Source organism: Oncorhynchus kisutch, linkage group LG21 (assembly GCF_002021735.2).
Source record: "Oncorhynchus kisutch isolate 150728-3 linkage group LG21, Okis_V2, whole genome shotgun sequence".
Classification (NCBI taxonomy): domain Eukaryota; kingdom Metazoa; phylum Chordata; class Actinopteri; order Salmoniformes; family Salmonidae; genus Oncorhynchus; species Oncorhynchus kisutch.
The window spans coordinates 23,808,921-23,865,836 of record NC_034194.2 but is presented as its reverse complement, the minus strand read 5'-3'; the positions used below and the strand labels follow the sequence as shown (position 1 = coordinate 23,865,836).

Below are 56,916 nucleotides of genomic sequence, written 5' to 3'. Positions count from 1 at the left end.
ACAACCAAAAAAAAACATCACAATCACACTTACGGATTTTGATTTTCTTGTGATCGAACTTGATGACAGCATTGTGTAAAGTTTCCAGGCGCACTTGAATCCTGCAGGATCTTTGAAATACCATTCCAGCCTCCATCTCAATCCCCAGAAATATGTCGCTTGCATTTCGTGATAGGTCAGAAAGTTGGTGAAGTATGTTTATCATTGTATGAGAGCAAACCTCATCCAAGGCTGTAAATAAAACAGGCTTCCGAAGTTTGCGTCCATCCACCACTATGAAAGACCCATCTTCTTCACCCAAAGTTTTGCCATCCCTCCTGGGCAACCGAGACAAATGCCGCGGCTCCACTATTCTTTGGTGGAACGGCATTTTTTACGAATTCCAGGGAAGACAAAACAATAAAACTTCGGTCACAAGGTCTCTACATTAAACCTCAAGAAACAGATGCAATGCCGCTATTGTTTGTGAAGCGACATGATCCTGACATCCCGCCATATTTTTCAAAGATGCGAAATTCCGCTGTACGGAGACGTTGCTCCCAAAGTCTATTCAAATCCAACGAGAACCAGCATAGAAAAACAACTCGCCGAGCAAAGTAGGGGGAAAGTACGAGTAAAACACGGAAAAGTACAACCACCTGTGGCAACTGGAGTCTGATTTCTGTATCTGGAAGATGTGGAAGAAACGTTTACCTGCCTCCCCTGCTGCCAAGGCAGAACGGAAAATCCGGGCTGGATTCCCTGTACAATGTGAAGTACAACAGTATTTATTTTCCACGGAAATGTGCATAGGTTTTTGCCCGTTTCAAAGATGAATGTGAAGATAGACATTGGACACTATAAAAACTGTAAACATTCTCGGAACATTGTTTCACTCACATACTGTATGTCCAGGGTATTGTAGGCAATATTCCTACCATTGCACAATCTGGTTTCCCTAGAAGGTTGGACCGCAAACTCACATCCAACAATAATTCCAAGGCTATTGTTGATAAGAGTCATTCATATTTGTCTGAGTCCACAGAAGAAGTAAAATATCTGGGCTGACTTTAGACAGGCAGCCCAATTCTGATATTTTTTTCCCACTAATTGGTCTTTAAACCAATCATATCAGATTTCTTCATATCAGATTTTTTTCAGTGCAGATCTGATTGGTCAAAAGACCAATTAGTGAAAAAAAATATCATAATTGGGCTTCCGGAGTAAACGCAGCCTATACTGAGGAGCGCAATGTCCAGTTGGCAGTTGGCAATCATTCCTATCACTATTTAAACTTGAGTTGTGTCCACCTCATCCGCCCCCTTGTGGTTTCAAGCAAACATAACAGCATAGTGAACCATCTTATTTTTGACTGGCACTATGGTAGATCAAGTTGCCATACTTGTTCATGGTATATTGCCAAATGTCGACTTTAATTCTAAATCAACCAACAAACAATGTTCAATGCTATGTATTCAACATCAACATGACTAATTGTGCAAAAGTTGCCAACCCAACAAGACAGGATTTCACAGGAGGCTTACTCTGCACTTCTCTTTCCTGGTGACATTTCTATCTATGTAGCAATTTCCTAGTTGAATATGGAAAGAATGCCTGAATGGCTCTAATGTTAGTCACTTCCCCTCCTGTATCCTCCCTACAGTAAAGGAGGTTTAGCTGGAATACAGAATGTGGATGACGCATCTGTCACCAGACCAGAAACATGCTCCAAGGCCAAACCCAATGAGCGCCATAAAATACCAACGTACTGGGTGACAATAACACAACTCCGGTGTCCTCGTTTATAACCAATGCGTAAATTTAATACAACACATCTGCGTGCGCCATTTCTGTAAAAAAAACTGCGCAACCACAAAATACCCATGTTTACCATTATAAATCAGAGCTGTCGTAAAACTGCGCGAGTGAACGAGCATTATAACTCTGCCTGATAAAAGTTGAATGATCGGCGTTCATGGTGACAATAACGCCCTTATTTGCTGTATACTTTGGAAGTATTGGAATTAGGCCAAGACAGTATCTAAAGGATGGTGAACGTGATCAAATATCTGTGGAGGTGTTTGGGAGAATGTTCTTTTGCAGTGACATTTGCTGTATCTGAAAGACAAAATCAATTGCAGATTGTCGTTGGACCTGTGAACAGATCGATTGAATGCAATGTTTTGCATTCACTTTTTCCCGAACCTAAATATGCGGCACAATCTGAAACATTGTCTACTAATATATACATTTAAATCAGAAAATAAACAGGCATTGACAAAATTATTGGCACCCTAGACATAATATTTGGTAGCAGTCTTTGGTCAAAATAACTGCAATCCAGTGCTTCCTATAGCCATTGATGGGCTTTCTGCACCTCTTTACTGGCATTTTGGCCCACTCCTCTTGTGCAAACTGCTCCAGTCCTCCTATTTTTGAAGGGTGCCTTCTCCCAACTGCCGTTCTCAGATCTCTCCACAAGTTTTCAATGGGATTTGGATCTGGACTCACTGCTGGCTACTTCAGAACAGTCCAGCATTTTATCTTGAACCATTCCTGGGTGCTTTTTGAAGTGTGTTTGGGGTCATTGACCTGCTGAAAGATCCATGACCATCGATGGAGAACAAGCTTTCCAACATTGTGCTCCTAAAATCTCATTTCAAAATCAAATGTATTTATATAGCCCTTCTTACATCAGCTGATATATCAAAGTGCTGTACCGAAACCCAGCCTAAAACACCAAACAGCAAGCAATGCAGGTGTAGAAGCACGGTGGCTAGGAGAAACTCCCTAGAAAGGCCTAAACCTAGGAAGAAACCTAGGGAGGAACCAGGATATGAGGGGTGGCCAGTCCTCTTCTGGCTGTGCCGAGTGGAGGTTATAACAGAACATGGCCAAGATGTTCAAATGTTCATAAATGACCAGCATGGTCAAATAATAATAATCACAGTAGTTGTCGAGGGTGCAACAAGTCAGCACCTCAGGAGTAAATGTCAGTTGGCTTTTCATAGCCAATCATTGAGAGTATCTCTACCACTCCTGCGGTCTCTAGAGAGTTGAAAACAGCAGGTCTGGGACAGGTAGCACGTCTGGTGAACAGGTCAGGGTTCCATAGCCGCAGGCAGAACAGTTGAAACTGGAGCAGCAACACAGCCAGGTGGACTGGGGACAGCAAGGAGTCATCATGCTAGGTAGTCCTGAGCCATGTTCCTAGGGCTCAGGTCCTCTGAGAGAGGGAAAGAGAGAATTAGAGAGAGCATACTTAAATTCACACAGGACACAGGATAAGACAGGAGAAATACTCCAGATATAACAGACTGGTCCTAGCCCCCCAACACATAAACTACTGCAGCATAAATACTGGAGGCTGAGACAGGAGGGGTCAGGAGAGACTGTGTCCCCATCCGATGATACCCCCAGACAGGGCCAAACAGGCAGGATATAACCCCACCCACTTTGCCAAAGCACAGCCCCCACACCACCTAGAGGGGTATCTTCAACCAACTTACCATCCTGAGACAAGGCCGAGTATAGCCCACAAAGATCTCCTCCACGGCACAACCCAAGGGGGGGCGCCAACCCCCTTGGTATTCCCCTGATTTCATGATGCCATTCACACTTTCAAGGAACCCAGTGACAGAGGAAGCAAAGCAACTCCAAAACATCACTGAACTGCCTCCATGTTTGACTGTAGGGAAGGTGTTCTTTTCTTTACAGGAAACCAAATGAAGCCTTTAAACATAGAGATGGTGTGCTTTACCAAAAGCTCTATTTTGGTCTTATCTGTCCACAGGAAATTCTCCCAGAAGGATTTTGGCATGTTCAAGTGTGTTTTGGCAAATTGCAGTCAGGCTTTCTTATGTCTCTCTCTGCAGTGGGGTCCTCCTGGGTCTCCTACCATATAACTCCCAACGGATGGTGCGAGTTGAAACGATCGTACCTTCTGTCTGAAGGGCAGCTTGAATCTGTGTGGTAGTTGATCGCGGTGCTTTCTCCACCATTCCAACGATCCTTCGGTAGTATCTTCCATCAAGTTCTCTCTTGCGGCCATGTCCAGTGCGGCTGGCTACAGCGGCTGGGCCTTAAACTTCTTGATAACATTACGTATGGTAGGAACATCAAGGTCTCTGGTGATGGACTTGTTGCCTTGAGATTGTCCATGCTTGGCTATAATCTTGTGTCTGACCTCCTCAGATAATCCTCTAGTTTTCTTTCTTCCTCCATGCTCATTGAAGTACACAGTGACACAGGAGAATGAGTCCATTTCTCTGTTCAAATGAGTGATGTTTATATTGCAGGCACCAACTCACAATAAGTGAGTTCAATTCCAAAGTAAAGAAGAATCACCTGCTTGAAATCTAATTATTTCTAACTACTTCTAGAAGGTGCCAATATTATTGTCTGGGCCGTTTTAGGATTTCTTTGTGGAATAAGCTAACATTTAGTCAGTTATTCCTATTTGTTTTGTTTAACTGCAAATCTAAGACATGTTTAATTTCAAGCAGGCTTTCAATTTCAACAGTTCTAGAAGAAATGGGGCATTTATTTGAAAAAAGGTGCAAGGGTGTCAATATTGTTGGCCACGACTATGTATTTATGCATATAAATTAAGAAATGTCACATTACGTTACTCATATGTAGCCTACAAATGTCAATGGAAAAGCTGAACCGTCTGTTCTACCATTAAACTTCACATAGAGCAAAAAAAACTTTTTAAAAGCCTGCTTGAAATAGCTCATCTATTTACTGTGAAGTGGGTCACTTAAATGAGAGATGGGATACCATTTTTCCGAACTTGTAGACTATTTTCTAAAGTAGCCTATGAAACCATCTCAGTCAGAAAAGGTGAGGAATTTATTCTGCAACGATCATGGAAATTAATTAGGAAATCATTCTAATTATTTTTGAATGCAAAGATAACTCCACTCTTCTCACTGATAGCATGTTTTTATATTTAGCTAGGCCTGCCTGTTCTTTTATTATGAATAGGAGTTTCATCCTGAATTCCCCATTTGCACAAGACTACTTTTGCCTTGTTGCAATGCAAGACTTTGGGAGGGAGGATAAGCACATTCTCAACTCAGATTTCATTTTTATAAATGACACATTTTGCATGAAAACTGGCACACATGTTTTGGGACAGAGTGTACACAACGTTTATAAAATGATCATTTCTAAAAGATTGCAAAAGAAACATCTGTAATGAGACTGATGAAGGTCTACTACATAATCGTAACACCTGGACTGTAACAAAAAGTAGAACAAAATTTACCTCAATTTAACATTTACATTGTAAAAAGAAAAGAAAAACACGTGAGAAGAAATCCAGGTAATAGAGAGGAGCATAAATGGAATCGAGGTTAAATATATGCCCAGATTCTTCAACCTCATACAGATCATACAGTCAAAGCAATACAAACATGGATGAGCATTTTTCCACATTTCATTGTCTTTCAGTTTACACTTGAGTTAGACTTTTTGGGGAAACAATATACATAATCTCATTCACCATACTACAGTGCATCTCTTCTCAACCCATTGTCGCCCCCCCCCCCCCCCCCCCCCCCAATCTCTCGAACCCAGACTTAAAATCCATTTATAATTATTTACATACAAGGCTTGAACAATCTGTATCATTAGGCTACTAGTTGGTGAGCAAAAGTACTTTAAACAAATGAACAAAACAACGAGGAACATCCAACTAGGAGAGGGAGTCGTGATTAGAATCAGGCCTACCGATAAGCCAAAGTCTGACCCGTGTTGACACTGTACAACTCATTTGAAAGGAGACTTGGTTATCCATCAGAAACCAAACAGTAGGATTCATCGAAGTCTTTCAAAAGAAGAACAACTCATCAACAAACCCTGGTGGCCATCTGACTTCAAGTGAAACACAAAGCATGCAGATGTAAGGTAGGTGAACAATACCAAATAATGCCAGCAAAATAAACTCAGAAATCATGAGTTAAACACTGAGCTCAGTCTGAGCTCAATAACTGATTACTCCGAGACATGAACGACCAGAGAGCTAGACGTGACCAGAGAGCATTACTCTCAACCAGAGACATGAACGACCAGAGAGCATTACTCTCAACCAGAGAGCTAGACGTGACCAGAGAGCATTACTCTCAACCAGAGAGCTAGACGTGACCAGAGAGCATTACTCTCAACCAGAGACATGAACGACCAGAGAGCATTACTCTCAACCAGAGACATGAATGACCAGTTTATTAGCGATAGTTCAAAGCCATATTTGAGATGAATCTGAATCAATCCATCAAATGATGACATTAAATACAGCCAATATTGTGCTTGGCTGTGGACTTCTGAAAGATAAAATGCTATCGAGATGTAACAGTGAAATGACAAAAACAAAAAGGCAAAAATCTTCTTGGATTGTTAGCTGTCAGCGTGTATGTATGAGTCAAATCAAATTAGTGACAAACTCAACACACAATTGCCAATAGAGGACAGTGTCCAGTCTCCCTCTGAACAGACATGTGGTATGTCCCAATACTCTTTACTGGCTTGCTTTCCTTGCCCTCTTATAGGGATAGACCGATAGGTGAAAACGATAAGGATGGAAACCTGTCATGTCCTGAGACCAGCGGCCATAAAGAAAAGCAAGCATCTAAAGCAGGGTCCATTACATTCAGCCATGTGACCAGTTCTCCTTGAGCGGAAAGGCAGGAGGCCGAACAATTAGAATTTGTACACTGCAAATTGACTGCAAGAATCCAAAACAGATAAAGCATTTGACAAAAATATAATAATTTTAAACCTTGATTACATTGGCATATGTGATCGTATCCCTTTTTATTTCTGTGTGGGAATACTTGTGAACAGATTTCCTAAAGTAAATCACTTTGAGCTGATTTCCTGTTGATTTTAGTCTTCTGTCCTACACCAGAAAAACTTAGGGGACCAATTAATTGTATTTTTTTTTAATCACCTGCAGGCCACCGATTTGGGAACCCTGATCTAACGACTAAAGAGACATGTCTCCTGAAGCAGGGAGGCCACTGGAGATGAAATACACCCAAATATTATACAGACACAAAAATGATCCTACTCTACAAGAAAGGGCAAATAAATATTTATTAAATCCTTTTTAGACAATCACCTTTTTTCAGCATTCCATTCCGAGATGCCCAAATTTACAAGGCCTCAACCATACTTTCCAATGTACATGTCATATCCCCTCTTCCACCACCAATAACCCTTCCCCACTTCTCAATGATCCCTCGTTCAGTAGAATAGAACCCAATCTACCCCTAGCCCCTTCTCCCTATGCACTTGTGGAGATGTGTAAAGTTTGCACAGATAAGCCGTATTGCTTATGCCTATAATCCAACCCTCTCAGATCCCAGTAGGGTGTAGGTGGTAGGGGCTAGGCGTTCATGTGGATCTGGGTGTAGCTCTTTCCGCAGCAGTATTGCCACTACAGGAGCGATTGACTGTGTTCAGTTGAGTGTGTTACTCAGTGTTGGTCTATAAGGGACTCCTGCTATAGTACAAAGGCATGGTGCTGTAGTGTAGTGTGTCACTCTGTTTGGACTCTGTCTAGGACTTCTCTCATTGGACAAAACCCAGTATGAACTTCATCTCTGTGTTAACCCATGGTGGGCTTGAAAAATGTAAACACTGGTTAAGAAGCGTCTCAGTCAGATAGAAGCACAGCCATAACAATGACATGACAGAACATAGACTGTGGGTTAGATGACCTTTGTACAGGGAAGACAGACATTAATACAACATAGTCCTAGAGGTGGTCTCAGAGAGAAAAGACAGGTCGGCGAATAGACTACAGCGTTAACTCCCCCCCCCAAACTCCGACGAGGTGTATGCACACACACACATCAAACAGATAGAAGTTCCCATCTCCAAACTGAGTCTGACATTTTTGTCCCCCTCTGGTGGTCTTGTCCAGAACAGATCCTCTCACCCCCCCTCCCCCTCTCTTAACGTACAGACACAAGCCACCCTCCCCCAGTCCATCTCCAGGCTTATCTGGTGTAGTAGACTCTGTAGTAGACGCTCTTGGACCTCCAGAGAGAGTAGGAGTTGTCGAACTTGAGCAGGTAGACTCCACGGCCGGGGTATTGGTGACTGCCAGCGTAGACCTCCTCGTGACAGTCCCGCCGGTACACCGGCACTATCTCATCCACCTGGGGCTTCCCTGCCCCCTTCTTAAGCTTCACCCCCTCCCTGGGAGGCTCCCCTGAAGATGGAGGGAACACAGACCGTCAGGAGGGCTGTCTGTAGCTACTGAATATTCATCATGTCTGAGGTAGCATTCAAGATGTGTGAAAGGACCGTACACATCAACAGTAAGGAGGAAACATGCAAAAAGAACATCAGCCGTAACCCCATTAAGAAGGTGAGGACTAACTAAATGGTTATATTAAGCTAGGACAGTCATCTCAGTAGAAATGCATCCTGGGTCTCACTAAACAACACGTAACATCCTATTAGAACACAAGCAGCCTCTCTCACCTTCCTCATCATCGTCTTCGTCGCTTGACTCGCTGACGTGCACGCTGACCGAGGCGTTGGTGGCATCAGTCCACTCGAAGAGGACCCCGAAGCCGATGTCGTAGTGGTCCGTGGCGAACTCCCAGAAAAGGTAGGAGCCCTCCTCGTGGGTGGGCACGCGCACCGTCACCACCTCGCCACGCCCCACCGTGATCACACTGTCCACGTCCTGTCGGATCTTCTCCTTGAAGTCCTTGATCTGGGGCCGCGTCCACATGGAGGGAGCCGCGATGACTGGGGAAGAGTCTGCTGGACGGAGAAGGGAAAGTGGGGGGAGGAAGGTATCAGAGGGGTGTGTAACTATAACAGGCAGATTGGGCACCACGTACATAACTTCTACCAGAGAAATGTTTCAGAAAAAGACAAATCTGATTCAGTGAGTATAAAAACATATTTAGTTTTAAAATCCTGCTTTTGAGTACTTTCAAATAAAACTTCCTTTCTCAATTAGAGTGGCATCTTAAGAAACTCGATGAGGCAGTAATGGCTTTCGGGCAACACTGGCATACTGTCTCCTTGTTCTATCCCGCATGAACAGAATAGAAAGAGATACTCTGCTGTTACAGATTAATGAATTCCATGGCTTGATTCCAAACCAGAAATTGGCCTCCTCTGTCCTTGAGAACTCCCTCAGAGACCTGAAAGAACTGTATCAATGAGAGCACAATGGGCAGGAACTCCTCTTAGCCAATCGGAGGGTTAGGGTGGAGTCATTCACCTATCACTTACACCTATGCATCCCTTTCTGACGCCCAAGGACAGAGTGTAAGGTATCACACATTTACAGGTTGAATGCAGCTATACCGGTTGGAATGCAGCTATACCGGTTGGAATGCAGCTATACCGGTTGGTCTGTGGGGTGTGAGTGCTATGCAAGGACAACACCAGGAAGGTCCAACCACACCTCACCCCTATCCACACTGCACCAAAATATGTGGCTCCCGCATCAGCCTTTAGAGCCATCTGAAGAACCACAAATAGAAAAACGCATTGAGGACAACCATACTCGACTCGGGTGATCGCTGATGATACCTGGCCGGTGTGTGTGCACGTGTGTGTTGGTACCTGGTCGATGCGTGCGTGTACCCATGGGTCCATTCTCAGTGGCCTCGTCGGCAGGCTCGAGGGGTTCTGGCTCTTTGTCCATGCTCTCAGAGTGGGAGTCTGACTGGCCGTTGAGCATGGGGACCTCCTCTCTAGCCAGGGGAACTGCAGCTGAAGGCTCAGTTGTGACCTCCAGGGTAGCCTGCACCACCGCATCCTCCTGCTGCTTCTGTAAGGCTGCCTGGAGGGGAAGGATGACGGTCAATGACTTGGAAGACAACATGATTAATACATTTCTGTATAATCGCCACATTGTATTCTCCTCATGAAAATAAAAAGGTACACCCTGGTTGACATCTCTAATGAGAGACGTAAAGGAGCAACAACTTAAAATGGAGCAATGAACACTTAAAATGGCTTAGTACTGCTTATTACCTTATATCTGAAAAAGATGTGTTGAGGTGTGGAGTGCATAGGACATTGTGGGGGGTGTGTACCTGTTGCTGAGCCAGCTGGACTTGGTAGAGCTGCTGCATGTACTGTTGGTAGTGTTGTTCCTGCAGCTGGCGTATGAGACCCAGCTGCTGCTCAGGGCTCTCTGGATACTGTTGGGCAGCATATTGCTGAAACTGCACCGCTGTCTGGGCATTCAATGCTGCCATGATCTGCTGTCTGCAGACAGGGAGGGGGAGGATGGAGGAGACCATCAATGCAGCACCATTCTACAAATACTGGGATACCATAAAAAGCTTCCTACACACAGTAGATAGAGGCAAAGCTGAAGCTAGAGATCTAGATCATGAAAATTATCACACACAGTACTCACTTATGCTGCTCCACCCGTAGCCTCTCCTCATCCAACTGTCTCCTTTCCTCCTCCTCCCTCTTCAGCCTCTCCTCCTCCTCAAGCCTCCGCCTCTCCTCCTCCTGTCTCTGTCGTTCCCGCTCTTCATCCTCCCGGCGCTGTCGTTCCTCCTCCTCCCTCCTGAGGTGAGATGGAAGGAAAGAGACAAAAACAAGACAAACTTGAGAATTCCCATCATGTTGCTCTCATGGGCAGAAATGTCTGTCTGTTTGTCCTCCTGGGCATCTTACCGTTTCCTTTCCTGCTCCTTCTTCTCTATTTGGTGGGAGGTGACGTAAGGAGCGAATAAATTACAGCATTTGTTCAACAGCTTGACAAACTCCACCATGGCCTCCTCCTTCTCCATGTTACCCAGAGCAGCCCACTCTTTCCTACAGAAGGAAGAGAGATGGCGGCAATAGGACAATGACTTAGGACAAATAACAAGAACAAAAGTTCAGTCCAAGGTTTGCTTACGCGGTCTGCAGTAAGGGGTAAAGAGTTCAACCACTGAGCGTCAGCATGGGCCATCAATTGGTACACATTTAAGGTAAAGGCAGTAGATAAGTGTGTGTTGAGCTGTGAAAAACCTTGATAAACTGTTGAGAGGAAAAGCTCTGTTCCACAATCTGTTCCCTCATATTTCCTGTTTACTGGAACACAGCAGCAGCACTAGGGCTGGAGCTGCTGCTGGAGTTCAAAGGTCATATACACACACAATGGGGGGGGGGGGGGGGGGTTGGGGGTTACCTGCGGTCATTGCCCAGGACGTCAAAGAAGCCCACCTCTGGAGAGGCGTCGAGGTTGTATGGCCCCAGTAACACCTGCTTGTGGAGGGCCACCAGACGAAGCTTCTCCTCATAGGTGGGGTGAAAGGCCTTCCCATCCTTATCTGAGAACAAACTAAGAGTCTAGATTCCATACTGCAATACACTAGCAAGGCAAATACGTCATCTGTTGATCATTTAACCAATTATTCATTGCTAGACACTTAGACCTATATTGGAAATGGCACTCTATAAAATGGGTCATTAAAAATGAATGTTCCGTTTTCCTCGTTCCAGAATAGATTGTTGCTTGGTGTGTTGCTGGCGAATGATGACTGACATAAATGTCCCTTTTATTGTGTACAGTCAGCGAAGGAGCTACTTAGCCATGTCTGGGCTTGGTCATAAAGCATGTTTTTCTCCCTTCTCAGCCCCTTATATTGCAAATGCATTGAGAAATCAACAATGCATGCAATACACAACTTCACGGAAGAATAGGAGGAGTCCCATTTTAGAACCAGTTTGCACAATGCCCAGTCACCTGGAGGGCTCTCACAATAATCCAGCCGTAAAAATGGATTGGATGTTTGAAGTGGTGGATGCAAAAAATTTTACTTAGCGAACGCACACGTGTGAGAAATAAACTACTCCTTCAACGTTTCCTTATTCTCTCTCTTCCCTCTACATATCTAGGCTGCATTTCACTCCAGAAATGTATCCCATCCTCTCTGCCATTGTTCACTCCACAAGCGTAGATCTGAGTTGATTGAGTAGGTGTGTACTTCGTCACCTTGTTTCAGCCACACTTCTTTTAGCTATTCAGTCCTGTCAGAGGAGCAGTGATTCAAGGCAGAATGCATTCATGTGTGCTTTAAAAATGTCAAGTTAGTGTTACTCTATTGAAGGTGTACATCTGAAGTGATGGTGATAGCATTTGCACAGACTCATTTCCAAGCTAATCCATTGGCTGTGAAATGCGTGTGTAGTCTGCATTTAATGGCCCATTAAAGGAAACCTAAGCACTTTATTTTGATGGAGCCAAGTGCAGTTAATGCATGTGAATTCTGAAGATTGGAAGGCAGTCATCCTACAATTAAGCAGTACAAGTAAGTAAACTGCTTGCAAGCTGTCTACTTTAGCTGATGCCTGAATGACTAGTCTTGTCTGCTTTAGTTCAGTAATCAATAATTCAAGATCTCAGAAATGACAGGTGTCAACATGTGTGTATGCTAATCGCAATGTTTATTTAGTATGAATCACTAGCATTATGTTGTATTTTGACGTCTACAAATCTGTCTATGAGCTGTATACAAATCTGACTCCCTTCCCGTAGCGAGAATATATGTATTAATAACAGGGTGTGTGCCACATACCAGTCAAACTAGCTAGTTACTGGGTTGTCATTCACTTGAGTAACGTTAAACTGGCAGTTAGTAGCTACGTGGAGGAACCACATGATCACATCGACACATGACATGTCAAGTTAAATGTCGCCTCATCTAAACTAGATATAGCTACGCCGTTATTCTTTCGATGTCTGAATAACTATTCTGTCAACGAGAGACAACCTGAAAGAACATCCAGCAATCATGCAGATACATTATTCGGAGATTCTGTTGAAAAATCTTCAAGTTGCTGTGGCATTTTGACAGCTAGCTAGGCATCATAGTTAAGCAAGTGGCTAGCGTGCTAACATTAGCTAGTTAGCTAATGTACAGCACACACAAAAATAAACTGGGATGAAACAGCTAGTTAGCCACATCATGTAATGCCAAATCACAATTTCAAATCCATTACATTGTTAGCATCAAATACGAATAAATACAAAATACCTTTGAAGAATTTCAATGCTAGTCCGTATAGCTCCAGCAAACCAAAGCCCCATTTCCTCTCTATCGTGGTTTTGGCAGACTCGCCTTCCTGCCCATCGTCGGTGGCTTCGGCGGTGCTCTGGTCCTCGGTCTCCTGCTCCGCGGGCACGGGGTCCGGTTCAAAGACTTGCTCCTGCTCGCCCTCGGGATCCGGGCTAAGGGTGAGGCCATCGATTGAGACTTCGAGCCGGCTAGAACTGCCATTGTTGAGGTCGCCGCTCTGAACCTCTGTCGCCATCATGCAGAATATGAGCTCCCTGAAGCGGCCACGTACTTACTTCCGATTTAATTTAGCGGAAGTTCCGGGAGATTCTGGGTCGTCACTAGTTACCACAGACACAAAGTTATAAACCCCGCCCATTTCGTCAATTTCTCGTCTTAAAATGTGATTTTAAACATAACCCTAAAATTAACCACACTGCTAACCTTATGCCTTACCTTAAAGTAAGACCAAAAATCTCATTTTTGTTTTCAGGAATGTTTACTATATAGCCATTTTTACTTTGTGGCTGTGGTAAATGGTGGAAAGAGATTCTCCCTTACGAAAAAAAAAAAAGATATATATATATATATATAACTGCAATATTTTTTGTAAGGGCTTTTAGAAGATTTCTACCTGGGAACCTTGGGGCTATGAATTCGATTTCCCGCAACCAGACCTCCCAAATGTCCATCTCCATTCAAACTGGAAAGCGTAAACGACACAACACAAACTTCCAGTCCTACGAATCCCCCGCCCCCCTACCCCAAAAGCAATAGGCATCCAAATGAACCCCATTCAATAACTTTTGGATAAAATTACATCAACTGTCCTCTTTTGGTTGTACTGTTTTAGATCAAGAATTGCAGTGGCTACGAATCCTATCATCCTATGTCATCACCCACAGGTTACAGGCCTAAATAGAATAGACAACAGAACATCAAGATGCTTGACATTTCCTTGTAAATCTCTGTGGTCCATTTCCCAGTCTGTCTGATGACAGGGTGTTAATGGGTCTATCAACAAAGGCTGCCTCCTATCACAGCTCAGCTGATCACTGCCTTGAGCATGATGCTCTGACCAGCCAGCCACTCTCTGCTGTTTGATGTTTGAAAGAAAAAATACTTAATCAACTTTCTCCAGCCTTTAATCTAATTTAACAGATCTTATCAGCAGTAGGGTCAGTGTCAGTCTTTGACTATGCTAGACATACAGTCAACAAGAAAGAACACAATGTTATATCTCCCTTCATGGTCCTCCTTTTTTTTCATTACGAAACACTTTCACAATCTAATTAATGTATGACAGTTAGGTCTGTTGTGAATAGTTAGCCTACATACGGCTGTGTGGTCTACATCTGCATCAAAAGCAGACAAAGTGTTCTAGCCTTGGGGTGTCTGACTCTTGCATGATGCAGAACACCAATTTTGTAATGTCTTGTGTAGGTTCATTTTTGGGTATCTGAAATTTGAATTATTCAAAGATTTGTAAGCAAAAGAAACATGATCTGAGATGTTTTGAAACATCTGAGATATGTCCCCCACGAAGACTTTAGGTTATGCACAAGAAGAAGCCTGAGAACATTGACCCAGGCCATTACACAAGATCAGGAACCTCAACAGCCCAATGTTAGCATAACACTCTAGAGGCTCACAGACAGACAGTAACCAAATGGAGTTGTAACCCTCAGACAAAGCCTGGCTTGTGAAGTGCCGCAATATATATAGGACTCGATCACAAGCACATTTGAATCCAATGTCAAATCAATGTCTTTTCTGGGGGCCCATGTGAAATGGATGGATAAATACGTTTCAGAATTCATGCATAATTATTTCAGATTTAGGGTAACTGCATTTGTAACAAAGTTGTTAAATACAATCATCTATTTCTGTACTGGTACACATACATGGATGAGTGTGAGTTTGATGTTGACTTGACCTCCTATTGCCCATGTGGAGGCAGGCCATTCACCTCAAACATACCCTCATGACCACCTTTGATCTGGGTTTGTGTATTGACATGCTCTTTGTTGATAGTTAGAGGTATGATTCATCATTATCATTCATAAGACCCACTGGGTCAACAAAAAGTAGGCCTACACATTTTACTATAGTGTAGATTTCCATGTAGGTCTGGTTTGAAACTGCCTCCATCACCATATCTCAATCTCTTCATTCAAAGACTCAATCATGGACATTCTTTGCGTGATGTATTGTCTCTACCTTTTTGGCCTTAGTGCTGTTGTCTGTGCTCAATATTGTTTGTACCCTGTTTTGTGCTGCTACCATGTTGTCTTGTTGCTACCATTCTGTGTTGTCATGTGTTGCTGCAATGCTGTTGTCTTAGGTCTCTCTTTATGTAGTGTTGTGTTGTCTCTCTTGTCATGTGTGTATTGTCCTATAATTGTATTTTTCATTTGTTCTTAACTGACTTGCCTAGTTAAATGAAGGTAAAATATATTTTTCAGAAATTCTATGTAATTCTCAGCATGGTGGAAGCCTTTCGCATCCTCTCTTTGATGACTACTGCTTCAGAAGGGGACCACCATTTCTTCAAAAAGCATATAAATGCTTTCTCAAGTTGTGTATTGGTCATGTAGACCTTTTCAAGCGACCTTGTGCACACTACCGTTCAGGGTGTCGCAGATTCACACCTTTCTCCAGCCATCAGACGCGCTAGGAACAATGTTCGTCTCCAGTGCCAGCCGCCGCTAACTGCCCGCGTAGTTCACACATTCCGACGTCACCTTTGATCACAAGGAGATGAGGGCGGATATAAAACCGGGGATCAGGCGGTTGTGGTCAGTCAGATTCTGGGAATAGAGTAGTAATATGTCAGCCGTCCACGGAAAACTGAGGGTAGGAGACCTAACTCAATTCCCGATGTACCCCGAAGGACACATGGAGAGGAATAGCATGCCGCATTCAGGTTGGTTACAGTGCAATTACGCACATGTTAAACGCAATCTCTCTGTAAATCTTACTGTCTACCTTCGTTACATTTTACATTCATTGCATCGCTCTTGTTTTTGACAGATTATGGTGCTGCGGATAGGGCAAACTACTTCAACTCCCCACACGCCACCTTACAGAGAGCGGACAGCATGACCCATCGAAGGAAGAGAACCAACTTCACCCAGCAGCAGATTGGGGTGCTGGAGAAAGTATACTCCGACACCAAATACCCTGACATATTCCTTCGCGAGAGACTTGAGGCTCTCACCGGCCTACCAGAGTCCAGAATTCAGGTAAGGCACCAGATTTACAAGTTGGCTAAGACACAAAACGGAGTTTCCATGATAAATCTTGGCAAACTGCTATGGGCAAAATGTTCTAGGCCTACCCACAAAATAACTTGAAATGCGAAGAAAACGTTAAAGGACGTTATCTCCCACAGGTGTGGTTCCAGAACCGACGCGCAAAATCCCGTCGCCTGGAAGGGTCGTCCATGTCTATGAAGTTCAATGGTGTTGCCGCCAGCGCCCCCGTGACCCCGTTCGCGCAACTCCATCACCGAATGCCCAACTTCAGACCACCACTCCACAGCCGGACGGAAGAAACGCTAGCCAAGACTACACTACCCACGAAAACTGGTAACTACGAACACTCAACTATCCCGTATGTTGACGATGCATCCATAAATGGGAATACAAGAAAAATTGAGCAAATCGAACGAGATGAGTTGAGCGTTGCGGTTCCGTGCAACAACGTTCATCCGTATCACAAGGGAAATGGACTTTACATCAAGTCCCAGAGCAACATAAGCGGTAGTGAAGGTACAAAACATGTCCTGGTTGAATATGACAACTTTCCCCCAAACAAGACCATAGGTCCCGAGATGAAAGTTGTTATCCCTCCTATTCCTTCACAGAACAATTTAGGCAGGTCCTCTCCAAAGCATATCGCATGCCAGGTACAGCATCCTCAGGTTAAGACCAGACCTGATAACTTTGGCCACTTCTCTCCCATTCGTGCCAGCAAGGCTCAAGAGTTTTCTGATTCGGATTCAGAGTGGGAAAACGGTGCCATGTCTGGCTTTGGTGACTTCATGTGAATTTTCTGTCAATGTGAAATTGACTGATGGGTTCATCACTTCAAAATTAACAGATGTAAGTTTGTTATAAAGATACTTATTTATTGTATATTATTTTGATTGTCTTCGTTTTCAAACAGGCTACCAAATAAAATATATTTAATCTACCCCCGCTGTGTCATTTTTCCTCCCACTGATCCGTATCAATTGTCACAAAATCATGAGTTTTCTTGGCTATATGTTTAATATAAAATGAGAGCAAGGAATATGTACAAATTCCCATATACAGATTTACAAAACAAAAAGTGAACTGCAGAAATTCTGGAAACAAACATTTATCACCTTAGTATTGTTTGAATTTGGGTTACATGTCAGTCTGATGCGTCAACAATGCCTTATTCGAGGCTGCCAATCAATTTGAGTCAACTGCATCAAAAACCAGAATTCTCATTTTACAAAAATACAAAAAAATCTCTTCAGTGCACACAATTACAAAAGCCATCTCTGAGTAGGTTACAGAAATGTTAACGATAAATCAGAGTACTCAAAGGTATTGTACAAATATCTACAATAAACAATTTTACAAAACATTCTTTAGCCTACCCTGTGCTTACTACCAGTGGAGTAAAGGAACACAAAACATTGACTCACAAAGGGAAGCTCCAAATGGTAAATCTTGTTTTATCACCAACTCTTAAAAATAAATATGGATTATAATAGAAACTGCTTGAAGTACTGTTTGGCACATGAGACCATAGAATAAATCTACAACAGAAATTGTGTTGTGAATTCTTGCAGTGACCAAAGTCTAGTCTATAGACCAGGGTAGGTTTGACATGACATTTTGTCTGTGTTCATTACAGTAAACAAGTCATTTTCAAAGACATATATACAATAAAATCAAACGTGGATGACAGACAGCTGTGAGAAAAATAAGGATATTTCCCCACAACCTCAGAAACAGCCCACATGTTGAGCCAGATCATTTCAGTTGGGGCTTTTTGTTTGAAAGTCAGGGTAGCCAGAAACCGACCTCTTCTTTCACAGTCACTCGAGATAGTGTGCATGTTCCACTTAGTTGATGCTGACCAGGCCGCTCTTTGTGTGTGTTCAGACTGTGTTGGTGTTGTTGGCTGCAAAGGCGTGTAGGTTTCCCAGCTGACTCAGACCACTCTGGATATGGGCTACGTGAATCTCTACGTTGTTCTGGAAGCAACTGCACAGGCAAGACAAACATTAAGACTAGGTGAACATGCACCCACCATCTTCTATCCCTTCCTCTGAAATCTTTCACCACAGTCATCCATCTCCTCGCATAGCGCTAAATAGGATGAAATATTGGGCAGATTGGATGTGAACTGTAAAGGCACTCACCTGAGGTTGGAGGGGTCGATTGAGCTCTTTATGTCATTCAGAGAGTCAGTGAGTGATTTAAATTCAAAGGAGTTCAGATCTCCTCCCTCAGCCAGACACTGGAACAAACAAACAAATACATGCTCAGGCAAACAAATAGAGTAGTGCTGTGATGCTGTGTGCGCGCACCATACACTAACCTTGATCTGCAGCAGTAAGGCAGTGAGGCCTGAGATGAGGTGAGTGAGGCTGGCGTTGGAGACGCACTGCTGGTCGTCACGGAGGGTGTTGGTCTGCTGCACCATCTCCTTGGCCTCCTCCTCACAGCGCTGACGCAGCTCTGTGGGCCGGTCCGCAGGAGCCATGCCCTGATCTGGGGCCAGCTGGAGAGGACAGAGCGACATGTGTCGATTCATATTCTTGTATAAACTGTTCTGGGACCAGCCAAAGATAAAGACGCTAATTTAAGCTTTGGAAACAAATATGCAATTTATCAGTATATCGTCATTAGACACCCTTCATTGATGATAATCTAAAAATGACTATTGGTGATGTTTTGCTCGTCTCATGCCTTCTTGCTAAATACACTCGGAGGTAAGGCGATCTGTTACACGTCTAGCTGCAAGACAATCAAATATAGCCCCTTTACTGAGATTAGACCGAAAGATGTGCCAGTGTGTCGTCACCTCGTAGCAGAACTGCTGGACCTCGTGCAGCACCTTGTTCAGGTCTTTATTGAGCTGCTCCAGCTCCAGTACTGTGGTGGCATAACGCTTCTGGAACTCTAGGCCTATAGGCATCGAGCACGACTTCTACAAAACACACAGCACAATTGAATGTTAACTTGTATATATTTACCATTTCTATGATGGAATAAACTGTTAGGAACATATTCTGTCATAATACGGATTTAGCCTTTTCTGAGACTCTACCAGTTTTTCAGCTTCTGCGTTCATATCCTTCAAGTGCTTGACGTGTTCTTTCTTGATCATGAGGATCTTGGAGAGCCTCGTCTAGGAGGGAGAGATTCTTAGTGGGACATTTACCTTCACATTATGCGATATTATCCTAGAAGCAGAGTCAAGATAGGAAGACTGACCACTTGGACGAGGAACTTGACAGGGAACCCTCCAAGAGTGTCCCCATCCGCTCCAGGGAGTTTGTTTTTCCATGGAGACTGGCTGATGAGGGGATCATTGTCCTGTCACAGGAATATGTGTAAATTCCAATGGCAAATAAGCAAAGCAATATTGAATTAAATTGAGAGACAAAGGGTCAGTCATAAACATGTTATAGCAATAGAAGTACATGTAACATTCACAGTGATCTCAAATTATCACAAATAACACTGTAAAGATAATACCTAACCAGTATCCCAGATGACATCATTCAGAAATGAATGATTAGAAGTGATGAAACTACAGTACCAGTCAAAAGTTTGGACGTACCTACTCATCCAAGAGTTTTTCTTTATTTTTACTATTTTCTACATTGTAGAATAATAGTGAAGACATCGAACTATGAAATAAAAAGTATTTAACAAAATCAAAAGTATTAAAAAATGTTTTTATTTCACCTTTATTTAACCAGGTAGGCTAGTTGAGAACAAGTTCTCATTTGCAACTGCGACCTGGCCAAGATAAAGCAAAGCAGTTCGGACACATACAGTTACATATGGAATAAACAAACATACAATCAATAATACAGTAGAAAAAATCTATATACAGCATGTGCAAATGAGGTAGGATAAGGGAGGTAAGGCAATAAATAGGCCATGGTGGCGAAGTAATTACAATATAGCAATTAAACACAAATGGTAAAAAGTGCAGAAGATGAATGTGCAAGTAGAGATACTGGGGTGCAAACGAGCAAGATAAATAAATACAATATGGGGATGAGGTAGTTGGATGGGCAATGTACAGGTGCAGTGATCTGTGAGCTGCTCTGACAGCTGGTGCTTAAAGCTAGTGAGGGAGATATGAGCCTCCAGCCTCAGTGTTTTTTGCAGTTCGTTCCAGTCATTGGCAGCAGAGAACTGGAAGGAAAGGCAGCCAAAGGAAGAATTGGCTTTGGGGGTGACCAGTGGGATACACCTGCTGGAGCGCATGCTATGGGTGTGTGCTGCTCTGGTGACCAGTGAGCAGAGATAAGGCAGGGCTTTCCCTAGCATAGACTGGTAGATAAACTGGAGCCAGTGGGTTTGGTGACGAGTATGAAGCGAGGGCCTGCCAACGAGAGCGTACAGGTCGCAGTGGTGGGTAGTATATGGGGCTTTGGTGACAAAACGGATGGCACTGTGATAGACTGCATCCAGTTTGTTGAGTAGTGTTGGAGGCTATTTTGTAAATGACATCGCCAAAGTCTAGGATTACCAGGGTGTTTGGCAGCATGAGTGAAGGATGCTTTGTTGCGAAATAGGAAGCGGATTCTAGATTTAATTTTGGATTGGAGATGTTTAATGTGAGTCTGGAAAGATCCAAGATGGCGTAGCAGTAAGTCGTCCTGTCGTGTCGTGTCCCTGTATATTTTGTTTATTTTTCGTTTTTTACATATTTTTCGTTTTTTACATAGCTATCCCTTTAAAAACATTTTGCTAAACCTAAGCTTCCAAATACGCTGGATCTTCACAACTAGCTATCTAGCTAAACCGCAACCCTGGATGATTACCCCTGGCTAGCGTTTCCACCCACTTAGCTTGAAGCTAGCCCGGCCTGCGCTACCACCGTAGCATACTCCTGAGCTACAATACCCGGGCCCACGACCGGTCTATCGATGTCACCGCATGAAGAGGAATAAACAGACTCACCCCATCGCGACGTCCCCCAAAGGCTAACTCTCTAGCCCTCGCTATCTCCCTGCTTGCTAATTCGGCCTGCTAACTGCTAGCTTGTCCAGCTCCGGTCCGCTAACTGCTACCTTGTCTAGCCCGGGCCTACAAACTGTTAGCTTGTTAGCACAGGCCTGCTAACCGCCTGAATCGCCGCGTCCCAAACGCCCACCGGACCCATATTTACTTTCTATCTCTTTTGACTTTTAATTTGTTTATACCTTCCGGAAACCTGCCTCACCCAATGTGATACGGAATCGCTATTATTTTTTATTTATTTTTAGAACACACTCAAGAACCTCCAGAAGCTAACCAGCTAACTAGCTACAAGCTATTTAGTCATTGTTCGTTTTTTTAAAACCTGGATAACACTCGCCAGTCCAGCTTCCCTTCCCCATCCACCGCTGCCCCCTGGACACTGATCTCTTGGCTACATAGCTGATGCACGCTGGACTGTCCATAAATCACGGTACTCCATTCTGCTTGTTTGTTTTATCTGTTGGCCCCGTTGCCTAGTCTACGCCATTTTACCTGCTGTTGTTGTGCTAGCTGATTAGCTGTTGTCTCACCTACTGTTTTAGCTAGCTTTCCCAATTCAACACCTGTGATTACTGTATGCCTCGCTGTATGTCTCTCTCAAATGTCAATATGCCTTGTATACTGTTGTTCAGGTTAGTTATCATTGTTTTAGTTCACAATGGAGCCCCTAGTTCCACTCTTCATACCCCTGATAACTCCTTTGTCCCACCTCCCACACATGCGGTGACCTCATCCATTACTACCAGCATGTCCAGAGATACAACCTCTCTCATCATCACCCAGTGCCTGGGCTTACCTCTGCTGTACCCGCACCCCACCATACCCCTGTCTGCGCATTATGCCCTGAATATATTCTACCATGCCCAGAAACCTGCTCCTCTTATTCTCTGTCCCCAACGCTCTAGGCGACCAGTTTTGATAGCCTTTAGCCGCACCCTCATACTACTCCTTCTCTGTTCCGCGGGTGATGTGGAGGTAAACCCAGGCCCTGCATGTCCCCAGGCACCCTCATTTGTTGACTTCTGTGTTCGAAAAAGCCTTGGTTTCATGCATGTCAACATCAGAAGCCTCCTCCCTAAGTTTGTCTTACTCACTGCTTTAGCACACTCTGCTAACCCTGATGTCCTTGCTGTGTCTGAATCCTGGCTCAGGAAGGCCACCAAAAATTCAGAGATTTCCATACCCAACTATAACATCTTCCGTCAAGATAGAACTGCCAAAGGGGGAGGAGTTGCAGTTTACTGCAGAGATAGCCTGCAAAGTAATGTCATACTTTCCAGGTCCATACCCAAACAGTTCGAACTACTAATTTTGAAAATTACTCTCTCCAGAAATAAGTCTCTCACGGTTGCCGCCTGCTACCGACCCCCCTCAGCTCCCAGCTGTGCCCAGGACACCATTTGTGAATTGATCGCCCCCCATCTAGCTTCAGAGTTTGTTCTGTTAGGTGACCTAAACTGGGATATGCTTAACACCCCGCCAGTCCTACAATCTAAGCTAGATGCCCTCAATCTCACACAAATCATCAAGGAACCCACCAGGTACAACCCTAACTCTGTAAACAAGGGCACCCTCATAGACGTCATCCTGACCAACTGGCCCTCCAAATACACCTCCGCTGTCTTCAACCAGGATCTCAGCGATCACTGCCTCATTGCCTGTATCCGCTACGGAGCCGCAGTCAAACGACCACCCCTCATCACTGTCAAACGCTCCCTAAAACACTTCTGTGAGCAGGCCTTTCTAATCGACCTGGCCCGGGTATCCTGGAAGGACATTGACCTCATCCCGTCAGTTGAGGATGCCTGGTCATTCTTTAAAAGTAACTTCCTCACCATTTTAGATAAGCATGCTCCGTTCAAAAAATGCAGAACTAAGAACAGATACAGCCCTTGGTTCACCCCAGACCTGACTGCCCTCGACCAGCACAAAAACATCCTGTGGCGGACTGCAATAGCATCGAATAGTCCCCGTGATATGCAACTGTTCAGGGAAGTCCGGAACCAATACAAGCAGTCAGTCAGGAAAGCTAAGGCCAGCTTCTTCAGGCAGAAGTTTGCATCCTGTAGCTCCAACTCCAAAAAGTTCTGGGACACTGTGAAGTCCATGGAGAACAAGAGCACCTCCTCCCAGCTGCCCACTGCACTGAGGCTAGGTAACACGGTCACCACTGATAAATCCATGATTATCGAAAACTTCAATAAGCATTTCTCAACGGCTGGCCATGCCTTCCGCCTGGCTACTTCAACCTCGGCCAACAGCTCCGCCCCCCCCGCAGCTCCTCGCCCAAGCCTCTCCAGGTTCTCCTTTACCCAAATCCAGATAGCAGATGTTCTGAAAGAGCTGCAAAACCTGGACCCGTACAAATCAGCTGGGCTTGACAATCTGGACCCTCTATTTCTGAAACTATCTGCCACCATTGTCGCAACTCCTATTACCAGCCTGTTCAACCTCTCTTTCATATCGTCTGAGATCCCCAAGGATTGGAAAGCTGCCGCAGTCATCCCCCTCTTCAAAGGGGGAGACACCCTGGACCCAAACTGTTACAGACCTATATCCATCCTGCCTTGCCTATCTAAGGTCTTCGAAAGCCAAGTCAACAAACAGGTCACTGACCATCTCGAATCCCACCGTACCTTCTCCGCTGTGCAATCTGGTTTCCGAGCCGGTCATGGGTGCACCTCAGCCACACTCAAGGTACTAAACGACATCATAACCGCCATCGATAAAAGACAGTACTGTGCAGCCGTCTTCATCGACCTTGCCAAGGCTTTCGACTCTGTCAATCACCATATTCTTATCGGCAGACTCAGTAGCCTCGGTTTTTCGGATGACTGCCTTGCCTGGTTCACCAATTACTTTGCAGACAGAGTTCAGTGTGTCAAATCGGAGGGCATGCTGTCCGGTCCTCTGGCAGTCTCTATGGGGGTGCCACAGGGTTCAATTCTCGGGCCGACTCTTTTCTCTGTGTATATCAATGATGTTGCTCTTGCTGCGGGCGATTCCCTGATCCACCTCTACGCAGACGACACCATTCTATATACCTTCGGCCCGTCTTTGGACACTGTGCTATCTAACCTCCAAACAAGCTTCAATGCCATACAACACTCCTTCCGTGGCCTCCAACTGCTCTTAAACGCTAGTAAAACCAAATGCATGCTTTTCAACCGGTCGCTGCCTGCACCTGCATGCCCGACTAGAATCACCACCCTGGATGGTTCCGACCTAGAATATGTGGACGTCTATAAGTACCTAGGTGTCTGGCTAGACTGCAAACTCTCCTTCCAGACTCATATCAAACATCTCCAATCGAAAATCAAATCAAGAGTCGGCTTTCTATTCCGCAACAAAGCCTCCTTCACTCACGCCGCCAAGCTTACCCTAGTAAAACTGACTATCCTACCGATCCTCGACTTCGGCGATGTCATCTACAAAATGGCTTCCAACACTCTACTCAGCAAACTGGATGCAGTCTATCACAGTGCCATCCGTTTTGTCACTAAAGCACCTTATACCACCCACCACTGCGACTTGTATGCTCTAGTCGGCTGGCCCTCGCTACATATTCGTCGCCAGACCCACTGGCTCCAGGTCATCTACAAGTCTATGCTAGGTAAAGCTCCGCCTTATCTCAGCTCACTGGTCACGATGGCAACACCCATCCGTAGCACGCGCTCCAGCAGGTGTATCTCACTGATCATCCCTAAAGCCAACACCTCATTTGGCCGCCTTTCGTTCCAGTACTCTGCTGCCTGTGACTGGAACGAATTGCAAAAATCGCTGAAGTTGGAGACTTATCTCCCTCACCAACTTCAAACATCAGCTATCTGAGCAGCTAACCGATCGCTGCAGCTGTACATAGTCTATTGGTAAATAGCCCACCCTTTTCACCTACCTCATCCCCATACTGTTTTTATTTATTTACTTTTCTGCTCTTCTGCACACCAATATCTCTACCTGTACATGACCATCTGATCTTTTATCACTCCAGTGTTAATCTGCAAAATTGTAAGTAGGCAAATTGCCTACCTCCTCATGCCTTTTGCACACATTGTATATAGACCCCCCCCTTTGTTTTCTACTGTGTTATTGACTTGTTAATTGTTTACTCCATGTGTAACTCTTTGTTGTATGCTCACACTGCTATGCTTTATCTTGGCCAGGTCGCAGTTGCAAATGAGAACTTGTTCTCAACTAGCCTACCTGGTTAAATAAAGGTGAAATAAAAATAAATAAAAAATTAAATAAAATAAAAAAGTCTGGAAGGAGAGTTCAGTCTTAACCAGACACCTAGGTATTTGTAGTTGTCCACATAATCTAAGTCAGAACTGTCCAGAGTAGTGATGCTGGACGGGTGGGCAGAGATCAGTTGAAGAAGAGCATGCATTTAGTTTGGAGGCCACGGAAGGCGAGTTGTATGGCATTGAAGTTCGTCTGGAGGGTTGTTAACACAGTGTCCAAAGAAGGGCCAGAGGTATACAGAATTGTGTAGTCTGCATAGAGGTGGATTAAAGAATCACCAGCAGCAAGAGCGACATCATTGATGTATACAGAGAAGAGAGTCGGCCCGAGAAATGAACCCTGTGGCACCCCCATAGAGACTGCCAGAGGTCCGGACAACAGGCCCTCCGATGTGACACACTGAACTCTGTCTGCAAAGTAGTTGGTGAACCAGGCAAGGCAATCATTTGAGTAAACAAGGCATTTAAACAATCATTTGAGTCTGCCAATAAGAATGTTGTGATTGACAGAGTCGAAAGCCTTAGGCAGGTTGATGAATACTGCTGCACAGTAAGGTCTCTTATCGATGGCGGTTATAACGTTTAGGACCTTGAGCGTGGCTGAGGTTCACCCATGACCAAATCAAAATATATTTTATATTCTTCAAAGTAGCCACCCTTTTCCTTGATGACTGCTTTGCATTCTCTCAACCAGCCTCATGATGAATGCTTTTCCAACAGTCTTGAAGGAGTTCCCACATGCTGAGCACTTGTTGGCTGCTTTTCCTTCACTCTGCATTCCAACTCATCTCATTTTGGTTGAGGCATTTTCTGAGGCTAGTAACTAATGAACGTATCCTCTGCAGCAAAGGTAACTCAGGGTCTTCCTTTCCTGTGACGGTCCTCATGCGAGTCAGTTTTCATCACAGCGCTTGGTTTTTGTGACTGCACTTGAAGAAACTTTTAAAAGTTTGACATTTTCCGGATTGACTGATCCTCATGTCTTAAAAGTAATGATGGACTGTCGTTTCTCTTTGCTTATTTTAACTGTTCTTGCCATAATATGGATTTGGTATTTACCAAATAGGGCTGTCTTATGTATACCACCCCTACCTTGTCACAACAACTGATTGGATCAAACGCATTAAGGGAAGAAATTCCACAAATTAACTTTTATATGGCACACCTGTTAATTTAAAAGCATTCCAGGTGACAACCTCATGAACAGGGATGCAAACTGGTGAGGGCCCAAAAAGGCAACTTTTTGTTGTTGTACTGAAACTTGCAAAAAAAAAGAAATCCCTGCTAAGGGGAAATGCAGGTTTTAACTAATTAAACAACAAAGAATAGGATCTACATGATCAGTCTCTGTGTGTAAAATAAAGTGGTTAACGTGAACCTAACTCACAGCGACATTTTTCTTTAAAGAAAGCAATCCAATGTTATTTGTTGCCTAGACTGCAAATGACACTCAAGTCTTGAGAAAAAAAACTATATACTAATATTGCAGTTAGCCATGACAGTCTTTATAATAGAACGCTTGTGACCACACACACACCTAAATATTGCACTTGTTTCTTTTCACATCTTAATCTGTTTAGGATAGGGGGCAGCATTTTCCCTTTTGGATGAAAAGCTTGCCCAGAGTAAACTGCCTCCTACTCAGTTCCAGTTGCTAATATATGCATATTATTAGTAGTATTGGATAGAAAACACTGAAGTTTCTAAAACTGTTTGAATGATGTCTGTGAGTATAACAGAACTCATATGGCAGGCGAAAACCTGAGAAAAATCCAACCAGGAAGTGGGAAATCTGAGGTTTGTAGTTTTTCAAAGCTTGGCCTACCGAATACAGTGTCTGAGGTCAAATTGCACTTCCTAAGGCTTCCACTAGATGTCAACTGTCTTTAGAAACTTGTTTCAGGCATCTACTGTAAAGGAGGGGCTTATAAGGGCTCTTTGAGTCAGTGGTCGGGCAGAGTGCCACAGGCTCGTGATGCTCGTTCATGTGAGAGATAGCGCTCATTCCATTGCTTTTCTACAGACAATGGAATTCTCCGGTTGGAACATTATTGAAGTTATGTTAAAAACATCCTAAAGATCCATACGTCATTTGACATGTTTCTACGAACTGTAACAGAACTTTTAGACTTTGTCTGGACCTAGTGCTCGCCCCTCATGAAGATGGATTACTGGCTGGATTGGGCTCTGAGCGCCATGCTCAGATTAGAGACTTTTTCCGTAAAGTTCTTGAAATCTGACACAGCGGTTGCATTAAGGAGAAGTATATCTTTAATTCTGTGAATAACAATTGTATCTTTTATCAATGTTTATTATGAGTATTTCTGGGATTTGATGTGGCTATCCGCAAAATCACCAGATGTTTAGGAAGAAAAACATTACTGCACGTAATGCGCCAATGTAAACTGAGATTTTTTGATATAAATATGCACATTATAGAACAAAACGTACATGTATTGTGTAACATGATGTCCTACGAGTGTCCTCTGATGAAGATCATCAAAAGGTTAGTGATTCATTTGATCTATATTTCTTTTTGTGACTCCTATCTTTGGCTGGAAAAATGGCTGTGTGTGTTTTTGTGACTTGGCTCTGACCTAACAATCATATGTTGTGCTTTCGCTGTAAAGCCTTTTTGAAATCGGACACGATGGGTAGATTAACAAGAAGTTTCTTTCATTTGGTGTATTGGACTTGTTAATGTGTGAAAGTTATATATTTCTAAAAATATATTTTTGAATTTTGCGCGCTGCCTTTTCAGCGGAATGTTGTCGAGGCCTAGCCATAAGAAGTTTTAAAGTGGAAATAGAATGGAATTCTATTTTTGCTCTATTATAGTTGCAACTATAGTAGACGATCAAGTGCACAAGGCTACATGTGTGCAAAAATAATGTTCACTGAGTAAAACATTTAATAATCCCCCCTCACTCACGTGTTACTGCTAAGTTCAACACAACAAAAACATATTTGGGCTACAATGCACATTACGTCATACACTTTCTGCCTTTGGACATTATTCTACAATGTGCCAGAAGAGCAAGATACCCTTTGTTGGCATAATTGACATCTTTCAGGCAGAGAGTACACCTGGCATACCCCTTTTAATCCACTGTATTGAAAAAGTGAGAAAGAGGGTTCCTTTCAACTCTATAGTGGCATCCAGCTTAAGCCAGGCCCAGCTCCACTTCATCAGTGAATCCACTTGTTTAACAAGCAACGCCTCATTTTCAACTAATTCTCGAATTCTGAAAATTAACCACATACTGTAGAGGGAAAAACAGTTTACAGATAGTTCGCTGACATGACCAAGTTTCATACAGATTGCCAGGGTCCAGTATGCAACTTACACGTTATGAAGGTGTTGGGCCGAAAATCTCCCCCAGCCTACATTTTACTCCCTGTTTAATATAACACACACATTAGTTATTAATTTCGGTTGCCTATCCTGACGTGAAGTTTGTTCTATAGAAAGTATTTGACTCTGATGTGTGCAACAGAACTGTGGTTACAAAATTAAGGAAATAAGAAGGGGGGACTTCGGCATGGCTCTTTTCTTGCATGCCGAAATCCCCCCTTTCCATCTTGGGACTGCAAGGCACACTTCATTACCATTTTGGTAGCTGAAATGACAACGGAGTGAAGAGCAGAATTCTCAACTAGCAAGCAAGTCGCAGCAATGAAGAGGGGGGGTTCGGCACATCGACAAGGGGTCGTATACCAGTTAATACTATAGCGAATGGTTAGGTTACAACATCAGACAAGCTAACGTTAGCTGCCTGACCTTATTAGCCAGCTAATTTTCAAACCATAAACTCAATTATGTGACCAGTTAAGTTGGCTAATATTGCTCAACATTTCTCTGGCTAGCCAACGTCAACTTCGATCCAGCTACTGTAGCAATATACATAACAATACGTGTCCCAAAATGAGACCTTTTTCAAGGTCAGTCTCGCAAAAACAAACTACCCGCTATTCAAAGTGCTCTGAACAAACATTGGCACATTCTAAGATCCGATGATGGTCTGAAAACACATCACCGATACTTTCCCTTGGTCGTATTCTCACGGGGCAGAAATCTCACAATTGGTCAACTCTGATTTACCGCCCCAAGATATCCCTGCACAATATCTATGGATGGAAACTACAAGTGTAATGGCTGTGCTCAATGTAATGACACTTATAAATGTAGATCCTTCAAACACCCCCCAAACAGGGAAACAGATCCCAATCAAAGGTGTCACCACGTGCTCCACTAAGGGTGCTATTTATCTTATAACTTGTCCTTGTGGTAAAAATTGTGTGGATAAAACAAAGCGCAAATTAAAAGTACGTATCTCGGAGCATCGTAGCACCATTAGCTGCAAAAACTCAACTTACCCAGTTGCGGCCAACCTTTTGGAAGAAAACCACTCGATTTCGTCTCTACGTTATATTGGCACCGAACATGTCCCCCTCCGTAGAAGGGGGTGACCTCGACAATTTATTGTTAAAACGGGAGGCTGCTTGGATCTTTAATTTAAAGACCCTTGCTCCTTTCGGTCTCAACGTAGACTTTGATCTGAAGTCATTCTTGTGATTTTGCTATTGTAAATGTTTGTAGGCGTTTGTAGCCAAATTGTATCTATGATCGTACGCTATCCATTTATGTTTTTTGTATGTTATTTTAATATGAGGATGAACCAATGATATCAGACCACACCCGGCCATGATGCACCTGTGTGTCTTGACACTATATAAATGAGTCATCCCGCAGTGTTTGTCATTATACCCTGATGACAGCTTGTCTGTCGAAACGCTGGGCATAAATATTCTTGCACCTGAGCTCCTAGAGTGTGCGGCTCTCCTTTATTTTTGTTAGCATTCCCCTCCGCTAGCCAGCACCTCCCCTAAATAGGTGTGTTTCTTTCACCTCTAAACACTACTTGTTCCGCCACACTTTCTCCCCCAGCTCAAAGTTTCCAAATGCCAGGTGTTTTTCGGTTACAGCGCATGAAGTGCGGTTCATCACCTTTTCACCCCCATCTCAGTGGTCAGGCTTCACTCCTACCTCTGTTATCATTCAGGGGACACCCTGCTGTAATTGGTAAATTTCCATTCCACTCTCCACTCTTTCAGCATACGCTGATGCCGTAACTAGCACATTGGTTGTCGTGTCTCTCTTAAGTAGCGTGCTGCATTCTATTGTTATGTGAACGATTGGCTGAACCTTGGATACAGCCAGTATTGCTCCAAAGGCGCATCGCTCGTTCACTTACAGCCAGTAGTGATCCAAAGCACCCCCGCACAAACTTTTGTCATCGGATCTACACGAATCACGTAGGTCACCTATTTTGAGGCGAATTTCACTGAAAGGTGACTAGTTTGCATCCCTGCATGAAGCAAGTTGAGAGAATGCCAAGAGTGTGAAAATCTGTCATTAAGGCAAAGGGTGGCAATTTGAATTCTCTCAAATAAAATATTTTGATTTGTTAAACACTTTTTGGTTAGTACAGCATTCCATATGTATTATTTCATAGTTTTGATGTCTTCACTATTCTATAATGTAGAAAATAGTAAAAAGAAAAGAAAAACCCTGTATTGAGTAGGTGTGTCAAATTTTGACTGGTACTGTACAATGCGCACCGTTTCCTTCTTACCATGAGGACTGGTGTGGTGGCGGAGGCGTAGGTCACTCTGGGAGGGGTCATGAAGTTTTGGAAGCGGGAAGGTCTCAGTTTCTGTGCGAAGGTTGAGATGGGCATGGTCTCGTTGGGCTCATTACTCTGGAGGGGGAAAAACAACAGATTTAAATCAACCATATCGTTGGTAATACAGCAGGAAGTAATTTATTGCATAATCTTTTTCTTGTTCCCTTGTGATTTCCATGTAGCGTGTGTGATTGAAGGATTTTTCTAAATGTTTTGCTTTTTAAGTTGACAACAGCACTGCTGGTAATGGACAGACTCCGGTTTCTCTGTGTGTTTGATGTTTGCCGAGGTCAGAATCCCTCATTCTAACATGTCAATGCTGAATGAGTAATGAAGACCAGGCGTACCAGCACTTCGTAATCAGGCACGGTGTGTGTGCCCAGCCCATTCCGGTCAAAGGTCACACGGTAAGTGGCAGCGCCCGTATCCACGGCATCGATCTGCCCAGTGAACAGGCCGTCATGGACTCCCCTAAGACGAGCTGGAACACACAGAATCCATCTAATCTGGAGATTTAAAGGGGACTTTGGGTGCTATGACTACAGGTTTGCTGATAGCTACTTTTAGGGTAGGGGCTGCTGGTATTTAACAAGTAATTTTGGTTGCCATTACAACAGTGTTTTACCGGTGACTTTGGTTCCTATGACGAGCGGCAAGGGGATCTCGTCGGGGAGGTCTTTGCAGTGTGCCACGTCGAAAAACTTCCTCTGCTGCAGCATACGCATCTTCTGCCTCTTCTGCCTCAGCGCAGTCCGCTCCTCAGCAAAGAACGCAGACGAACACCTAAAGGGGAACATTTAACTAAGTCAATTATACACAAACAGTTGGTATTCTTGGTATGCGTGAAAGACAACCAAGGAAGGATTCTTTAATTAACATTCCAGGATATTTCCCTGAGAATCCATGGTGTCCATAAGATGTATCATTGGCTATTCGAAAAAACAAAAAAAACAAAGTGATATTCATGGGGACAATCTACTCACTTCAAAAGGAAAAATAAAAATAAATGGAAGGTCAGTCTTTAAAAAGTGCTGTAATGTGCTGTAATAATTAACAATACCGTCTGGGTTTCCCCATCAGTCTCCTGATTGTACCCCACTCCACACGGGTCAACTTCCTGGTCTTCAGGTTGGGGAAGGATTCTTTCAGGCACAGGCAGAAGTCATTGTCACCTTCAAATAAAGGTCTGGGTGGAGGAAAAGGTGTCAGAGGTCAAAGGAATTACACACTGGGTGTGTGTTTAAGTTATACAGCTGTCGTGGTAGTGTAGCTTACCCATCTATGTTAGAATAGAACCACTCGTAAATGCACCATTTGTGTGCTTTAGGAAGTTTGAGAAGGTTTCTCAACCTCAGCCCGATTCTCTGAGACACTTTCTTATCTGGGGTCGTCACATTAGCAAACTTCTGAAAGAAAACAATCAAAACAAATTAACAATAATGAAGTCACCAAATAGTTTACAAAAGCACATCTGGGTTATCCTGAGCTATAGTAGTTGATCTATAGGAGGCAATGCTGTCACCTCTGAGTTGAAAGAAGGTAGTGTATTTGCAAAGAGGGGGACAGGACAACGATGCTGGCCAAAAGCAAGGCATTTATTTTACAGAAGCAACAGGGTTTTCTTTGCCCAGCTGTGTGAGCCGGAGCTATACCTGGGGTACAGAGGTGACCCTCTGGCTCCTTCTAGGGGATCTGGATGGGAGGCGCTGCTCCTCCTCCTCTCTGAACAGTCTGCTCCTCTTGGAGCTCCGTGTGGGCTAGACACAGGGACAGGAGGGTCAGCATATCGGTGAGAATAATGTCAATGCTTAATAAAAATGTTTTTCAAATGTGCAGATAGTATTGCTTATGGCACACGCCTACCCCATCTATGATGAAACAGGGGCACTGATTTGTCGAGAACAAAAATTAAGTTTCAAGGTAGAACTGATCGTGCAAATCAGAACATTGAGGGTAACTTGGACAAACTGCTAATGGGAAGTGCTGATAAGACTATCAGTGTCCACTTAATTAACAGTGTTTAAGTCACCAGATAAATCGATAGGAGACCTAGAGTTTCAAAGGATAGATGTGATGAAGTGCTAGATTGGCCATCTCACCGTTTCCATGGACACCAAGGTGTGTCTTCCTCTTGTGTTGTGAGCTTTTGTTTGCTTCTCATTCAAAGTATTTGACAGACTGCCCTCTGGAGATGCACAAAATGTGGCGTTATCAAAAATAGATTAAACTTGCATCTTACAAATCACCACTGCTCTCTCAATGTCTGTTTCACAAAACTCTGAAATGTCTTCCTTTCCTAGTATCCTTACTTCATGACCATACAGGGCTCAAAATTACACTCTTCCTTGCCCAGGAAAAGTTATTAAATTGTCAGACAAAAAGAATGCAATAAGGTTGTCCAAATGGACAAGTAAAAAATCCAAACATTTGAAAAAAATCTAATGTGGCTACTTCAATCAGAATTGGATCAGTATCCTCTGGATGCAATGTGTTGCACACTGTCCTCCCAATCTCTGCAAATTGCATCGGAGTATAATTACTGTAGGCCTGCCTACATTGACAGGCATGGGCGGTCTTTCAATCATGCAGTCGCGAAATGCATTTTTGAGATCAAAGCGAGCCGCGTGTGCACATTTGTTGATATTCATTGCTAATTAGTGAGTTATTTGCCCAGTTATAGCACATTTTTGGTCAGCAATGAAAATCCTGGTTGCGCCAGCAGGCAGTTGCCAGAGGAGAGGGAGAGCCATTTGTGCAGCAGGTAAAATAATGACATATAGACTAACTAGATGGCCAATTCAAAACATATTGTATAGTTGGTTCTCACTAGTTAACTATTAGCATGCATTAATGTCATTGTCATGTCCGATATCCTAAAATAACTTTCCTCCGGCACTCGTGTATATCCGCAAACGGCAGACAGACAGTTGATGAAACCATTGCTTCTTACTCCAGTTGTAAAACTGTCCCTCAAGCACTCAAAATTGGCAATGATTCTCCTCTATTCAATACCGGCCATGTAATTCTGGAAAAGTATTTTTCGTGGCTTAAAATGCCCCACATTTATTCTTAAGTCCTCTCTGGACTTCAATATTTACCTAGCATCCGCTATGGGGATTCCTTAGTAACGTTACTTGTTAGCATTTTGCAAAAATTCTGTTATGTTGCAGGGTGACCAACCATCCTCCAAGAGATTCCAGGAGAGCTACTGGGTGTGCAGGCTTTTACACCAAATGTTTTAAATCAACAGGACTTTGATAAGCTGACTGGTGTGTTTTGAGTAGGGTTGGAGCCAAAGCCTGCACACCGGGTAGCTCTCCAGATGGAGGGTTGACAGCTTATCAGTGCAGTATCTTATGGGGGGAGGAGGTTAAGCGCTTTGCTCAAGGACACATAACCAGGAGATACTGTATTATACATGGGATCAGAGACCAGCAGCCTTCCATTGTCAATAATAATGAATGCTATTGTGAAGTGGTTCCTTGTATCATACAACACAATTTTCTGTCACCTTTTTGGCCCTTGGTGTGACTTGAGGTTTCGGACAAGTGGCTAAAAAAAGTTAATGTCAAGCCCTGCCATAGCTGAAAGGACTGGTTTCCACATTATTGATTTCTGCAATCAGTAGTCTTACAGAAAAGGAGAGTTAACTACTTAGAACTACATACTTACCACATCAGACAATGACATCAGTGAATTGACAAGTTAAGAGTTCAAATGGGCTTAGTTCCAAGTCTGACACATCACCTGTGTGTTGCATTTTTAAGCTTGTAATTAGAGACTTTTAAAGACTCCTAATCCAATGAGGGACTGACATCTCCAACCTTTTGGGAAAAACAGTCAACGTGGGCATGCAGTATATGCAATACATAGGTTACATACACAGACAGGGATAATAAATGCAATGTGTTAAGCTACAGTACCTTTCAGACTGACTAGCGCCTCTGCTGAAGAGCCTGCAATCAAGAGAAGAGGGGAATGATCCAAGACTGACATGGAATTTGTCCTCCACTTAAACAAAATCCTGCATTCTTATTCATTTGATGGTGTTTGAGGATTGAGTGACTTTACTCATGATTTTGGATTTACATACTCAGTGGCCATTCACAAAAATGGTTCACTCCTACAGACAGTGAGTCAGGTGGCCATGGCTTGCTATATACAGTAGGCAGACAGGCATCCAGTTACTGTTTGGTTGAACGTTACAAATGGGCTAAACGAGTGACTTTAGACTGAGCGTGTAGTGGTCAGTTGCAGGTTCGCCGGTTCCAGTACATCAGAAATGGCTGGCCTCTGGGCTTTTCACGCACGACAGTGTCTAGGGTTTACAGAGAATGGTGCGACAATCTAAAAACCTCCAGTCAGCGGCAGTCTTGTGGACGAAAACAGCATGTTGATGAGCAAGGTCGAAGAAGGGCAAGAATCTTGCAATCTAACAGGCGGGCGACAAACAGGCATATAACGGCGCAGTATGGCATCTCAGAACGCACAACTCACCGATCCTTGACTCGGATGGCTATTGCAGCTGAAACCCACACCGGGTTCCATCCTATCAGCTAAAAAGTAGAAGCAGCTCAAGTGGGCACATGAGCAACACAATTGAGTGGAAAAACATTGCCTGGTCCAACAAATCCCATTGTGGCATGATGATGGCAGGATTTGGCGTAAGCAGCATGAGTCCACGGCCCCATCCTAAATGGTGTCGACAGTACAGGCTGGTAGCGATGGTGTAATCACGTGGGAAAAAATTCTGCCACACGTTAGGTCCCTTGATACCAACTGAGAAACATTTGAAAGTCATACTTTGTAGAATCTATTCCCAGAAGAATTCTTGCTGATCTGGAGGCAACGAGGGGTCCGACCCAGCACTAGATGGGTGTTCCCAATAAACCGAATGTACAGTGCCGATGGAAAGTCTAAACCCCTTGAACTTAACATTTTTTTCTGTCAGTGCCTAGATTTGGCGATATTTGACTATTCTTTACAAAACGGTTCAAGCTCTGTCAAGTTCATTAGGACAGCAATCGAAGTCATGCCACACATTTCCGATTGGATTTAGGTCCGGACTCTGACTGGGACATTTACCTTTTTATTCCACTATAGCTTTGGCTGTGTGAATCAGGTCATTATGATGTCATGCTGAAAAGGTGAACTTCCATCCCAGTTTCAACTTTCTTGCAGAGGGCAACAGGTTTTCCCTCAAGGACTTTTCTGTACATTGCTCGATTAATTTTCCCTTTCATACTGATAAACATAACGCTTTGCATTTCAATTATAGTTTCATCAGACCACAACACTTTGACACATGGCTTTTTAAATATTTTTTTATATATACACTTCAAAACAGGATTCAAGGTGGGTTTTCTTGAGTAATGGATTCCTTCTTGCCATCCCGCACCTCTCTGATTCAGAGGAGTTTAAATTGTGTTCGACACATTTCGGTTGAATGCATTATGCAACCGACGAGGGTATCCCCCCCCATTTTTTTTTTACAGACTTTGACCAGTCTTGGCCATAAAAGCCTGTAGCTCTTTCAAAGTTGCCTTTGGACTCTTGTCAGCCTCTCTGATCAGTCTTCTACTTGCTCAGTCATCCAGTTTAGAAGGAAAGCCTGATCTAGGTCGGGTCTTGGCGATGCCATACACCTTCCACTTAATAAAATCATCTTGACCATGCTCCAAGGGATATTTTAGGACTTTTAAAAATATTTTTATACCTATCCCCTGATCTGTGCCTTTCAACAACTTTGTCCTGGAGTTCTTTTCAAAGCTTATTGGGTCTCATGGTTAAGTGTTTGCTCTGCAATGTCCAACCCAGCAGAGGGAACATACAGGAACTGCTTAATTTATCCTGAAATCATCATGAAATCACATGAATAACTACACAGGTGGAGGCTAAATAACCTGGTGTGTGATTTAAGGTGATTGGTTACACCTGAGCTAATTTAAGATTTATATTAAAAGGGGCTGGACACTTGCCCAACCCCTTTGATTTTCTAAAACATTACAGGATATTTCTCAATTGGAAGTTGCGTGGTAGGATGTGTAGATCAATGGGGGTGGAAATGTATTTATTCCAGCTATAAATCAACAAAAGGTGAACATTTTATTTTGAAAGGGAGGGAGGGGAGGAGGGAGGGAGAGGAGGGAGGGAGGGGAGGGGGGAGGCTTTCTACAGGCACTATATAAGAAAACCCATAGGTCAATCAAATGTAATATTTGTGAGAATCCAAAATGTGGTGTGTCATAGTGAGGAGGAGATGAGCTCCAGTTAGCAGTCCCCATATAGCCCAGGGGCATCTGTGTAAGCAAATACTAAGTGTTGTGACAAAATAATGCTCATTGGAGAGAATGTGATCTTTATTAACCCAATAACCCAAGGTCAATTATTGACAAAGGTAGTTAGCTAGGTACAAATAGAAATAGCAGGTGGTCTGACAGTTTATATTTCAACTCTACAATCGATGTTTGTTAAATACCGAGGAAATTGGCAGTTTGTGGCTAGAACAGTTACTAGACAAATGACAACTAGCCAGTAGTATGACCCCCACATTACCCATTAGAGGGCTGTTCTGTCAGTGTCCTGACAGATAAGACTGCTGAATAGGCGATTTGTTTTTAGATATTTAAACAGCAAGACACCTATACGAATGATTTATTTTAAGGAACAGTGTTTAATGTATGTAACTCGTTAACAGTTAGCTAAATGTAGCTAAGTAAGTTAGATACAAATACTCAGAAATCAAGTAAGCAAACAAAGCTCAGCTAACTAACGTTAGATTTCTGGGTTGTTAGCTAACGGGCAACAAACAAGCCTGCAAACCTTTAGTTAGCCATAATGACAATCGCCTAATTATTTTTAGAGCAGCTAGCTAGCGTACTAATGTGAGCTAACGCTTGTTAGCTCGGTAAGCAGCTAGCTTCCCAAGCTAACTTGCTAACAAGCGTTAGCTCACTAGCTTTTGCGTCTAAAAAACTAGTTTACAAACGCTTCAGGAAAAAAGTGCGACAAGTATTCAGTTAATAACAGTTACACATACAAGGTTCTAAAGTAAACATTTCCTCACATAATTATATTGGTAGTTTAAAAGTCTTGTTAAATTCGTGTTATTACTTACTCTCGTCTAGCTGGTCCATCTCCGCCATCTTGAATTAGCCGCGCTGCTTTTTTCAAAGACCATATTGTCAAGATGCATTCTGGGACAGTGTGTCTGCAGGGCAATTTTTTATGGACTGAATTTATGTTTACACCTAGATAAACAGTAACATTATTATTATCATGTAAACTGTTTATGTAAAGGGATGCTTAAATTGGGTAGCAATCAAATACATGCATTTAGTTATCTAAGCCAATATGGCATGGAAATGGTAGAGGGTGAGGGTAGGAAACAACACATCCAATCATGCTGACCCTCAACACTGGTGCCCTCAGGGGTGCGTGCTTAGTCCCCTCCTGTACTCCCTGTTCACCCACAACTGTGTGGCAGCACATGACTAACACTCATTCCACATAGCTATTATGCTGCATGAGGCAAGTGCCCGGCCCTGGCCAAATGCTCTGTTTAAATGCAAATCCACCTCATATGAGCAATATATATATATTTTTTTTAATACAAAATATACACTTACTGTATGCAGTTTATCAAAGTTGCACCAGGAAATATTGAATGGAATGGTAGAATGGAAATGCGAGGGCAAGATGAGGCTGTATCATAGCTGTTTCAAAACAAATCCTGGTGCAACTTTGCTAAACTCCGTACAAGTACACTAAGTTTGTCTTTGTATTTGAAATATTTGTTCTCGCTTCTATAAAAGTTACGTTCCAAAGGTTTCCAAAACTGTATCGCAAGTGATAATTAATAACGTTTCTAAATGTTAAACAGAGCGTCAAGATTGTAGTTCACATGGAGCCAGCTGTGGTCCATACCTTCAGCTGAGAACCCAAGAGGGGAACTGGCTGTAAGCCCCCTTGGAGATCTCGAGAGCTAACCTTAAACATGCTGTCCGAAGGAAGAAAAAAACTCCATAGATATCCCTGTATAATTAACCTTGACAAGACAACGATACATTACTGAGAGGGCTTCATGAGTTACTGGACCATGCAGAAGCTCATCAACCATAGCTGCGGGAAGTAGGGATGCTTAGGGTGCTGCAGCCCCCTGAAAAATCAGAATAAAAAAATACAAATGTAAAAATAAAAATAAATTCACTTCACTACTACTTCACAAAAGTAGTGCCCTGTGCCTTTACTAGTATTGGCCAGTGGTGTAAAGTACTTAAGTAAAACATACTTTAAAGTACTACTTAAGCAGTGTTTTGGGGTATCTGTACATTACTATTTATATTTTGGGCAACATTTACTTTACTACATTCATTAAAAAAATAACACTTTTCACTCCCTACATTTTCCCTGACACCCAAAAGTTACATTTTGAATGCTTAGCAGGACAGGAAAATGGTCCATTTCACACATCAAAATAAAATCCCTTGTCATCCCTACTGCCTCTGAACTGACAGACTTGTCTGAGTGTTGGAGTGTGCCCCTAGCTATCTGCACATTTTAAAAACAAGAAAATGGTGCCATCTGCTTTGCTTACTTTAAGTAATTTGAAATAATTTATACTTTTACTTTTGATACTTAAGTATATTTAGAACCAAATACTTTGACTTTTACTCAAGTAGTATTTTACTGGTTGACTTACCTTAATAGAAAATGACTCAAGTAAAAGTGTATCTATACTTTTACTCAAGTATGACAACTGGGTACTTTTTCCACCACTGGTATTAGCAGACCGATATAGAAGTCGGTAGTGCAGGCCAAAAAAATCTTCAGCATCTCAGCTTTGGCTGAGTTAGTTGTATAATTAAGAACAGTATCTTGCAGAATTCAGTAGTTGGAATTGAAAGAGTTGTCCCACCCCTTTCTCTGCATTTGTCATTCTAATGGAATACAGAAATAACAAAACCCTGTACTCAAACATTTACATCAAAAGGTGCAAAGCTATGGTCAAAGACACAAAACATGCACATCAAAATATATTTTTAAAATCAAATAACATGGAAAACACTTTGTGCCGTATTCATTTTCCATCCTTACAAACCACTTAATGTAATACATTGCTGTATTATACATTGGCTGGTCATCTAGGTTTGTACCTGTAGGCTTTCCATCACTGAAAAAAACCTATGCAAAAACAGTAATTGATCAAATGGTTTGTGATGTGGCTCAGTCGGTAGAGCATGGTGCTTGCAAAGCTAAGGTTGTAGGTTTGATTCCAAGGGGGGACCAATATGAAAAAGTTTGACATTATGCATTCACTACTGTGTCACACCCTGGTCTTAGTATTTTGTGTTTTCTATATTTATTTGGTCAGGCCAGGGTGTGACATGGGTTTATTTTGTGTTGTGTTTATGTATGGGGATTTTTCATAGGTTTTGGGATTGTGGCTTAGTGGGGGTTTTCTAGCAGAGTCTATGGCTGCCTGAGGCGGTTCTCAATCAGTCAGGTGATTCTCGTTGTCTCTGATTGGGAACCACATTTAGGTAGCCCGGGTTTCACTGTGTGTTTGTGGGTGATTGTTCCTGCCTGTGTGTTTGTATTCACCAGACAGGCTGTATAGGTTTTCACATTTTCCGTTTGTTGTTTTTGTATTGTTCGTATTCGTTTTCATTAAACATGTATCGAACTAACCACGCTGCATTTTGGTCCGACCCTCCTTCAACGGAAGAAAGCCGTAACATACTGTAAATTGCTCTGGATAAAAGTATCTACTAAAATGGAAAATGAACAGACCATTTCAGTTCTCACACAGAAATATGTTGCATTTGCAAAGTATTTCAAGACACTTAAATATAAAGCAAGTATTTTTATATTCCTCAATTATCAGATTAACTGTTTTGTACAGATAATTATCAGACTCAAGTTACAAATGCACAAAAGTAGTGCACTGAGCCGTTACTAGTCCTTTATTAGCAGCAGAGCAACAAGCAGAAGAAAACAAATCTGCCCCCCCCCCCCTTTGTAACACAAGGCTCAGAGGACACACCCAAATGAAGTAAGTGGGCCAACTGGGGGTGTTTTATGACAAATTAGTTCCCAACATGAATTCTCCAGACATCATAAAGCAAGTAATGACAAGAATGCCTGCCATGGGTTGAATTTGAACAAGGGAAAGAAACAATATTTGTAATTTAGACAATGGAAATACAGGAGTTCAAAGTTGCCATTTGTAAGAAGGTAAGATTTACAAAATGCTTTATTCTGAGTGGTGGGAAAAAAATACAGTGGATAGAACAAAATCAACAGTCTCTCACCACTAAGTCAAACATTTATTTATAGAATACATGGACTAAACGCTGTCAGCACAAACCTATTTTTTACAGGGTCAACCTTGACAAAGAGATTGAGAGACAAAGCATATTATACAGGTCAAACTTAGTATTGACTCCTTACGAACAGTCTACAAAGTATTTATCTTAACAGTTCTATTACTAGTAAGTTCTAGTAAAGTGTCATCCATGGTTTGTATGTGTTCACAGGGTGTGCCGATTTACCAACTACTACCTTTTGGCTGGAATGGAGTGGACTGGGTGAAGAGAAATGACTCATTGGGAAACATCTCATTATGCCTGTTGAAACCCTTGAAACTGACCATAGATGAAAAATTGCAGTTAAGAGTAATATTTTTTTTACACTTTAAAAAACAGCTTTGCATTTACCTGAAATACTACCTTGGACTATGGGTACACAAGTAAACAAAAACAAAAAAAACTAACATTTAACAGACCAGTGTTGGTTATATTATCGCTTTTCTTGTCTTGCAATGACACTTTCCACAGGTGCCTTAATTCAGCCATTCTGATTGTTGAACTCTGACCTTACGATCCACAGTCTTAATAACCAATACCAACCTAGTATAGTAAAACAGGTACTAAGGTGCATAAAACAAGGTCAATACATCTATCCTATTTAAGGCTATCCGCTATTGCAATAAGCCATGTGTATAGTGGCTAAGATTTTAAACTACAAAATGAAAACAGAACACTGCATTAGGATGGGAAGGTTAAAAATGTCTCTTGTTGTGGGGTGGGAGTTGGAAGCGGTGGGTGGTCGGCTGGATCCTTCTGGAGAGAGTGTGGTGGTCAACTACAACCCCGTTCACCACATGGACATCTGGTAGTTGAACTTGATCTTCAGCAGGTACTTCAGGTTCACCTGTGCCACATCATACACAATGTATCTGAAGGAGGCAAGGTTAAGCGAAATAGGAACTAGGGAACAGTGTGGGGGCATGGCATATTATTCGATGCAAGTTACATTCCTCAAACAGAAATACAACAAAAGGTTGTAAACTCGTCTTGATAACAGGACACATCCCTCTCTCAACCTCGTACATGTGTAATAACAATGTAGTAGAGATGGTTTTAAATTCTATTGACAAGGCAGTGCACAAACCCACTTGGATGAAAATGGGCAAAAGTATAAGACTTTTTCAGAAGACAGGCAGAGGCCCTCAGATGAAGCAAAGGATACTCGTTGTACAGCAGACTCGTGTCGTCGATGTTGGTGTTGGTTCCTTTTCCCAGAGGCACTTGCACCCCATCTAAAGTGACAGTGGCACTAGGATCTGGGGCGTTTCGACCCAAACCTAACAGGGAGAGAAGGAAGAAAATAATGAGTTAAGTGCCAAGTAAGTTACAGTAATATAAATGTGTCTACATATTGCATGATTGTATACAGCCTTTCAATGACTTAAATATGATTTAAAATCACCTTACCTTTCACACTGTGTTTACCCTTGGGTAGTTTTGTGATGTGTGAGGCCTTCTTCAGTTCATGCCTGTACAAAAGATAAACAAATATCAATAACGATAGTTGGCATTGCAGAGAATATGGAATATTAAAAGGATTCTATGAACCTGAGCCGTCACTCACATGTTTCCGAGGGCGACCTCTCCCAGTAGAAGTAGGCCAGTTGGGTCGGACTGGGAGGTGTGGCAGTAGTTGGCCGACTTGGACACCATGTCGGCAAAGTACACACCTTTGCCAAACATGTAACCCGTCTGGAATGTATCAGGACAACATCATGAGCGTTTTTCAAATGTCTCAACGTAGTAAAGCTGAATTTGAACCGGTGCTGTTGCCATAGAATGATAAATATGGACTGCATACAAGACCATGTCACCAGGTACTAAAAATAATCCCATGTTGATCAGCTATAATAAAAACAAAAAAAGGAGGAACTTCTGCTATGCATCCCAAGCATTAGCTGGCGCTGTAGTGCGAGGTGGAACACTCACCACGGGGGCTTCAGGAGGGGCGATACGCAGACCCTGAGAAAGGATACCAGCGTAGTTGGTGGCACGAGAACCGTGCCACAGAAGCTGTCGATTAGGCAGATCCTGGAAGGGGCGGTACTTCTGGTACTCTCCCTCCCTAACGATCTTAAAGATCTGAGAGGGCGGAAGCAAGACACCGCAGAAGTTTTATTAGTCGTATGTAAGGGATACACATCGTATACACCGTCCATAGAAATGCTTACTTGAAGGTTCCTTCTCAACAATGCAACAGTAAGAAATAATAAAATATAAGAATAGGAACATAGAGTAAATGGCTCAGTAGAATAGAATATACATTTGATCACAGGTATAATACAGGAAGGCACAACTTATAGTCCAATATTTATGTGTTTTGGGGAAGGGGATATTAGGGGGCAAGTGTTTAATTATACAGTATTTAGCAGTCATAATAAGAGTCTGGTAGAAGCAGTTGTGAAGTGTGTGTATGTGAGCTTCTCAGGAAAATCTTACCTCCTCAACTTCCAGTGTGTAGGTGTTGTGTGTAGCAGCGTGTGTGTTCTTGACATACTGCAGAATGATCTCTGCCTCCTTTGTGGTCTTGTCAACAACCTGCAAGGTGGATGACAAATACAACACAATTCATAACTTTTAGAGCACTGTATTCACAAGAGAGAGTAGCATTGAAAAACCACCAGGCCTACTGTACCTCAATCTTGGTTTTGAGTTTCTCATAGTTGATGTCGATAGGGTCCTTCTTGTTATCCTCTGCCCCTCCTTTCAGCAGACTGTAGGCCACTTCAATGTCCAGCAGGTTGTCCAACATCTGGACCTTAGCCTGGTTTGTAGTGGGACACAAAGGGTTAAAAACAGCTACCATTACTTACTTTAGAGTTTAGAAATAAAGTCAACCTGACTCCTTTGGTTCAAGTACCTCAGGATAATTGACTGACTGTGTACGGAGGTCTGACAAATGTATGACTCAAGTTAAGGCCAGAAAAATCTGGCCTTAATAACCACGTACTCTTAAAATCTCTACCCGGCACAGCCAGAAGATGACTGGCCACCCCTCAGAGCCTGCCTTTCTAGGGAGTTTTTCCTAGCCACCATGCTTCTACATCTGCCTTGCTCGCTCTCCAGGGTTTTAGGCTCAGTTTCTGTAGTAGCACTTTGTGACAATTGCTAATAAATACATTTGATTGAGAGGATGAGCGTGAGAGAGAACACAGGTGTCCTCACCTGAATGTAGTCAAGGTTGCTGAGCAGCGGTGGTTTCTTCATGCCAAAGTCGTGAGGTATGAGGGTGTAGAAGCGATTGGACAGGTCCAGAATGTGGGACTCTGAGGAACTGTCCGACACAGCCTGCTGCACCTCACTGAGGAGGGCGTAGGCACTCTGAATCTGCCTCTTACTCAGCTTCCCCAGCGGCATCTTCTGGAGGTCAATCTGACAGGAAAGACAAAAGATGAATGACTCATTCTCAATTAAGAGAAATCAAAAAGGGGAAATGGGGGTCACATTTGGACAAAAATACACATTGAGAAAAACCAACACACACACTCTCCAACTCAGTACCCACCTCAAACTCTACCATGGCCTTCTTCATGCTCTCCACATCAAAGATGGTCCTGATGAGTTCCTGGACAGGCCTGGCCAGCAGAGAGTTTGTACCAGCACTGGCTGTCAGCCTCTTCACCGCCTCCTCATCCTGGTGGGGAAAACAACTAATCAGATATGGGACAGAGATAGGATGGGCCAATCAGGGTTAATCGGTGAAGGCCACAGTATACATTTCTCAATTAAAAGTTGGCCTGTCAAGTCAAACGCACAACAGGTTTCTTAAATTTGAACACAAACGGTCCTGTGTGTGTCTGTGTGTTCTAGCTGTACCTGACCGTAGTCGATCTCCAGAGGGTAGAACCTGTTGGGATACTTGGTGAAGTGGGAAGAGCCCCAGGCGTTTCCTGTCTTCTCTTCGTACACACCCAGGAAGTTGTCCATGGCAGAGTTCTTATCATGGAACTTATCCAGCTTATTTCCCCCGATGGTGGTGCCCACTCTGCCCCAGGAGCGGAACACCCAGTACCTACACACAGAGAAGAAAGACAGAGGGAGAGGAAAGAGAAGGGTGAGATGAGCTGGAATAGGGACAAGAAAGAGGTAGGAGAAAGAGGAAGAGAAATACAGGGAAAGCAGAGAGAGTAGCACAGGGGAGAGAGGAGTGGTGAATGGGGAGGATAAAGAGAGAGGGATGAGAGGAAGTGGCCCCCTTTCACCCGGAGGATAGACTAACCGTTTATGCACATCGTCCTCCAACAGCTGCAGTTTGTAGTAGGAGTTGGTTCCCCTGACGATGTCCACCAGACCTAGCGTAGCGCTGAAGATCTTGCCATTCTGATCCAGGACATGAGCACTGTTCTCTAGACATGAGTCTGGGTCCACTGCTGCCCCTCCTTTCACAGTCAGCTTCATCTTCTTACTGGCCTTGCTAACACCTGAAAAAGCTGAAATTAGATTGTTACAACTGTAAAAGTGGAATTGACCCAACTGCCATACACTCTAGCAGAGCAGCCCGTAAAAACAAAATACTCCACGATAACAGTCAGTTAAGTTACTCAATGTTACTTCCGATTCCGTACCTTCCTCCTCCTTCACCCTCTTGGTGCTCTTGCCAGCCATGGCTCCAGACCTGGAGGCTGCTGACTGAGCCTGGGTCTCTAGTTTGACCTCGGCCCCCCAGGGGGAGATGGCGTGCAGGGAGACCAGCTCCTGCAGGGCCTTGCCCGAGGACTTGATGTCAGTAAGGAAGTCCTCTGAGACCACGCGCACGCCCGCCTCCTCTGCCTCCTCCATCTTCTTACTCATCTTCTCTACCTCCTCTGTGAGAAAGAGAGCACACCAAAGATGTCAAACTAGGGAAAACAAAGAAATCCAACCTATCCTTCTGAAAATCTGTTTAATTTGTTACTGTAAGGGTGAACAAAAGTTGAATCCAACAGCCCCCTCTGATTGATTGGCTACTCACTCTTGGTGCTGAGGCAGAGAGTAGCCTTATTGGCTGTGCCGGTGATCTTCCCGCCCAGCTCCTCCACAGCAGCCTTCAGCTCATCCTTGTTCTGTCTCAGCTTGCCCACAGTCAGCAACTTCATCCCTGTCAGAGGCTTATCTACAGGGGAGAGGAACCGATATAGACAGAATTAGAATGAGTAGAATGGCCATTCCAATACTATGAATGGGGCTGGTCATGTTCTAGCATCACACTTAGGAACAAGATAATATATTCACTGTAGAATAGAGAAGCAAAAATAGAGTAAAACAACAATGATTTCACTCTAAAGAGGCATCTCCATTTTGGCCAGATTCCTCAGCACAATGAGAAGATAATGACTCAAGTCATTCCAACAAGTTGGCCCACTACACCACATTCTCCTACTGGTTTCTGCTTACCTGCAGGGGCTCCCTCTGGGAGGGGTATACTGGGAGCACTGGAGGCACTGGGGACGGGAGCGGATGCAGAAGAGGCTGGGGGAGGGGCCACCTTGGGGAACACCCGGTCCTGTCTCTTAAACTTGAACTTCTTGAGGAAGGGAAGCTCATGGAACTCCTGCAGGGGAATAGATTGGAGGAGGAGATGTTCGAGTTTGACATTCACAAGAGCATAGTGAGTTATATCTGAGATCTTTGTCGAATTCATTAGGCACGACACCGAAGAAAACAGTCCAACACAAGCAGGTACTATGTGAACTTGTCCAATAAGAAATGGCTTTTTCATTTTCTGTTGCAAAACCTTTTGCTTACCGGTAGTTTCCCTTACAACCCAGATAAATGAAATTCTATTTGTTACATGCACGAAATACGGTGAAATGCTTACTTACAAGCCCTTAACCAACAATGCAGTTAAGAAAATAGAGTTAGGAAAATATTTACTAAATAAACAATACCGAGGCTATATGCAGGGGGTACTCAGTACGGGTACTGAGTCAATGTGCGGGGGTACAGGTCAGTCAAGGTCATTTGTACATGTAGGTACAGGTAAAGTGACTATGCATAGATCATAAACCGCGAGTAGCAGCAGCGTACATGAACATCAAACTCTACAGACGCTCTGAACGCAAAGAAGGGGGCCTACCTTGGGGATGACCCAGCCCTTGCGGTTGGGCAGCTGGGTCTTGAACACACACTTGGTCCAGGCGGAGAGGTCTCCAGTGCAGTAGTAGGCGTCGCTCTTGAACACCAGCTGGCCCTGGCACTCCTCGCAGGGCTTCAGTGCGCCAAAGGCCATGCAGTCTCCTAGGCTGTCCACCACCTGTCAATTAAAGAACACACTATTTGACTGGCTGTTTGACCCATCACACAGACACACAAACCACACACGTTTACACAGTTAAACGAGACAGACCGCAGAAACTGACAGATAGAGAGAAAGACAACTACTGAGACAACTACTGAGACAGATACAGTGAGCCTCCTTACATTGGACTCTCCAGAGGGCACTTCCTGTCCGTTGGCGATGAGCAGCTCCTTCATGTCATTGGTAGAACAGAACTGCCTGAGCTTGTCCTTGATGCCCCAGATCAGCTGGCTCTGCTCCTGTACACACACAACCACACAAGAGGGGGTTTGGAAAACATCACCCGCAAAACATATTGGCATACACACATACAAGATGACAACAATGACATTATGTTACTAATTTGATGAAGTAAAGAAATATTCATGTTAAGGCATTTCCACAATTTTCAGGAGTGAACCTTCATCTGCAAGTCCACTTTCTTCTTCTCCTCCTCATCCTTCTTCTTCTTCGATGCCCCTTCTCCATCTACCTCATCAGTCTCTCTCTTTCTGAGGGAAAAACAGGGAAAATAAATTGTTTACATTCTCTATGCATGAACCAATTTATCTACCAAGCAAAACATTTACAAGCAACAATTCAAATCACACTATTCTGTAATTCATCCTCCAAGAGAAAGTTTTGCTGTTGAAGACTTCCTGAAGGTACTTGACAGGCACAGACTTCCCCATTAACTTTGTAAATTAGGCCTGTTGGGAGCAGAGCCTTATCCAAGGTTAGTCAAACAGGCCTGACACCTTCATCAATCAGGGAGATTCATTAGTGTCCTGACACCCGGTGGAGACGCACATCACCCAGTCTCTGGAGATGATTCAAGTTACTACACGTCCCTGTGACTCCGTGGGTGACTAGGATGTCACCCTCTTCCCCTCCCTCTGGTCAACCTCTCCCCTTCAGGAGGGAAATTAATTAGCTTCCCAGAGGCCTATCCTGTCCCTCTAAACATCTGTCAATCACTGCCCCTTAAACACATTGTCCCATAGTGGTCACCACCTGACTCACAGGACAGGAAACAAACACCAAAAAACATCCACCCCCTATGATAGAATCTATAAAAACAACCCATCTCTGCCTTGTGCACACACGCAGCCTGTGTGTGGTCATAGCAGTAGCAGTGGTTGGGAGAGAGGTGGTACTTTGTAGAGATGGCAGCATATCAATACTAATGCATTCCCTTTCTCACAAGTCCTCCTGACGAACACTGCTCTTCATTAGAGAGAGGGAGAGTCAGGCACAGAACAAGACGGACATTCTTCATTTTAAGCATCATTATTCTGACTAGCTACCGTTTGGTAAGTAGCCCTTTCTTTACCAAAACTGCATTTTTATGTAGTAAATCAATAAGGAATCATTTAAATCAGAATCACTTTAAGACAATTTTCACAAAGTTACAGTAAGCAAGTCTGACTTCCCTTTCAATTTCAGAAAAATGACAGAGATCACAGCATCACTGAATCGCTCAACCTCCCTTCTCTTCGACAACTCAACCTTCCGCCCATACCTTCAACCCCTCTGGACCTCCTCCCCCTCTTCCACCCCTCCTCCCCCTGACCTGGTGGTGTCCCCCAACATTGTGTACATGGTGGCTGAACTCATCATAGCAACCCTCTCCACCGTGGGTAACCTGCTGGTGTGTGCTGCCGTTGGCCTCAACAGGAAGCTACGTACTGTCACCAACTACTTCCTAGTGTCGCTGGCCGTAGCCGACATCTGCGTGGGTGCATTGGCCATCCCTTGCGCCATCCTCACTGGCGTTGGCGTGCCCCGCCACAACCTCTACCTGTGTCTGCTGATGCTAAGTGTGCTCATCATGCTAACCCAGAGCTCCATCTTCAGCCTGCTAGCTGTAGCTGTGGAGCGCTACGTGGCCATCTTCCTGCCCTTCCGCTACCACACGCTCATGACGCCACGCAACGCTATCCTAGTTATCCTGGTGACCTGGGTGCTGGCTTTCCTCATTGGCCTGGTGCCCCTCATGGGCTGGCACAAAACACCGCCCGACTCGGGCTACTGCTTCTTCGTGTTCGTGGTGGACATGACCTATATGGTCTACTTCAACTTCTTTGCCTGCGTGCTAGCGCCCCTGGTGGTCATGTTCCTCATCTACGCCAAGATCTTTGTGACAGTCAAGCGGCAGGTACGGCGCATCGCAGCAGAGCGCGGGGGCGGCGTGGGGGGTGCGGAGGGGCAGGCGGCCCGGGCGGCCAGCATGAAGAAGGAGATAAAGACAGCCACGTCGCTGTTTCTCGTCCTCTTCCTCTTCACTGCCTGCTGGATACCACTGCACGTCATCAACTGCTTCCTGCTGCTCTGCCCCGGCTGCCCTGTGCCTTTGGAGCTCCTCCTCACCGCCATTATCCTATCACACGCAAACTCTGCCGTTAACCCCTTTCTGTACGCGTACAAGATGAAGACCTTCCGGAACACCTTTAAGGCCATCTTCCTCTGCTGTAGAGCTCTAGGGGACTGGGAAGAGGCGGCCGATGGTGGGGGGACCACCACCCACAGGACCTGACCGAAGACCCGTTGGTACCGTCTTGACTCGCCATTCCTTAATGTTCAACTGGTGAGGATTATGTACCATTTGGTGGTCGTTATGCCCAGAGAACTGTCTTTTACACTAAACAGAACTGCTAGAATATCAGGGACACATCTCCTAACTAACATTAATATACCACTATGTACATTCCAGTAAAGTTAAAGTTTGTGGACACCAGACTACTTTATTTGCTTCATTAGAGAAAGCCTCACCCTTTAGATTTGACGGCGGGCAGCCTTCTCTTCAGCTCCTCCTTGTCCTCCACCCTGAGTGTGTTAAAGCCTTTGAGCTGAGCGGCACTGTATTCTGGTTTGAAGACGAGCTCCTCCCTGCGGCCCACAAAGCAGGCGGTATGGTACCAGCGGTCTATCAACCCCAGCTGGGGCTTCTCTGGGTCAATCGTCTTCTTAGATACACGGATCTGGTCCTGGAGAACAGAGGAGAGGAGTTCTGTTATGATAGTGTATATTTGGGTTTATGTAAGATACCTATTCAAGTATTTATGGACATTGACAACCTATTCTAAAACTTTCTATTTTTATTTTTTACACTGAACAGATGTTGAGGAATAGCTGTACTGTAATTACTCATTTTACAGCCATGTGTATCAGATCATCTCTATGTACAAAATAAACAGATCGAAATATTGACTCCTCACCTTTTCAATTTTCTGCTCACACCCTTTACATGTGCTGCGATTGGACTTGGCATACTCCACTGCAAAGTCATTCAGAGTCTTCTCCCCTTTGGCCCCACCCTTCACATCACCTTTTCCTGTGAGGAAGAGAGAAGCCATATTTGAAATCTGACCTCCAGTCAATGAGCATGACATTATTTGGGGTTCCATTTCGATGACATCAAAGGGGTACACAGATGACTCCACGCTGGGAGAAAAGTTAATGGTTAAAGACTGACCTCCTGCAGCTCCCCCAGTCTCGATGGCCTTCTTGACCTTCTCCTGGTCCTCCCATCGCAGGTCAGAGAATCCAGCGATGTCTGCAGGAGACTGGGCAGACGCCCGCAGCCAGAAGCAGGAGAAGTGGTGCCAGTGGGGCACCTTACCGTCAAACATGGGCGACTGGGGAAAATAAAATAATGGGAGGGGCATGGTGGGTAAGGTAATCACACTACATTGTACATATATAGTCCAGGTTGTAGGCTCATATGACTCAGGGTGACAAAAAAAAAGGTCACCAGCAGGCACACTTGCCATCTTATCTAGCAAGCTATGTCACTTATTTCACTTGTGAAGTGTAAACATTGGTTCATGTGAAATTCTTGGCACAATTCACACAACTCTCAAAAGTGTTATGACAAATGACTGCACTGGCGATGTTGCTGATGTTTTCCCTGAGCTAATTTGGAAATGGGTCAAACTGACATATGCTGCATTCAAATCTACTGAACTCGGAAAAAACTTGGTCAAATCATGACGTAAGTGATCTTGTGGTCGGAAAGGCGGAGTTCTAGAAAGCTGCCCCGAGTTCCCAGCTTGGCATTCCGAGTTGGACCTTGGATGACAATTCAAAACGATTTTCTACAGTAGGAGCGCGTTTTTTTACCAGTTCTTATGAACGCGCTAAATTCAAATATTTCCAAGTTCCGAATTGTTTTGAAAGCGGCAGATGCTACCGCAGGTCGTTGAATTGAACTAATGAATTTTTGGAAATCAAGGGCATAACGCTAGCTGTAGCAGAGATGCGGTAAAGAGGTGGAACGCGACCTTTTTATTTATTTTAACCAGGTAGGCTAGTTGAGAACAAGAAATCATTTACAACTACGACCTGGCCAAAATAAAGCATAGCAGTGTGACCTAATGGAGATTTGCCATGGAAACGCGTTGGGAAAGATGCCGTTGGGGACAGACACGAAACTCCTCAATGACCCCAGCAAAATTTGCCCGTTATTGATGGGTTTTTGACGCTTGAGGTAAGTATAATTCTTATACAGATGTTAACCCCAATACATGTTCATGGCATCGTCACCAATCAACTGCAATACAGAAAAACGAATTTGACTAGCACAACAGAGTTCTGTGTGATAGTTATGCTACCCGTTTATACGAAGCGAAATTAGTTAGCAGTCAATTATATTATAAAAAGAAAAGGGAAAACTTATGTTATGTAGCGAAAACTGCCAATTATATCCTAATCGGATATTAGTAGCCACATTGCGGGCCTGTTACAATACATAAATCACGATGGGTTGTACGAATATCCACTGTTAGAACAGATGTGTTTAACCTGCGACAATTCTACTTCCTTCTCCATACCATCTGCATTCCATTTACTTCGATCACATCTATGCATGCCCGAGACATATCATCCAAAAAAGAATGCCCTGCTGGTGCGAAGGAATCAAAGCCCGTTCTCATTTAAGCCTTCGGAAGCCATTTAAACGCAAATGAGTTCTATTAAGACAACACAAACATGCTGTATTCGTAAAGGAAATCCACAACATATCAATAATGGGCTGTTTAGTGCAGAAACAACAACCGTATAAGTGATTCTTAATGATTCTGAGATTGTCCTCACTTATACAGTTTTCTCGGAAATCCAAAGACGCTCTAGCTACATTACCTGCACCATGATAGCCATCCGCAGCGAATCCTTTGCTATGTTTTCCTTGCATTTCTTGCACGAAGCACGTCCACTTTTGGCATATTCAGCTTTGTAAAGCTTGTCCTCTTGTGCATCTGCCATTTTTGTTGAGTTTATACACAAAATTAGATTGATTTAATGTAAATCTTACGTGCTTGGCAGTAGCCACTACAATGTAGTTGCAGCCCGCGTGCAGAGTACCCGCGCAGATACGCAGACAAGAGCAATCGAGGAAGATGTTCTAAAAGACATAGAAAGTCAAATACAGAGTACGATAACCAACGCTCAAAAAAACATTTTTATTTCAAACGAATAACCTTTTATTAATGATAGTATTTGTACTTTTAGGTTTTATTTTAAAGATCAATTTTTTGGACTTAAATTAAGAATATATATATACAGATTGATTGTTGAAGAAAGCTAGCTAAAATCTTACTGGTTGAAGAATTGATCCGACCAAAAGTGTTAAAAACACATGAACAGATTGCTTTTTATAAATAATGTTTTGTTATTGCATTTAACTCCTGGAAAGGCTGTAATCGAGGTAATTTCCTTAGAAGGTGACGTGATGTCAGAGGTCAGCATGCGGTAGAAGTGGGAGTTCATGATGATAGTTTCCGACTAGTAATTGCCATTTGGATGGCCGTTCAATTGGATTTTTCTGGCCTCAAAACATGGTTAAAACTACAATTTGAATATAATGAATGGTCAGTCATTACATCCACAGGTCTGTTTAGCTCTGTTTATTGTTTGAATAAGGACTCTAGCTTTAAATTATGTTTGTTTGTACTGAATGGTGATGGACTACAATAGAAACATAATTTGCCACTAGATGGCGCACTTACCCAATATCTCATCTGGACCAACAGATAATAATAATAATAATAATTAATAATAATTGGACTGTCTGTGAATATCCTAAATTAGGCAGTGAAATATTTCTTAGCAAAATATTTCTTGGCATAAATCAACAGCTGATAAACTGTCAGAAACATATTATTACATTAAATAAACATTGAAGTGTAAATCATAAAAACAATATAAATCACAGACTAGAATATTCACGATCAACAGGAACAAATAACATAAGGGATATTATATAGGAGGCTGTTGCGTGTTGGTCATTGAGTAGCTCCAAAGGAAAGTGTTTCCCCTTTCATGAAAATTAAATTGATCTGGGCTCTTCAGGACTGTGCTGAAATGGGGCAGAAACAGAACATTTCTGTGCCCAGAAATGCACTACAATGCTGAATAACGCACCCTTCTGCCCGCCCTAAATCAGCCAGAAGGAATCAGGATCTGCAGAATGGGGAAACTGGCCACAATGTTTCTGCTGCAACTTGCTGAGGTACAAAGGACAACTCTGTAGTAAAGAGTATGGTTAGTATAAGCTGTGAGATATACCTGGTTGACCATACCTATTCACACTATTTTTGAAAAGATAGCAATGTGATTTTAGCCTTCTAAATGAGAATTGTTCTTCTTGCAAACTTGTGCCCAGTCAGTAGCCACACCCAAGTGAGCTCAGAGTTCGTGACAACATGATGGAACCGCGTTTCAGGCCAGAGTGCTTCAAAGGGCTGAGATTTTAAATACAGACCAGAGAACGTGAGGCTGTGGTCCACATGTTGAAATGGCTAAAACTACAAGACTAGAAAATGGTAAGACCCTCTGAAACTCTCGACGTGAGAAGAAGGTAAAGACCAAACATTCACAGTCTGCAGCTGGGTACCTAAAGTTGTCTAGGACAAAGATGAGAAGGAAGAGGTCCTGCTCACCACTGTGTGGAACACCTGAAGTATCCATTCTAAGAAGGACATTGTGACCTCTGGTGGACAACCAGAGACTAACATTTAACTACTCCCCATAGACGGATCGAATGGTTTCAACAGAGACGACAGAGAAAGATATCTACGCATAAATCTATATTGCATTTCTAATCCGAATGAGCAGTTGTTAGGGTGCTAAATGTTCATATTGCTGTGAGCGTAGCTTCCAAATGTATATACGATAAGTTGACTCTCTTTGTCTCCCCCTCTCCTTACCACCCCTCCCTTTCCATTGCGTAACCAAATGGTCATGCTTTTGATAATTCAATGAAAACAGGTCTCTAGTGGACTATGTTAGTCATCAATAACCTATACCGTGTGTGTGTGTGTTTATGTATTTCTGTGTGATTATTTAGTTAGTTAGTCCGTAAATAAATAATTAAGCCAATTTGTGTATCGCTGATTCATCACTTAAGTTAGGGTTTGGGCAGATATCCAAGGATTATGTGACGTTCAGAATGAGACTGATGAGGTAATGATTCATAATTGACTGTTATTGATGTAAGAGATATTTAGATAATCTTTAGAGTTTAAATCGGGAGATGGTAACATGGTAAACAACTGTTCCCGTGGTGCCCCAAATTCCTCATGAGTTAATTGTTACATGATTAATTAAATCTAGTAATAATTAAACGTAGTAGGTAATTATTCAATAAATAGCAGTCATCACATTAATGATAGTCAAGTCACGACAGAGGTAAAGGAAGCCCAATGAGGTAACACTCATTGACAGAACCAAATAAAATCAGCTTCAGGGCAATTACACACTAATAGAGATGTTGAGACTCAGATTTTTCACTTTAAAATGTATCCCAAACAAAAACAAACCATACAACTCTATGCACAAGTGAGACTTTTAACAATTTCCACTGAAAATGTGGTAACAGAATGACAATACCAACAGTACAAACCAGCATTCTGTTACTAAACTTTGCATCTGCACCGTTCTTCAGGTAAATGTATTTTTGTAAAAATGTCAGTGGAAATTGTTAAAAGTAGTCCTTTTGCATAGAGTTGTATGGTTTGTTTAACTTTGCAATCATTGATTTTTGTTTGACATACATTTTAAAGGGACAAATCGGAGTCTCAGCATCACTCTGTTATCGTGGAATTACTCTTCACCACAATGTGTAGCAAAATACACTTATTATTATCACTACACAGATCAAACAATGTATTTAAACAATGTGTTCTCTCGATTAACAATGATATTATACATCGTAATAAAAACATTACAAAATTGTATATCATTTACAAAAATGAATGCACTGATTTACACTAAATTAATCCGGCGAATGAAAGTCTATGATACAAAATAGGTTGCAGTTAGGCATTTATTATCATGGTTTAGAGGTCTGGACTCTAATCGAACATGTAAACTGCAGGGTTTTTGACATCAGTAAGTAAATACAGTGCACTCCTCTTACAGTGAATTCTTATAGTAATCAAATTGTCTTGCACAGATGTGATGTCTATAAGAGTAGTGTACTGTGTTGGCCTCAGTCAGGTAAGAAATACACATGAAAACACATTTAATAAATATGTACTGCATATGTAGATATGGCAGAAAAAAATCTATTATCATCCTAACGGTGATTGTTAAAACTCAGTAAAACTAAGACTGACAGTGGATCCTCCTGTTCAAAACAAGATGGAGTCTTGTGGGCCAAAGAAAAAGTCCTCTGAATAATGTTTAATATGACACCCAATGTGTCCCTTGAACCGACCCAACAAAATACTTTAATCCCTTGGGGTACTTGGTCCCATGTTCTGTACAGTTTTCTCTCACGAGAATCACTACATACAGTATCTCATACAGTATATCTTCTCTCTCTCTCTGAGGATCAACCAGCTAATCCACCACAGTGGTGTTTAGAGCCAGGGCTGGACGACTCACAACATAGGAAGTCATGACCCCCTAAACAGGAAGTGCCTTTGGTGGTCTCTCTAGAATCCTCTTCTAGCACTGTCCGCTGTTAGGGGCCAAGCTGAACAACACTCTGTTGGACTCTCTGCTTCTCCTTCTTCCTGGACTGTACCAGGCCAAACACCACCACTGCCAGGGTGCTCCTGCCCTACGATTGCCCCCCTGACCGCCCCCC

At 43.2% G+C, this 56,916-nt stretch overlaps 6 protein-coding genes across 11 annotated transcripts in view; 2 read left to right on the top strand and 4 right to left on the bottom strand.

The window, feature by feature from the left end:
* The window catches only part of nhsl1b (NHS-like 1b), a 167,814-nt gene extending 166,983 nt beyond the window's left edge, over positions 1-831 (bottom strand). For both annotated transcript variants that reach the window (XM_020455029.2, XM_031800331.1), the window contains exon 1: positions 34-831. In XM_020455029.2, coding sequence (XP_020310618.2) covers positions 34-370 — 337 coding nt within the window. In that variant the 5' untranslated portion in view covers positions 371-831. The remainder of the gene's footprint in view (positions 1-33) is intronic.
* Positions 832-5,054: 4,223 nt separating this feature from the next.
* Positions 5,055-13,330, bottom strand: LOC109866307 (Golgi resident protein GCP60). 2 transcript variants are annotated; one of them, XM_020454905.2, is made up of 8 exons: positions 13,002-13,330; positions 11,153-11,294; positions 10,654-10,794; positions 10,385-10,543; positions 10,056-10,230; positions 9,580-9,799; positions 8,476-8,763; positions 5,055-8,200 (listed from the first exon to the last, which is right to left on the bottom strand). In XM_020454905.2, the coding sequence occupies exons 1-8, from the start codon at positions 13,279-13,281 to the stop codon at positions 7,986-7,988; spliced, it is 1,620 nt and encodes a 539-aa protein (XP_020310494.1). In that variant the 5' UTR covers positions 13,282-13,330; the 3' UTR covers positions 5,055-7,985. The 2 variants fall into 2 exon arrangements, with proteins under 2 accessions (XP_020310494.1, XP_020310495.1); XM_020454906.2 differs by having other exon boundaries at positions 8,476-8,760.
* A 2,147-nt stretch (positions 13,331-15,477) lies between these two features.
* mixl1 (Mix paired-like homeobox) lies at positions 15,478-17,220 on the top strand. The gene is made up of 3 exons (XM_020454907.2): positions 15,478-15,948; positions 16,056-16,267; positions 16,417-17,220. The coding sequence occupies exons 1-3, from the start codon at positions 15,852-15,854 to the stop codon at positions 17,071-17,073; spliced, it is 966 nt and encodes a 321-aa protein (XP_020310496.1). The 5' UTR covers positions 15,478-15,851; the 3' UTR covers positions 17,074-17,220.
* A 53-nt stretch (positions 17,221-17,273) lies between these two features.
* Positions 17,274-38,432, bottom strand: lin9 (lin-9 DREAM MuvB core complex component). Of its 3 annotated transcripts, none has more exons than XM_020454904.2 (15): positions 38,317-38,430; positions 35,123-35,155; positions 33,299-33,384; positions 32,852-32,956; positions 32,475-32,602; positions 32,260-32,385; positions 31,825-31,982; positions 31,547-31,680; positions 31,149-31,274; positions 19,505-19,606; positions 19,338-19,418; positions 19,092-19,217; positions 18,606-18,788; positions 18,427-18,524; positions 17,274-18,268 (listed from the first exon to the last, which is right to left on the bottom strand). In XM_020454904.2, the coding sequence occupies exons 1-15, from the start codon at positions 38,342-38,344 to the stop codon at positions 18,163-18,165; spliced, it is 1,620 nt and encodes a 539-aa protein (XP_020310493.1). In that variant the 5' UTR covers positions 38,345-38,430; the 3' UTR covers positions 17,274-18,162. The 3 variants fall into 3 exon arrangements, with proteins under 3 accessions (XP_020310493.1, XP_020310492.1, XP_031656549.1); XM_020454903.2 differs by having other exon boundaries at positions 32,475-32,605; positions 38,317-38,429; XM_031800689.1 differs by having other exon boundaries at positions 18,427-18,788; positions 32,475-32,605; positions 38,317-38,432.
* A 3,004-nt stretch (positions 38,433-41,436) lies between these two features.
* On the bottom strand, positions 41,437-53,203 carry parp1 (poly (ADP-ribose) polymerase 1). Of its 2 annotated transcripts, none has more exons than XM_020455051.2 (21): positions 52,965-53,203; positions 51,301-51,463; positions 51,044-51,159; positions 50,598-50,812; positions 48,247-48,337; positions 47,969-48,085; positions 47,625-47,801; positions 46,943-47,099; positions 46,521-46,661; positions 46,135-46,374; positions 45,789-45,999; positions 45,386-45,581; positions 45,075-45,203; positions 44,735-44,941; positions 44,205-44,333; positions 44,009-44,107; positions 43,499-43,651; positions 43,134-43,261; positions 42,977-43,038; positions 42,732-42,846; positions 41,437-42,438 (listed from the first exon to the last, which is right to left on the bottom strand). In XM_020455051.2, the coding sequence occupies exons 1-21, from the start codon at positions 53,085-53,087 to the stop codon at positions 42,357-42,359; spliced, it is 3,051 nt and encodes a 1,016-aa protein (XP_020310640.1). In that variant the 5' UTR covers positions 53,088-53,203; the 3' UTR covers positions 41,437-42,356. The 2 variants fall into 2 exon arrangements, with proteins under 2 accessions (XP_020310640.1, XP_020310641.1); XM_020455052.2 differs by having other exon boundaries at positions 45,789-45,990; positions 52,965-53,202.
* On the top strand, positions 49,244-50,604 carry LOC109866520 (adenosine receptor A1). The gene has a single exon (XM_074933776.1). The coding sequence runs from the start codon at positions 49,276-49,278 to the stop codon at positions 50,359-50,361; it is 1,086 nt and encodes a 361-aa protein (XP_074789877.1). The 5' UTR covers positions 49,244-49,275; the 3' UTR covers positions 50,362-50,604.
* Positions 53,204-56,916: the final 3,713 nt, after the last annotated feature.

What these genes read in the sequence shown, in the direction of transcription:
- LOC109866520 (XM_074933776.1), top strand. Translation starts at nt 49,276, where the DNA reads ATGACAGAGATCACAGCATCACTGAATCGCTCAACCTCCCTTCTCTTC.
- LOC109866307 (XM_020454905.2), bottom strand. Translation starts at nt 13,281, where the DNA reads ATGATGGCGACAGAGGTTCAGAGCGGCGACCTCAACAATGGCAGTTCT. An exon ending in AGCATTGAAATTCTTCAAAG is followed by an intron (nt 11,295 to 13,001) that starts GTATTTTGTATT and finishes GTTTGTTCTCAG; the next exon opens with ATAAGGATGGGAAGGCCTTT. An exon ending in TACACGCACGCATCGACCAG is followed by an intron (nt 8,764 to 9,579) that starts GTACCAACACAC and finishes TTCTCCGTCCAG; the next exon opens with CAGACTCTTCCCCAGTCATC.
- lin9 (XM_031800689.1), bottom strand. Translation starts at nt 38,344, where the DNA reads ATGGCGGAGATGGACCAGCTAGACGAGA. An exon ending in CCTTGGTGTCCATGGAAACG is followed by an intron (nt 32,957 to 33,298) that starts GTGAGATGGCCA and finishes CCCTGTGTCTAG; the next exon opens with CCCACACGGAGCTCCAAGAG. An exon ending in ATCGACCCCTCCAACCTCAG is followed by an intron (nt 18,269 to 18,426) that starts GTGAGTGCCTTT and finishes TTGCCTGTGCAG; the next exon opens with TTGCTTCCAGAACAACGTAG.
- mixl1 (XM_020454907.2), top strand. Translation starts at nt 15,852, where the DNA reads ATGTCAGCCGTCCACGGAAAACTGAGGGTAGGAGACCTAACTCAATTC. An exon ending in GAATAGCATGCCGCATTCAG is followed by an intron (nt 15,949 to 16,055) that starts GTTGGTTACAGT and finishes TGTTTTTGACAG; the next exon opens with ATTATGGTGCTGCGGATAGG. An exon ending in TACCAGAGTCCAGAATTCAG is followed by an intron (nt 16,268 to 16,416) that starts GTAAGGCACCAG and finishes TATCTCCCACAG; the next exon opens with GTGTGGTTCCAGAACCGACG.
- parp1 (XM_020455051.2), bottom strand. Translation starts at nt 53,087, where the DNA reads ATGGCAGATGCACAAGAGGACAAGCTTTACAAAGCTGAATATGCCAAA. An exon ending in CCCAGAGGGAGCCCCTGCAG is followed by an intron (nt 46,662 to 46,942) that starts GTAAGCAGAAAC and finishes TCTCCCCTGTAG; the next exon opens with ATAAGCCTCTGACAGGGATG. An exon ending in AACTCAAAACCAAGATTGAG is followed by an intron (nt 44,108 to 44,204) that starts GTACAGTAGGCC and finishes TCCACCTTGCAG; the next exon opens with GTTGTTGACAAGACCACAAA.